Source organism: Vigna angularis, chromosome 6 (genome assembly GCF_016808095.1).
Source record: "Vigna angularis cultivar LongXiaoDou No.4 chromosome 6, ASM1680809v1, whole genome shotgun sequence".
Classification (NCBI taxonomy): domain Eukaryota; kingdom Viridiplantae; phylum Streptophyta; class Magnoliopsida; order Fabales; family Fabaceae; genus Vigna; species Vigna angularis.
Genome location: NC_068975.1, coordinates 29,719,443 through 29,778,558, shown reverse-complemented (window position 1 = coordinate 29,778,558; position 59,116 = coordinate 29,719,443). Strand labels below are relative to the sequence as shown.

The 59,116-nt window shown below is 32.2% G+C and overlaps 7 protein-coding genes across 11 annotated transcripts; 6 read left to right on the top strand and 1 right to left on the bottom strand.

Annotated features, from left to right (window-relative positions):
* The first annotated feature begins 1,977 nt into the window (after positions 1-1,977).
* LOC108341834 (60S ribosomal protein L13a-4) lies at positions 1,978-3,820 on the top strand. Its single transcript, XM_017579487.2, has 4 exons — positions 1,978-2,318; positions 2,477-2,593; positions 2,877-2,964; positions 3,516-3,820. Exons 1-4 carry the CDS (start codon positions 2,047-2,049, stop codon positions 3,657-3,659), a joined length of 621 nt encoding a protein of 206 aa, XP_017434976.1. The 5' UTR covers positions 1,978-2,046; the 3' UTR covers positions 3,660-3,820.
* Positions 3,821-6,336: 2,516 nt separating this feature from the next.
* LOC108343296 (ferredoxin--NADP reductase, root isozyme, chloroplastic) lies at positions 6,337-10,195 on the top strand. Of its 2 annotated transcripts, none has more exons than XM_017581488.2 (5): positions 6,337-6,620; positions 6,904-6,960; positions 7,619-7,951; positions 8,326-8,545; positions 9,501-10,195. In XM_017581488.2, exons 1-5 carry the CDS (start codon positions 6,597-6,599, stop codon positions 9,998-10,000), a joined length of 1,134 nt encoding a protein of 377 aa, XP_017436977.1. In that variant the 5' UTR covers positions 6,337-6,596; the 3' UTR covers positions 10,001-10,195. The 2 variants fall into 2 exon arrangements, with proteins under 2 accessions (XP_017436977.1, XP_017436976.1); XM_017581487.2 differs by having other exon boundaries at positions 6,367-6,620; positions 6,901-6,960.
* A 1,248-nt stretch (positions 10,196-11,443) lies between these two features.
* LOC108342598 (uncharacterized) lies at positions 11,444-12,103 on the top strand. The gene has a single exon (XM_017580390.2). It carries the CDS (start codon positions 11,496-11,498, stop codon positions 11,967-11,969), a length of 474 nt encoding a protein of 157 aa, XP_017435879.1. The 5' UTR covers positions 11,444-11,495; the 3' UTR covers positions 11,970-12,103.
* Positions 12,104-19,995: 7,892 nt separating this feature from the next.
* LOC108343366 (ADP-ribosylation factor GTPase-activating protein AGD12) lies at positions 19,996-27,629 on the bottom strand. Of its 4 annotated transcripts, none has more exons than XM_017581604.2 (9): positions 27,498-27,624; positions 26,375-26,476; positions 25,299-25,380; positions 24,868-24,943; positions 22,146-22,309; positions 21,766-21,895; positions 21,364-21,480; positions 21,146-21,241; positions 19,996-20,537 (listed from the first exon to the last, which is right to left on the bottom strand). In XM_017581604.2, exons 2-9 carry the CDS (start codon positions 26,397-26,399, stop codon positions 20,256-20,258), a joined length of 972 nt encoding a protein of 323 aa, XP_017437093.1. In that variant the 5' UTR covers positions 26,400-26,476; positions 27,498-27,624; the 3' UTR covers positions 19,996-20,255. The 4 variants fall into 4 exon arrangements, with proteins under 4 accessions (XP_017437093.1, XP_052735394.1, XP_017437095.1 ...); XM_052879434.1 differs by lacking the exon at positions 27,498-27,624 and adding an exon at positions 27,352-27,453; XM_017581606.2 differs by lacking the exon at positions 21,146-21,241 and having other exon boundaries at positions 27,498-27,629.
* A 2,092-nt stretch (positions 27,630-29,721) lies between these two features.
* On the top strand, positions 29,722-37,146 carry LOC108340906 (2-succinylbenzoate--CoA ligase, chloroplastic/peroxisomal). The gene is made up of 10 exons (XM_017578470.2): positions 29,722-29,977; positions 31,198-31,270; positions 31,854-32,019; positions 32,123-32,221; positions 33,038-33,135; positions 33,471-33,664; positions 33,975-34,102; positions 35,377-35,762; positions 36,432-36,637; positions 36,720-37,146. The coding sequence occupies exons 1-10, from the start codon at positions 29,778-29,780 to the stop codon at positions 36,847-36,849; spliced, it is 1,680 nt and encodes a 559-aa protein (XP_017433959.1). The 5' UTR covers positions 29,722-29,777; the 3' UTR covers positions 36,850-37,146.
* Positions 37,147-43,843: 6,697 nt separating this feature from the next.
* Positions 43,844-50,009, top strand: LOC108343221 (WPP domain-associated protein). Its single transcript, XM_017581352.2, has 5 exons — positions 43,844-44,069; positions 44,744-47,119; positions 47,259-47,385; positions 47,774-47,875; positions 49,254-50,009. The coding sequence occupies exons 2-5, from the start codon at positions 44,853-44,855 to the stop codon at positions 49,314-49,316; spliced, it is 2,559 nt and encodes an 852-aa protein (XP_017436841.1). The 5' UTR covers positions 43,844-44,069; positions 44,744-44,852; the 3' UTR covers positions 49,317-50,009.
* A 3,396-nt stretch (positions 50,010-53,405) lies between these two features.
* Positions 53,406-56,930, top strand: LOC108341594 (probable receptor-like protein kinase At1g30570). The gene has a single exon (XM_052879432.1). It carries the CDS (start codon positions 54,062-54,064, stop codon positions 56,630-56,632), a length of 2,571 nt encoding a protein of 856 aa, XP_052735392.1. The 5' UTR covers positions 53,406-54,061; the 3' UTR covers positions 56,633-56,930.
* Positions 56,931-59,116: the final 2,186 nt, after the last annotated feature.

The window sequence follows — 59,116 nt, the reverse complement described above, 5'->3', positions numbered from 1 at the left end:
TTCACGACATTATATACATAAAAATATGTAAAATTAATTGTTATCAATCAAATAGTCATGGAGTAAAAAAGAAAAATAATGAGTCATTTTGATTTATACTATCCTTTATCCTCCTTTTGTGTACTTCTATGAAACTTTATATTATCTCTTATTAAAATTTGAGTTAAATATATTTTTACTTTTTGAACTTTATACTACCTTTTATTAAAAACATACTTAACAACATTTAAAATTGCAATAAAAAAGTAAAAATTGTTCACACAACTTTTTCAAAATTGTGCAAACCGTAAGGATATCAAAATATGTTTTGGAATATGCATTCCATAATGCCTCCAAAAAATACATTTGGAAATATATAGATTTCATAACGTATTTTTGAATCTAAAAATAACTTCCAAATTATATTTAAAATATACATTATTATTGATGGTACACTCTAAAATAAATGATACCTTAAAATTACATAATCCATAATGAATTTAAAAATAAAAATAGGTGCTTAGGTATTTCCTCATTTTTCATCCATACCCATTGTTCTTCTCCTTCTCCCATTTTTGTTCTTTTCCCTCCTCCCCCATTATTCTTCTTCTTTCATCCTTCTCTCACCCTTAGCTTCTTTTTCCCATTCCTCTACTTGCTTTTTTTCTTCTTTTCTCCTTTTCCCCATGCTGCCCGGGTTGTACACACACAAGAAAATGAAGAAGGTAAAAATGTCATTTCATCACACCTATAAAGCGCATGCATAAAAAAGGAAGGTGCAAAAAGAAAAAACTACAATTAAGACAGCATAAGACAGAATAAGCTCTCATTGGATATTAGGTGTTGCTCCCTCCACCACCACACCTTTCTCCTTTCACCTCTCCTTTACTATTTTGTCTCCCAGTAAAATCTTATTTTTAGGGTTATTATTTTTTAATTTTACCCATTCACAACCTATTTCATTAATAACCTATTCTAGTCCCGTACATAAGTAAAATACTTTTCTTTCATTTTAACATTATATTATTATATTTCTTCCTCTCTTTCTTTCGTCGTTGTGAGATACTACAAGTTGCAAAGGTTGGTGGTGGTGGAAAGAATTATCAAGCAGTCTCCCTCTCGTGGTGCAGTGCGTGGAGTGCTTCCTCGTATTCGAATAAACCTTGAAATAAAACCCTAAAATAAAAAACGTAACCTTTAAACGGAGGTGTCATCCTTCAACGGATGTCAACATCCGTTTAAGGAAAAATAGATGTCGACATCCGTTTTACCTTAAACGGATGTTAACATCTGTTGAAGATGTCACCTCCCGTTTAAAGGTTACGTTTTTTATTTTAGAGTTTGTTTTATTAGGTGACATCTCCGTTGATGTATACTTCCTCACGCTGGTTGATGCTCTGGACGTTCCTCGATGTTCCTCCACACCACGGCGGCGACGTTCCTTCACACCACGGCGGTAATGGAAACTTTCAAATAAAAAAAACTGGGAAGAAAAAGAAATGGAAGTGCGGGAGGTGGAGAGGTGAAACGAAAATGGGGAAAATGGAAGAGAGTTCCATGGGTGGGTGCTGAAAAAATAAAATTAGGGTTTCAAATTATTTAAAATAGGGTAAAAGTAAAAATCTTTTTAACTTAAGGATATAATTGTATTTAAAATAATGTGGGAAGGTGGAGGAAGTACAAGATGGTGGTGGAGGGAGCAACACCCATGGATATTGTACCAACCATAAATTGTAGCAAAACATTTTATATTTATTATTTTTACTAGAAAAATTTCTAAAATTATTAAAAGATATATTTATATAGAAGACGGTAATAGTTAGGTGTGGTTGAAGATGATTTCTCACATTCCTAAACACTATATATAAAAATTTGATACTTTTATATTGAACGGGATTAAAAAACCTAAATGATAATTAGTTACATAAAAAGTATGCTAAGCGAGTTGGGCTCGGCCCAAAATGACAGCCCAGAGGCAACTTCAAAAACCCTAATGTTCTCCTCCTTAAGCACCGGGCACCGTGAGAGAAAAGGGTTTGTGCCGTTGTGTTGTGTGGTGAAGTGAAGATGGTGTCAGGTTCGGGAATCTGCGCGAAGAGGGTGGTGGTTGACGCACGGCACCACATGCTGGGTCGACTTGCTTCCATTGTGGCAAAAGAACTTCTCAACGGCCAAAAGGTAGTGGTGGTGCGGTGCGAAGAGATCTGCATCTCCGGCGGCCTCGTGAGGCAGAAGATGAAGTACATGAGATTCCTGCGCAAACGCATGAACACCAAACCTTCTCATGGCCCAATTCATTTCCGCGCCCCCGCCAAGATCTTCTGGCGTACCGTTCGTGGGTCTGTCACTTCTCTCTCTTCAAATGTTTCTTTCTTTTTCTTTATTCTTTGTTTTTACGAAAACTTATGATTATGCTCGGGGCTTTTAAGGTCAGCTTCTACTGTCTTTGTTTTAATTCGTTGTGTGAGGTTTTAAAATTTCGTATTGTGTTTTATAGAATGATACCGCACAAGACAAAACGTGGGGAAGCTGCTCTTGATCGTTTGAAGGTTTATGAGGGGATCCCTCCTCCGTATGACAAGACCAAGAGAATGGTTGTTCCTGACGCTCTCAAGTATGTCTTTTATCCTCCTAAACTATGTTTTTTTGTGATTTTTTATAACGTGTCGTACTTTAATTGTACATGTATTAGCCAGGGGTCATACTTGTTCTTTGTATGATATGCTATTAGGGTTTTTTCCTGTGGCAATTAATGAACGTACCATGTATTCTGATTTATAATTGGATGCAAGTGTGGAAAATCCTTATATTGCTAGGGCTTGCCTGTTAAAGTACATTGAATTAATGGTGTTGTTTATATTTTGGACGTTGAGCTAATTGATGGAAATTGGAATCAGGGTTTTGAGACTTCAGAAAGGACACAAGTATTGTGTGCTGGGCAGGTTATCATCTGAAGTTGGATGGAGCTACTACGATACCATCAGGGTAAGTTTTTGCTCTGTGAACTTATGGTCTAGTTGCAATTTTGTATTTTGTAAAAGCGATTGGAATACTTCTAATCTGATCTCCTTGCCTAGTGTGGAGAATATATATTTTTGTTTGCTATTTAGCTGTTGTTAATTAATCTTGTGATGGGGCAAAGATGGAGTTTGGGGTTGTGGGTGGACATTTCATTTATCTAGTATTGCCCATTGCTATCAAATATTATGATTATTTAGCTGTTGTTAATTAATCTTGTGATAGGGCAAATATGGAGTTTGGGAATGTGGGTGGACTTTTCATTTATCTAGTGTTGCTTATTGCTACCAAATATTGTGATTATTATGATTGTGCCAATAGGAGAGTTTTGGAATATAGGTAACTATAGTTATTAATTTTTAATATGATGTACTTGCTTATAAAAAATTGTCTTGTTCAATCTTGAAGGGCATGAAAAGTGATTGATGGAAAATTTGTGCTTTAGTTGTGTGAATGTTATGCCTTTTCAAATTAGATGTGTTTGGTTATTTGAGTAATTGTTTTATTATTGCTCACAGGAGTTGGAGAAGAAGAGGAAGGATAAGGCAGAGTTGGTTTACGAGAGAAAGAAGCAGCTCAACAAATTGAGGGTGAAAGCCGAGAAGATTGCTGATGAGAAACTCGGTCCTCAACTTGATATTCTTGCCGCTGTTAAGTACTGAGTAGTCTTTTTAGTGTCTATTAATTTTTTTGTTGCCACTTTATACCAATCGAACTACCTTTCAATTTGCTGGAGGAAATTTTGTTATTGGATCATAGCTTTGAAATCTGATATGTGGAAGCTGTTTTTAATTTAATTAAAATTTTAGTATCATCCAGAAAATTCATTGCATTTTGACAACTAGAGTTCAGGGCTACCCTTTGCTATTAGTAAAGTAAAATTCTCAACTTTTTGTTGTCATAATTATTTGTGTAAGGTAATCTCAAGTAATTGTTTTTGTAAGGTAATATTCAATTCCAAGATTATTCTATGAAGTATTATTGTTTTACTCAGGTAGGTTGTACTCCTACGAGAATTTTTTTAACTTTTTCTTTGATTCAAGTTTCTTATTAAGGTTCAATAATTTGTATTTGAATTTTATAGTCTTTGATCATTTTTAAAAGACTTGGCGTTTTATGTAAGGAGTAAATTACAGTTCATGCATATACGTGTAATTTGTTTTAATAGAAACTTTAGTTATAAGTTGAGTTGTAACTGATTTTATATTTGAAATACAAAAATGTTTGATTTATATTTTTGTAACTTCTTTCTCTCATTTACACTAGTGTTTTTAAATTAAACTAGAAGTGGTGTCTTCGATAGAATAAGAGAAAACTGAGGTTGAAAACGATGAAGTTGATGTAGATGTTTTAAATGGCCCTTTTCGTTTTATTTTTCTAATAGATTATAGAAATTGTACAATTAATTGTTGATTTTTATTCTCTTAAATAATTATATATTTAGTCTCATTTTTATCAATTTGTAGTGTTTCACCTGATTTATTTATTTTCTCCTTTCTGGTACAAATATGGCTAAGGTTTTCTGTTTTATCTTAAATTGTACATAATTTGTTATAAGTTGTAATGCTTCTTTTACGTAACTTAAGCGCAGTTTTAGGTTATAGAAATTGTACACTCCCTAACAGATAGTTTTATTTGTGATTTTTTTTTGTAATTTGTGTATAATTTGGAAAAAAATAGAACTTTTCATTATAGTTTACTCTATTACTTAATATAAACTTATATTTAATTTTGTGGTCTAAAAGTACGACAACATTATATATATATATATAATATGAATTTTATTAAATAGAAAAATTAAAAATAACTTATTTTATTAATCATAGACAAAGACAAAAAATGACTTGTTTACACAATCAAATTACAATGTTTTTCTTCAGTTCTTCGTATTGATTATGACATTTTTTTCATTATTTAAGAAAAAAAGACGATAAAATGTTGAATCAATATTCTCATAAGTGTATTAGACATTGACAATATTTTTTATAACCACAACATGGTATGAAATGAGTTTTATACATAATGACTTTACGTATTTTTTTAATATCTATAATATTACAGTAGTAGATGATAATATCCTAATAGTATTAAATTAATATGTTAAGTTATATTTTTGTAAAATTTATGTATTGTTATTGATAATTATTTAAATTTTAATAGTATTTAAAATGATAAAATTGAAAAAAACAGTCTACATAGTTATAGATATAATATAACTATAGATAAAATAAATTTTAGTTATTTAAATAAAAAATATTATAAGTAATATTGTGTAAATAAATTTTTTCTTTTAAGTAATTTTTAAAAATTTAAAAAAGTAGTTAGTAAAATGATAAAAGTGTAAATAATTATTTTTAATGAATAAGTATTTGAATTTAAAAATTAGTTACTAAACTAATAAAACTGAAAATACTTTTTTATTATGAATAACTATTTAAATTTTAAAAATAAAAAAAACAAAAAAAAAACATATAAAAAAAGTGTGTTATCTGTATATATAAATAACCATTGTATGTACTAATTATTAATCTAAATATATTCATTTTTACAATGTATTTTACTGGACTAAAAAATATTCATAGATACTTTTTTTTTCTAATTAGAGTAGTTAGATTTTGACATAAGGTTTTGATCATCACAGATTTATAAGACATTGTCAGTTATATTGTGTATTTTATAACTCAAATTCAATTACATCACAATCTTTTATTCAAAAACATTTTATTTAGTTTGACTCTCAAATTGTATACAACTTTTAGGCATGTAAAACAAACGATTAAATATCTAAAAATTGCAATAACTTTATTAAATTTGAACATATATTTCTATACAGACTATAAAAAAATATTATAATAACTATTAATTCAATTTTAAAAAATATAAAATTATATTAAAAATAGAAAAAAACACAAGTTTTTATATTTGTTAATAACTTCATTTAACAATAAAAGAAACCACTATATTACTCTCCTTATCTCTATTCAAACATTAGAAGATACAGATACTATTTTCATAATATATTTATTTTTGGATTTTATTAAACATTATAGGTATATTTTTCTTTTAAAAATAAATAGTAACAAAATTATTTTAAAAAGTTAGTAGTAATACTATTGACCCGTTTAGCCACTAGGGTGGGTTACCCAAGAAACACCACCAATCCAATTTGTCAAAATTTTGCAGTTAGTGGACCAGGCCGCAAATCCAGACCTCTTTTACCCTCTAATAATGACAACAATATAAAATATTATTTATATTTTTAAATAATAATAATTAATTGAATGAGTAATTAATAATTGTATTAAGAGTGTTTAATTAAGTTAAAGTACTCCTAAATTGGTCTAACTATAGCAGCCTTATTCGCCAAAGGTGGTAGAGATGGTCTGACACTCCAGGAGCCAAAAAACAAACCCGACCTTTCCCTTTCGCCAAAGGATTATCGAAAAACCCAAATCAAGACCAGTTTGAACAGTCCTTGGTGTGCTAGCTTCTTTATATTAGACCCTTCTAAGAACTGTTCTGTTTTTCAAATCTACCCTTTTTCCAATCACATCTTCTGCTCTGATAGCCACTACAGCTTCTTTGTTCTCGATCTCAGGATGTTTCATTTGACTTTGTCTCAGGTACTTCCCTTTCATTCATTTCCTTTTCTCCATGTTGTCACTGTTTTGGGCTTGCCAGAATCAATGGGTCACTCTAATCGGAATAAAAATTCCAACTTTTCATTTTTACTTTCTCTTTTCTCTATTTTTGTTTGGGTTTTTCATTTTGGTGTGTGGAGATGTGTTTGTAGAAAGTCAAAGCTGAGAAATTTAACCTGAGTGGAGTTTTAAGTGATAATTCATTTTATCAGTTGGTGTATGAAATTTAATTAACGAGCACTAAAACTTTTATGGGGTTTAGCAGGCTGCTGTAACTGTTCCTATTGGCAGCGATTTGTCTCTCAGAAGATCTGCGTTCAAGGTTTGATAGTACTCCTGTTTCGTTTTTTCTGCCTTTTGACTTTGAAAGTTATTTGATGTTTTTGCTCTTTGTGTCATGTTAAATAACCGATCCAACTGTGAAGAATATGTAGTTATGCTAACTTTTTATGATTATGTTGATTTGGTATGGCTGTTAGAATACCTTGAGGGATCAAGTTCAATTACACAGATTAGTGGATGAACATGTTTATTTCTGAGAGTTTAGAAAGGGGTCAAAGGACTATGTTTTACTATAGATTTGATTTCCTTCATTTCTATACATGCAAAACTGTAATGGAGTAGAACAAACATCGGGTAAAGGTGAAAGTTTTATCTTTTGGTCAAAAAAAGCTTTTGGTTGTAGTTGGTAACTGGTGTTATATATGGTCTTCTACTTGTATGGTTCAACTGAGTATTTTTAATTCTATATTAGAAATGTAGAGCTTTAGCATTGATGCATTTTGGTTTTCCCAGAACAGTGGTGTTTTAGTTAGAGTGTCTTCTTAACACATGTGTATTGGGTTTGTACAATCTTGTTTACATAGATGCATGTGTTGTTATATAATAATTGATTTTCAAAGAACTAAGAACATAATACTGCTGTTGTTAGAAAATGAGGTTCTATTTATTTTTAACAAAAGCTACACTTGACGGTGCAGACCTCTAACTTAAACTTTCGGGATAAGTCATGGGCACCAGTATTAACTTTGGATTTGAAGGCTACCAGTTCTTGTTTAAGAAGTCGGAATGTGGTATGCATGTCAGTGCAACAAGCAAGCGTACCCAAAGTTTCTGTCTCACCTTTAGAACTGGAAGATGCTAAAGAACCTCCGTTGAACTTGCACAAGCCTAAAGAGCCCTATACAGCAACTATTGTGTCTGTTGAGAGGCTTGTGGGACCCAAAGCTCCTGGGGAAACTTGTCATATTGTGATTGATCATGGTGGAAATGTTCCCTACTGGGAAGGACAGAGTTATGGTGTTATTCCTCCAGTAAGTGACTTATTACTATGCTTCCCTCTCATTCTTTCTGATTACTGCTGGTAATCCATGATGATTGATCTTTGCCTTAAGATTTTTTTGATGAAGTGATCTTGATGGAGGAAAGGGTTTTAAATATTAATTATGTTTAATTATGAGTCCTTTTCCTATAGGATTTTGGTGATCAATAGTCATCAGCAGAGTTTAAGCTTATTCTGTCTCCCCTCTCACCTTCCATCTCAAAACTAATGGTGTCTTTTGGGCTTATTGATTCATGTATAAAGCGTTTTTTTTTTCTTTTTCGTCGGATCAGATTTAGGAGTTAATGCAGTTAAAATTCTAAATTAGTTTCACAACTTGTAAATACCACTTTACATGGGTGACAGGGTGAAAATCCAAAGAAACCTGGGGCTCCCCATAATGTACGACTGTATTCAATTGCTTCCACGAGGTATGGAGACTTTTTTGATGGTAAAACAGCCAGCTTGTGTGTGCGCCGTGCTGTTTACTATGATCCTGAGACAGGAAAGGAAGATCCGTCCAAGAATGGCGTTTGTAGCAATTTTCTGTGTGACTCAAAGCCTGGAGACAAAATTAAGATCACAGGTAAGTAAGGCTTAACTCTTTCTACTTGAGCAAAGGTTGACATACTCTCTAATTTCTAGTGTAACTTCCCAAAATTTGTATTCCAACAGAGTGATGCCTTGGTGCACCGTGCTCAAGTTTTAATCTCTTTTTATATATTGATGTTGTCGTGATCAGTTGTTTCTTGTTTTTGCTGTTACCATAGGTGTGTTTGCTAATCTATACTTCCTCAATGTAATGTTGGAATATAACTTGTTTGCTGCTGTTTGTTTTCTGTTTAATCTATTGGACTTTATGTTGCGAATGGTAGAATCGTATGTGAAGACAGCAATGTGCTTAAATGATGAACGTTGTGATTGAGAAAAAAATCTCATTTTCATAAACAATGATTTGAAATTGAACAGACAAGGTGATTTGATGTGCTTAAATTCTCTGAACTTTGTAAGGTTTTCATGCAGTATACTAGTGAACCAGTTGTTCACACTTTAGCAGCTCTTAAATTATAACATTTGTTCTATTGGTTAACATCAAACTCATCGTATGGAGCATGGTAAAGAAATGTGATAAACCAAACAAGGAGAAAGTATATATTGAACAATAGCTTACGGGTTAGTTCATGACTGCATTTCTATATTCATCATGAGTATGAGTTAGAAAGTTTTGGTTGTTATTGTTCTACCCCTATTTGATTTATGCAATGTGCAGTTTCCGCTTTCCTAGTAATTAATGCGTACACTGCTAAGTTTCTCATAATTGAAGTGCATTCCTTGTATAATTATGTGGTAGTGATCTAGAAGGATGCATAACAAAACCTACCCACTAGAGATCTATTGGCAAACTATTTTGTTGATTTCCTTGCCAAGTTGCCATGGGTTAACTGGTCTGGGGTGTCAACTGTCAAGTACTGTGCATTATGAATGTTGATGAGCTTGCATCTTTCTGGGTAGGAATTGAGTCATCTCCAATTTTTTGGCAGGCCCTTCAGGGAAGATAATGCTTTTGCCTGAGGATGACCCTAATGCTACCCATATAATGATTGCCACTGGCACTGGTGTTGCTCCATTCAGAGGCTATCTACGTCGAATGTTCATGGAATCTGTCCCTACATACAAGTTCGGTGGACTGGCATGGCTTTTCCTTGGCGTTGCCAACTCTGACAGTCTTCTCTACGATGAGGAATTCAGTAAATACCTCACGGATTATCCAGATAATTTCCGGTATGATCGAGCCCTTAGCAGAGAACAAAAGAACAAGAACGGGGGGAAAATGTATGTTCAGGATAAGATTGAGGAGTATAGTGATGAAATCTTCAAACTCCTGGATAACGGGGCCCACATATATTTTTGTGGTCTAAAAGGTATGATGCCTGGGATCCAAGACACACTGAAGAGGGTTGCTGAGCAAAGAGGAGAAAGTTGGGAAGAGAAGCTTTCTCAACTTAAGAAGAACAAACAGTGGCATGTTGAGGTCTACTGAGATTCTTTAGTGCAGATTGCAGAGTAGTAGTCCCCTTTGTCTGAAAGAAGAAAAATACAAAACATTTTCATTTGGTGCTTTTAATAATAATATTCATCCAGCAGCTTTAGTAGCTGTAGCTGTTCCGTATTAGTAAATTGCAATGATACATTGTGTTCTTGATCGATGCAGAATTCAAAAACCAAGCAACTTGCATCTGGTAGAGTCCACTTTGTTAAGGACAGCAACATATTTTCTTTTGCCAAATTCTGAATCATTTTAATAAGGATTATCATCCTATAAAAGGATAAGCATGGATGAAGAAACATGTGAGCCCCTTTAAATTATTTTGCTATTTAATTCTGAGATCTATTTCCTATTTCAAAACAATTGGGAGTACATATTTGTAACATAGATGATAAAAGACAATGATTTGAAAATCCTTTTGCTCATTACATCGAGGAGCAAGGACATTAAAATTGCCAATCATACACAGAATTTTAAGATTTTGATTCATAATAATAAAATTAATATTTTATGTCTTAAACACATCAATTAAATAAAATATTAAGATGTGGGTTTTGTAAAATATAAAATAAAAATGAATAAATAGTACTACATACTGACTATCATTTTGGAAAAATAATTCAAAAGGTAAAACAGGTTTGTATTCATCAGACTCCTTTTCAACTCGATACAAAATAGAATAATGGTGTCTTGGTAAATTAGTCAAACAGACTTAAGTGTTTGAGAAAAAAATTATATGAGACTCAACTTTAGTGGTATCCCATAAGCTATGAATTATTATTTTTTTAACATTTCTTTTCAATAAACTCCCTGTCAATATAAAATGGGAATTAAAGTAACAGAAAAAAGGTATAATTTTGACATGATAATGAGAAAATAAAAAATAAAAGGAAATAGAAAACAATAACGTGAAAAGGACACTACAGCAAGTGGTGAGAGGGACAGGTAATCACACAAGGAAACGCTTAAAACCTAAGCAACCCAAAAGAAATAAAAATATAACACTCAACAAACAGTTTTTTTTTCTTTTGAAAAATATAAATTTCAGAAATAAACCTTACAAAATTATTAAATAATTGTGGAAAATAGATAACTATAATTAAATAATGTTGAGTGATTTTAAAAAGTGCATGAATTAATTTGAAGGAAAAACTATATTTTATAATCAATGATATAAAATGTTTTACTTTGATTTATGAAAGTAAATAATACATTAATATTATACTAATATTAATAAAAGGATGAGTGTTTTTATATTAATCTAAAAATTTCCTTTTTAATTAAAAATATTAAACATGATAATAATTATTTTATAAATTGCATAGAACATTTTTTATTAATATAAAAATGAAAATAATAATATATGTAAATTAAACTATTCATCTTAACTAGTATTTTAATATATTTATTTATATGTTTATATTTATATACCGTCAAACCAGTCACTACCGTTCTCGTGTTTACGCTAACGCTCAATCCGTTTCTTCTGATGTCGTCGCTCTGGGGACTCACCACCGCGATCCTCATGGCGATCGCGCTGCTCTTCACCGGAAGTTCCTCCGCTGGGCGAGATCTCCGGCCGTCGGAGCATGGCCTCTTCTTCCAGGCCTCGCCGCCGGCCAATTCCTCGCCGGAGATGAAATCCTTCTTCAGTACCACCAAGGGCTCTTCTGCTTCCGACGTTCCACTCGGTAACGCGACGGAGGCCCTTCCGCCGCCGTGGTGGGGAGTTGGCGGCGGCGGAAGAAGCCACGTGGGACAGGCGCTGATGACGGCGAGTCTGGTGTGCGGAATAACAGGTGGCGTCCTGTTAGTGGCTTCGGCGCTGCTTTATTTTTTCAAGCACAGAAGAAAGCCACACCAAAACGAATCGTTTCGTGCTTCTAACAATAATAATAATAGTAATAGTCGCAATAATGGTGACAACAAGCTTCAATTAGTGGCGGTTGCGCATGAAGGATGAGTTGAAATCACTGTGTAAATGGATTTTGCTGTATTTGTATTATATATTTAATTAATTTATTTATTTGTGGTAGAGACTACTCTGTTGTAAAAGTTGTTTTGACAATAAATATATTTTATTTTTTCAGTTATTAATGACTGACAAACCTAACCTTTTGTCTCTCCAGTTAAGGGAAGTGACTCTTCAACTAATTTCTTATCTTTACCAAAATAAGTTGAATGTGAAAGGTTCAAACTTATTTATATTTTATTTAGTTATGTTTTTTTTATCTTGGAATTTGTGGTAATTTTATTTTTATTTTTTGTTGTTAATATTAATTTTATAATTAAAAATAATTATAAAACTTAGGTTTTAAATCCTAAATTTTATTCTACCAAATTTAGTTTTAGTTATTTTTCTAATTTTGAGAAACTAGAAAGTTTTTTAAATTTGAGTGTTAACACAAAATAGACATGACAATAGTGATAATTATTTTTAAAAAATTGAATTAAAAGATTTATTCTCTTGTTTTAAAATATATTTTGAAATGTTTTTATAGTTAAGAGGAGAAAAAAGAGAAAGTGAGAGTTTTGTTCTATTTATTTAACACAGGACAAATGGTATTCACTTTCGACCAATAGAAAAAATTGTCACAGATAAAACAATATCAAATACGAGTTCAAAGGATATAATAGTTTTTCAAAAAAATCAGTAAAGTGCATAAAAAAGTTTTTCTAACAGATGGATAGACTTTAAATTATTTACTTATTATTGTCTGTAAGTGTTTAGGGTTTGTATTCACTCCCCAATAAATAGAAAAGGTTGTCACAAATTGCACTGTCTTATAGATCAATACAAAATATGACTTCAAAAAAACAAGAGGATTTAACATTTTATAATAAAAAATTTGAGAATAAAGTGCAGAAAAAATATTGGCAAATGAATAAACAGTTATCTTCTTTATATTTGTAGATAATCCTGTAGTACTATGGTCTATTTTAATAAGATAATACTATCTAGTAAGAAGACTATTTTTAACTTTACATAACGATTTGTTATCATAAAATTGTGTAATTTGTTTTTAAAATTAGAGAAAATAAAAACTATGAATATAATCTAAACTATCAATAAAGAGAAATTTTAATATAATTTTTTCAATTTTATCTTTTAATAACTATTTTTTAAAACTAAAATAATTATCTTATAGTGACTATTTATTTAAATTTTACCAATTTTTCAATCAAATTAATTACTTGCAGTAAAAATACTAATAATAATAATAACCTTGTAAATATAATTCATATCATATATTGTATTTGATAGTTTTCTACTATGAAATGTTTTAACAATTTGTTTGTAAGAAAATGTTTCACAATTTTGTTGTAAAAAATAGTTTATAATTTTATAATAGCAAAAGGCTGGTTCAAAGTAAATCTTCAATATTTATTTAATTTAATTCAGATTTTGTATTAAATAATAAACAATTTTTATGATTAATTAAATGATTATTTGATGAAAACCATGTTAAACTGAGTTAGAACATGGCTATGGAAGAAATAAAAAAGAGTAAAAGTGTCAGAACCATTAAAAGCGCACCCAAAACTCTTCTGAACGGACGCCAGGTGTCAAGCTGAGGGGAATCAGAAATCAGATAGTGGAATGTAGGTGTCAGCAGAGGAGCGGACGTTCGTTTTAAGCAAAACTGAGTTTTTTGGAAAATCACGTCCCACTCTCTGCATGCATCTCCTTCTCCAAACTCTGATATTCTCATTTTCTCCTCCTTCTCTCTAAAAGCTCTCCCTTCTCTCTACCAATTCTCACCTTTTCTCTTCTCCGATCACCATTCAGGCACCAGTTCTACTCTTCCGGCGTAGAGGACGATCGTTTGAACGGATCAGTTTCGGATTCTGAACTGGTAAGTTCATCCTTCTTCCATTCGTGTGTTTTCTGTAACATGCAAACCCAGATTCTTGGTTGCATGAGTTGATCCTATCAATCTAAGTATCTTTCTGGTCTTATGTTGGTTATAGTGCTTAGAACGTGCTGTAGAACGTTAAGGCCTCTGTTAGAAGGAGAACTATGACATCCCAAAAATACAGTCATAAACTATATAATTAGAAAATCACTTTTAACAATAATCCAAAACAGTTTTTCCAACTAAAAAAAAATCTAGCAACGAACGAACGCTCAAGGACGAACGTCCTTGAGTACAGTTTCAATATTACCGAACGAACGCGCAAAGCCGCATGTCCTACAAGAATTACAAATGAAAGCCGAACGTAGCGGGAACTGACCGAACGGTTTACACATGAAAATACCGAACGGTCGAACTTAACTTAAAACGAAAACATGAAGTGGTCGAACGACCACCCAAACCAACAACTGATAGCCGAGCGTCTCACTGCTATGTCTTCACTTCAACTTCTATCAGGTTCTCTTCATTCAGCGCTTCTTCCAAACGCTCGTCTCCCTCTGCTCACATCCACACGGATGATCATTGCAATGACAAGACGGACATACAAAACGAGACGACACAAGTAAAACGCAGGGTAAGCTTATGTAATTTAACTCATGCATCAACATATAAATCACGTAATCAGTTCATCACACATATACATTTCAACACACGCATCACAAGATTTAAAACACGACTGACTGTCCGGACTGTATGAATTCTCGTGTAGCTACGACGTTCATGCACCCGGGTGGAGTAGCTGGAATTCTCATCAGTTGTCACCCGAGGTTAGTCCGTTCCGTCCAAGTTACATTTATGGACTGGGACCTCCTGCCGTTCCCACACATGACATGCTCCCCTCTACTTGAGGACGAGCACTCACGGAACATCAGGATGAATCACCTGCTAAGTCTGGCCACGGTCATACTTTACAAATTCTCATAATCATTCAAGAGTCGTTCCTCCCCGGAACGCTCGTTCAACATTCATACTTTCATTTCATCTCATATACTGTTCATCATTCACTGTTCATCATTCCATACTCATTTTCATCATTCATAGGGAAACCATCAAAAACCGAACGTCCTGTCCCCAATAGAACCGAGGACGAACGCTGGGAGCGAGACCAAAAGACGCTCGTTCGGATCAGAGTACGAATGATCAAGTTTGAATAATATCAGGATTCCAAGTGACGAACGTCATTTACCAGGAGGATCAATTTAATGAACTGACGCTCGTGAATTTCAAACCAATACTCCAAGAAATAATTTAAGTATAGAGGCCCTAGGCCGGATACATCAACACGAACGTTTCAAGACTTCCAGGGAATGTTTTTATAAAAATTATCATACTGAACCCACTGCCAGTCAATGACCGAATATGGCAAATCTGAAGTTGGACGTACGCTATTTCAATAAGACTAATTTTCGAGAAAGGGTACGAGCGCTCAGTATATGACCGAGCACCATTTAGAGCGAGCGCTCGGTATAAGACCGAACACCATTTAGGGCGAGCGCTCGGTATAAGACCGAACGTTACCCAGTACGAACGTTAGGTTGGAGACCGAACGTTAATAACCTTAAAATAATTGCTAAATATATTAAAGAATTTTCGAAGCAGTATTTACTTTCGAAGCAGTATTTACGAACGGTAAAATACACTATTACATATATGTATACAACAGAAGGGAGTTTATCAAAAATACTGGGTGTAACAGTGCTTGGCCGAACGCTCAAGCAAGGTATCACAATACGAGGACGCTCGTCCTCAGCCAGAATTTTATCCAAATGATAGAGTCAGTATTTCAGCTATATTATAAGGGAAAACCGAACGGTCAATGACCGTTCAGTAACGAACGCGTATTATCATGGGAAGTAAAAACATGGAATTTATCAAAGAATACTCGGATACAACAGTGCTTGGCCGAACGCTCAAGCATAGCATTTTTAACACGAGGACGCTCGTCCTCAACAAGAGTTACATTCGAATGAAATAATTAACATTCCTACCATGTTACTAAGGAAAACCGAACGGTCAATGACCGTTCAGTACGAACGTACATATTCATAAGAATTCTCTTACAATCCATTTTTTTTCATTTCCAGTTCATTTCTCATAATTTCACTCGTTCATATCAAACAACTCTCATATTTCATACGATTCATATCATGTAATTTCATATATTTCATTTCACCGAATCAACGAACGTCCATGCATTTAAATCACATCCAAATCATCATGTATTATCCTCATGCAGTCAAATAACGAACGTTCATATCATTCAATTTCATCAAACATCATACATTATACTCATGCGAACATTCATACAGCATACATCAAACCAGTTAAATTAAATAAGCTTCCCTTACCTCTTAGATGACCGAACGTTCTCAAACTATAGACACGACCTCTCTAACACTGATTTGCCTACTGTCAACGCTCGTTAATCCACTACACGAACGAACCCCAACACCAAAAATCAGAATTACTCCACTTTAAGAAAGATGACGAACGTACAACTCAAAATTGAGTTTGCATGTATGGGAAACGAACGTCAGAGAGGAAGGAAGGACTTACCAGCTTCATTAACCGAACATTCTTCTCTGGAAGCCCTGAATGTCGTGCGTCCTTCTACGCTGCCGGAATACAGAACAGAGGAGATGAACTGGGTGATTTCTTAGAGAGAAGGTTCGGAGAGTGTAGAGAGAAGGAGGAGAGAATTGAATCCTCAGAAATGAAGAAGAGAGGTGCGTGCAGAGGGAGTGGAGAATAAGTTCAGAATCTCAGATTTGATTCCACTCTCGTCGAGCACTCGTCCGCCCTGGAGGCCACGTTCCTGCTCTGCAATCGCACTACACCACATCTCTGACAACCCATACCGGACGCACGTTACACTCTGGCAGGCGCATGATCTGCACTTCTGATTTTCTGACCGCCCATACCGAACGGTCGTCCATTCTGAGCCTGACACGTGTAATCCACTCTCGCCGAGCGCACGTTCACCCTGACTGCCCATGCCGGACGTCCACTCCCAGGCGGACACGTGTATTCCACTACCGCCAAACGCATGTTCCCACTGTGCTTCTGACTCAGCTCGACGTGCGACAGCTGGCGTCTGTCAGACGCTGCTGCCTCCATGTGCCCTGCTGAGGTGGCTCGCCCTGCGCTCGCCACGTGGACTCCACTACGCACGTTATTTTCTGAAGCCTGACAAGAACCCTAGTTCGTATCTGTGAACGTTCGACTACCTTAAAAGGTAAGGGAAGCTTATTAATTTAATTTACATGATTATGTGTTGTATGAACGTTCGTTGACTAGATGATTTGATATGAAAAATGATTGAGTTATGTTATGATGCATGAAATATATGAAATCTCTATGTTGGATGTTATGAAATATGAAAGTGATTATGATATGAATGTGGAAAGTTATGAAGTTATATGTTAAGAAATGAGTTTGAATATATATGAATTCTAATATGAAATTCCCCTAAGATAGTGTATGTTTGTTACTGAATAGTCTTTGACCGTTCGGTTTTCTGAGTGAACGTGGTTAGAATTGGATTCTTTCATTTGGGAAGAATCCTAGTTGAGGGCGAGTGTCTTCGTGTTGTAATACTATGTTTGAGCGTTCGGCCAAAGCATAGTTGTGTCTTGATATTACGTGATAAGCTTAAGTATATATATGTATATATGTATTTGTATATTTTAGTTATTCTTAAACACTACTTCAATAGTATTTTGGTATATTTATCAAGACCCTCTCTTTAAGGTTTAGTAGCACTAGGTATTATACCAAGTGTTCGTCCTAAGCAAGTGTTTGGTCTTACACCAGACACTCGTTCTATCTCCTTAAGCTAAATCTTTTTATACGAGCGTTCGTTCAAGCCCTCTAGGGTTCGCTCACTATAGTGTTCAATATTTGACTGACATTTGGATTTCTTGATACCAAACTCAATTAAACTAAGTATTCACAAGTGTTCGGTTTCTTCATGTGAATCATTCTAAGTATTAGTTTTGAATGCCTTGAAGTATACTTATTCATTGGATTCATTATGGAGTCTTCGTTATTGGTCTGGTCTTTTTGATGTTCAGATGGAGTTCTCAAGAGTCAGTTCACCTAATTGGCTCAGCATTGTAATTGACGTTCGTTCCATTCGTTTCTTGGAATATATGATTGTGCTCGATATCTTTCTCAACCCGATATTAACCCCTTGTTCTTAAATCTATTCCGAAATTTGAGATCTCGCGATTTCGCTCTATGTGTTTGGTCTCGTTCTGAGTTCGGGTTGAACGTTCGTTATTTAGAATTCGTATGAATCTTTGTACGAGGTGGTTAAATGAGATACTTATTAATGAAGGATGAAGAAAATGTGATATGGAAATGTTATGGTTTATGGACGAGCGTTCCGGGGAGGAACGACTCATGTATGAATATTGGAATTTGTAAAGTATGACTATGGGCATGCTAAGCTGGCTGTTCATCCTGATGTTCCGTGAGTACTCGTCTTCATGTAGAGGAGGGTAGGTCATGAGTGAGAACGGCAAGAGATCCTAGTCCTTAGGGGTACTTTGGACAGATAGGACTAACCTCGGGTGGCAGCTGTTGAGGGCATCCCAGTTACTACATCACCCGGGTGCACGAACGCCTGTAGCTACATAGATTTCATACAGTCCGAACAGTCAGTCTAGATATAGGTTTTGTATGATACGTATGATTGAATTTATCTTGTGTGTTGGATTGTGGAAATGTATGTTTATGCATGAATTAAATTACATAAGCTTACCCTGTGTTTCCTGCCTTGTCTTGTTTTGTACGTTCGTCTTGTCGTTGCAATGATCATTCGTGTGGATGTGAGCAGAAGGGGACGAGCTGTTGGAAGATGCGTTGGGAGAAGAAAATTTGGTCGAGGTTGAAGTTAAGACCAAATAGTAGAACGTTCGGTCAGTAGTTTAGTTTTGTAGTGAGGTGATCGTTCGATCACCTTCCCCTTTTGTTATGTATGACCGATCGGTATATTATTTTGTAAACCGTTCGGATAGTTTTGTACCACTGTACAGTTTAAATTGTAACTCTGTCTATAAGGCCGTTCGGCCATAACCGTACACTTTTCTTAGTGTAAGACTGAACTGAAATATTATTAAATGTAATTATTCTATTATATAGTTTATTGCTGTATTTTTGGGATGTTATAAAAAGTGTGAAAGAAAATTGATTATTAGGGAGATATTTTTATGAAATAGGACAGTTTAAATTAGAAAAATTGCTTAAAGAAGAAAAAATATTTGCATGTAAATTTGTGACTTACAAAAACATGATGGCCAATATAGCATGTGTTTTAGCTGAAGTATTTGGTGTATCTAGTTTCTTACAAATTTCAGAGTGCTTTATAATTTAAGTATCTGCACTTTCTTTCCTTTAAATGGTGAGGTGAGATTATTTGTAAAAGTATTCTAATTGCTTAAATTAAATTAGTAGACGACGGAATAACTTTTCATAATACAATCAATCTATTAAAATATTTTATTATCTTAAACTTATATTTATAAATTTTTGAATAAATTTTTAATTAATATTATCCGAATTACAATTTAATAATTAATAAATATATTTTATTGGTTTAATCATTGTTAAAAAAATTACCAATTGATTCATTCTTATTATTAATTATCAACTACATTCTTATTATAAATCATTCTTATATATATTTAGAATGATAATTATCAACTACATTTGAAAGTTGGTTTTCATTTTATTTTTTCAATCAAACAAGTCCTGAGTGAGAAACAGATGAGAAAGAGAATAAAGAATCTAGTTATTTTAAACAATAACCAAGTCATATGATTAATAAAAGAGAATGATTTAAACAATAGCATTTCTTAAATTTATATATTTTTTTCAAAAACCAATCACAGTATCAATTAAATACTTACAAACACTTAAAATCAAAGTACTCTCTCAACCACATATTGCTTTAAAAGAAATTAATTTAATTTAGTGCAATGAACATTTTTTTATCGATTCTTACAAAAAAATAAACACTATTAATTTCGCACAGTTCGTGAACAAGGCATATATGAATGGTAACTGGCATTTGCGCACAAAAAAGGTAAACATTACACGTTAGAAAAAGTGTTTGCTTTCTGTCCCACTCCATCTCCCTTACAAAAAACGGGTTCTCTTTTCTTTTTGTGAAGAAAAATTACTAATTATTTGGACAAATGATTTAAGAGACAAACTAAATAGGAAAATTACAGATTTATTTGTTCCTATAGGATGATGGATCAAAAGGTGAAAAAAAAAATTACAGACATTTCTTCAAGAGAATACATAGGCTAACAGCAATCAAGTCCCTATTGATCAAGAGGAATCCACTCGAGTTCAAGATCTAATTCTCCAGATTCAACATTCTGGAGCTTTAGTGACATCATTTGTTTAACCTTACCATCAATAATATTGACTGTGCTATCCTCAAGAAGTGCATTGTCATCGGATTTTAACCATTTTCCTATCTGCATATCGCCAAACATTCCAGCATCTCCAAATGCCATAGCAGATGTTATCAGAGACTGAAGATCAATGTCTGCTTCTCCCATAATATCATCAGAGGAAAATGTGTCATGATCAAATACTTTCTGCAGAGCCAGTTGATAAGATATAGTCATGTTTTCAAACCAAAAATCAGCTATCTTCTCATGTACACAGAGCGCGAGACAGAGAGGAGGTCGAAAAAACAACACATAAAGAAAGATGCAACATATGTATAAATAAACATCTGAACATCAATGAGATACTAGACATTCATCAACCGCAACAGATATCTTTTTTAGTTTAAGAGTTTTGAGGGGAAAAGGAAAAAAAAACACTTCCAGTTGGGCTTGAAGTAATAATTAACGTTTATGTAACTGAAACCAGGTAAATGAAGAATGTCTAGACTTGGATAATGTTTATGTAACTTTATAATTCATTTTCAACATAAATTAATTTTTTTGCTTCCTTTATGTATTATCACAAATTGTGTTCGGAATAGAACTATTTAATTTCCAACAGAGAGAAAGGATGCAAGAGAAGGTAAATTTGATTGGGATTACGTTGCTAGCAATACAAGTAACTTGTTTTGCAAGTTAAAAGGTGTTGGACGTTGAGGAATGAGGAGCTCATTTTATTTAAGCGATGTGGCTATATATAATAGAACACCCATAAAATAGTGTCTGCTTTTCACAACATCAAAATTCTAACATACCAATTTCATCTGCCCATAATGCTCTGGAACAGACAGCATGTATTCCTCATTCCAGACTGGATTCAGGTTACTACTCACTACAGATGTCTGGACAGTCTATAGGCATTAAGATATAGCAGCAAATTAGTTTCAGAAAGAAAATTACAACCTTCTGATTTTACAACTATAAATAGAAGATACGGAGCAATAGTATCCCAAGATCATTAAGTTGCACCAACCTGTTGGCCAAGGCTCAAAATGACATACGGATCACTTGACTTTATGTCCCTGATAGCTAAATTTGTGCCTTTAATTACTTTTACCTTCAACAGTCCAATAAATTCTACCATACCTTCCTGTTTTTGACACCAATATTAGTCATATTATCACTCGTGAGGATAACTGCATTGCCAATGCCGTGAAACTAGTAAAGTTGGATAATGCAGCATGCTTCATCTCATCTATATTAACTATTTTTTGTTAGAAAGGCTTTTTCATCTTGTCTAACAACACCTCAATTCAATAAAAAATCTATTTTACAAACAAAAATATGATTTCTCAAAAATTGGTCCTTATATTTTTCACCCCACACATAAAAGTAGTTAGATAATCTGAAGAACTAACACATAACATGAAGTTACCTGTCTCTCTGTACCACTAGTACTTCTAAAACTATCCTTAGCACTCTTTGTAGAACTTGATTCTAGACTGCTTTTTCCAGATATAATGCGCAAACTCGGTTTCAGAAATTCTTGAAATTCATACTTTGACCTGTAGTTCAAATGGTCACAAATAAAAAAGAAGTCAATTTATTAGGGAATTCACTCACTAGACTCGTTAAAACCATAGCAGAAAATCAAGAAAATAAACCGTGAAGCAAAAGGTCAAACAAATATCAGAGCGAGAATCAATAGCCTTTAGCGTTACCTACTTCGTGGTGCTGATAAAACTTTCAAAATGAATCAAAGAAGCTAAGAACGGCATATATACAGTTCATTGTGTATATGAAAACAAATCTGACCTTATAAAGTTTGAACGCTGCTCATGACCAGCATCTGGTCCGGGTTTTGTAACTCCTTCAGGAATATAAGCTTCGTATATTGAATTAGCAGAAGCATTTCCCCCAACCTCCATCATTGCATCTATTTCATCTTCTGACCAGTCATCCAATGTCACAGACAATACCTGAATAAAAACAATGCTGTCAGACAAAAACGAGTTCAGCATTCACACCACTCTTAACTAGATTGGTATGAATCAACTTAAGATCGTCTTGAAAAAAGGTAAAAGATAAGAAAAGTTGGATCTCCATCATTGATAGACAGCCCACGGAAAAAAACTAGGTCACAACACAATTATCAGTCAATTTGCTAAAATGTGAGGATTTGATTGCTTGATTTCATGCCAAAACTTTAAGGTTGTTTAGTGTTGAAAACTCATCCTGAACATGCAAAACCCCTAACAGAATGATAAGCCCCACATTTGGAATGAACATGAGAAAATATAGGAACAAGGAGCAGAAGAAAAAACCAGTTCAGGATGTGTCAACAAGGAGGATTAGTTAGGATAGGGTTGTTGCAATCATTAGGTTTATCTTTTTGTTGTTATTCAGTTCTGTTACCATGTCAGCTTAGTTTTCATGTTATTTCTTGTTTTTTTAGCACTGGCTAAGGGGATTACTTATTGGGATCACCCAGTAATCTTGTGGAATTATTTGAAAATAAACAGAGGACATTTCCTCTGAAGAAGCTTGGCTCTGGGGATTGGTACCTATGGGTATGTGAGGTCACTATTGTAAACCTTGTACTCATCTTTCAGAATAAAATAAAGTTACTCTTTTCATATACAGTATAGCTAAGGTTCCTTACAGAACATAAACCTTTCAGTCTAGTCTTATTCATGCTTGTGTAGAAACAACCTTCAACCACAAAAATGAAAAGGAAGGGTGAAACTGACGTGCAATTGACACAACTCATGATTTAGTAATTTTCTCAAAAACGTTCAGCATACTCTTGGTATTGAATCCAATTCAATAACTTTGGCCATACTGGTTAGTTTGCCTCTTTTTTAACTGAGACTCAGAGAGTTGTAATTATTTCTTTGCCATTTTTCAATTTAACATTTTAAATTCTGAAAAGAGGATCGCAACACATGGTTAGTAAAAAATTTCATGAATACATTAAACTGGAAATAGGGTTGACACAAGGGAAGAAGCATGGTGATGTTTTTTAACTTAGACGTCATTTTTCATTACCAATGTCCAACTGTCATATGCAAAGACATGTCTTCTGAATCTTGAACTGAAATACAAACAATACAAAAAGTCGATTCTTTTTTCTCCATGGGTGTATTTGACAAAACTAGCATATAAATTAATTTAAAATTGAAAATTTAGCTGAAAGCCTAAAGTTAACTAAAAGCAAGAAAACTGAAGTTGATAAGCTAATTAATCCAGAACAGACCCCTACAAAGGCTCAATCCCAGGGGCATATCTGACTCTCCAAAATTACAATTTACTGTTCTGAAGTATGTGTTCAACACGGGAAGCAACTGACATTGTTGAGATGTGTTAGGAATCAGAGTTTACTAATAAACAGAATAATCGAAAATATGAACGGTGAAAAGTGAAGTGGTGCAAATTCACTATTATGATAAACCAGAAAACTCAGAAAGTTCCAGTTCCAGGACCCTCTGCCCAGAGCCAAGCTTCTGAGAAGAATCATTATAATTCTTCTCCTCCCAATCCACCGAAAACAAAATGTGTCCTCCCTCACATCCTACACCTAAAAATATATAACAACCCATACTCTTTTTTCTCTCTCTTCTAACTAACACATTTCCCAAAGCCACGTCACCCTTTTCTCTCCTCTTATAAACTCTGCCCCACCTATTTTTATTATTTCCTTCTCTTTGGATCAAGGGTTCATTGATTTCCATAACACCTGGGTACGTATCAATATGTGTTGCCAATATGCACATCACCATGGCAATCAGGTGAGTACCTCTGCCATGACAAGCCGTGTCTTTCCATTGAAAGCCCTTAAGACAACCCGGCCTTCTCCTAAGATGCCTTAAACCACCTCTAATCCACCTAACAACTCCCTCACATATGAACAAACATTACCAAGCTATATTTAAGAGGTAATACACCCTTGAAAGCATTGAAGTACATCACTCTATGCTTTGTCACATTAGAAACCTTGAAAAGCAAAAAGATTAACCTTGACCTTTGATTCTAGTTTAGACTTACAAGTTACAAGCATCCAAATGCTCTCAATCTTTCATGAAGTGGGTTAAGGATTTTCTATCGAGAAGAGTGAAGGAGGAATTATAACAAGATAGTGAGGGTGAAACTGAGAACAAAAGAGAAGTAGGAGCTTGTAAGATCAATCGCTAGATGAACTAGCATTTCAAAAAATCGCCACAAATTAGTGCAATAAGCTAATTTACTAAACAAATTATTTTAGTCAAATAACCTTTTAAGCTAGTCAAATAAGCTAAAAGCTAGCTTTTTTATCTTGCCAAGAACTCCATATCACATCAATGTTATAGCACACAGGTTCTTGAAAAATAACAACCCCAACATATGAATTATCAGCCTTTAAATTTGTTGAAGACAAAAAGAAGATGCTCAATTCAAGAACCAAATTTAATATTAGGCACGAGAAGAAAAAGTAATTCTAAGATCCAGACATCAATTCCAGAACAATGACACAACCTAAGAATGGTGGTGAGTGGTTCACCTTTGATATATGAGTACCGAGGCTTCTGTGCACTCCACAACATTTTAAGCATATAAAAACTCCAATGTTGGCAGACCTGAAAAGCACTTATCGAAAGTGAATTGACAATTGAATGGGTGATATTCATGATGCATTCTTTAATATATTTTACAAGCACTTAGCTTCCTACAGCTTTAAGTCTGTTAGAATATTTATTAAATATAGGTAGTTGTTAGAATAGGTATTTAATGGAAGTAGTTAGCATTAATTACCTAGATATTCCTTGTGTAATTTTCTTCTATAAATAAAAAAGATTGGCCGAGAGACAATCAATCTCTTAAGCACTTTTTCTCATATTTTCAGTCTTATGTCATATTCATAATCAGTTTGCCAAAACAAGTATGATAATGCCAATTAACATAAACAAATGAGGGAACAAAGGCAACACTTACGCCCATTTAGGATCTGGAGCATTACAATCAGCACAATTACGATTATCTTTTTTAAGCAATAAATCTTTCAATTTTCTTCTACCTGTAAAAGACGTTCCAATCATTCAACTTCTCAAGAAAAAATAAGTTAAAATAGCGCTGCAATGTCCCCCAAATACACTCCATAGGCATTCTAAAGAACCTTAAAGCTTTTACAGATATGTTCAATTTTTTAAGGCCATGTTTGGATGGAGGATTTGGGGCCGAGGGAAGGGAGGGTATACTTACTGTTTTAAGTACTCTATGAGATACCTTTTCTTTATAAAAAAATAAAAGGAGAAAAACAAGATATTATAAGTAATTTTGCAATCATCCCCGCTCATCTTTCATAAATGTTTAACAACTTTCTCCATTTAACGAAGGTATACCCTCCTTTCCCTCCAAACCCTAAATGCCCAAGCCATAGGGAATATTTACTGGTAAAGTATGCAATTTTTAACCAGATACAGTTTCCATTGATAACCATCTAGTCATTTGCTGAAACCCCTTGAAGGTTACATGTATCTGAAGCATTAAACAATATCGGAAAGCTAATGGCAGAAGTAACCTAAAAGAAATGCTAGTGAAATATTCTTTCTCCAACCCTTCAATGATTGGACAAAAATATAAAGAATATTTTTGCCACTTTTGAGAAAACTGAGTTGCCATAATCATTAAATTAACACTTGGATAGATGAATGATCCCTAATTCCCAACCTCTCTATCTTATCTAACAATTGCTCTTGCATAGGGCTGAATTCTTCAAAATTACAAGCCTTTTTTTTTTTTGTGTGTGTATCATTACTCCAAACAAATGTCATTAGAAAGTATCGAGTTTTGTAATGAGTTGTAAATAAACCAGGTAAAAACTTTACAAATGCATAAATCATTACAGGAACTGAAGGTTAACGTATTTTGGTAATATGCAAGACCAATCATTCACACATATATTGGAATAGGTCGATGGAATGTCACTGCCTGTTCTGAGCCAACAACAATATTCTCAGCTGTAAACACCTCATTAATATATAATGCCACACTAAATATCATAAGATTACTTGAGGCAGGTCTTCCAAGTTCCATTCGGCTGTTATTTATTGACAAGTTTAAAGCCCACGGTCATCAAGGCTGCAACCTCTACAATAGTCAAGCAAAACAACCTGGAAAAGTAGAAAGAAATATCTGATTTAAGTTTTTCAATTCCAAATTGTGCCAACAAACTGAAAACTCAACTAAAACAGTAAGGACAAAAACTTGAATACAGTTCCCTAGGTGGTTTAGCCTTTTGGTACCGCTGCCTAATGAAAAATGAAGTTTCATCCCAATAATCATGCAATAAACTCTAATTCTAATTGAAGAACACCACCAAAAGAACATTGGTAGGAAAACAACACTAGAAACACCTAAAGAACCTGGTCTAAGTTGTATTCATCCTGTTACAAAACATGTCCTCTACATTCAGTCTTACACCACAGGAAGAAAATAAGATTTAGATAATCACATGATGAATAGAACAGTTACGAAGAAAAAGTAGTCCAGTTATAATCCGAAGAGAAGGAAACCAAAACACTTATACAACTGAAGAAAAGAGAGGTGATCACATAATCAGAACTCGGTTTTTTGAAGTCGTTTACAAACATCCACACTTTTTTTTTCTCACCCGTTATATGCAAGGTCTACATATGGTAGAAAAACACAAACACACACATCCAAGCATCGCTCTTTGAAGTAGAAAAGAAAAACCAGAATACCAAAAACACCAACTTCAATAATTGCTCCTCCTCATAAAACAGAAAAAAAAAAAAAAAAAACAGATTTTGGAGAATCCACCATATCATCATACAAATGATGCGAAATCCCTTGATAATCAAAGGGGGGGAAAATGAACATTGAACCCTACCTACCACAATTTTTTTTTTGGTTCTCATCAATAAGTTTTTTTAAGAGTAATAGTAAATTTCAGATTTCTTTACGACGCGACCGATGAATGCAAGAACCTAGGAGTTCCGTCAAATTGTCGATTAAGAATGGATACCAGGCGAGTGATTAGAAAAACTAGAGGCGCTACATTTGCATGGAACAAACGAGTCTTATCACGGGAAATCAAAGACATCGAAGAAAAAAAAAAGGACAAAATTGGTAAGCACGGATTTGAGATCAGAATGATAAAGTGAAGCTTACGAGTAAACAAACGAATCGAAATGGGCGAGCTTGTAATCCACCAAACGTGAGCGATGCGAGGAAGGTGGTGATGGTTTCGATGTCAGAATTGGACTGTTCTACAACAACTACAAAATCTCTTTATTATATATTTTATATTATTTTATTCATTGAGAAATATTTACTTAATTTATTACCAAATACGTTTCGAAGCCTCGACATTTATGAATTCAGTCTGCGTCGTATCTTATCTCCCTGTCACGTTATTGACCAGAATTATTCTATAGTGGAAAGTTGAAATTCAAAATCATTCCCCACTTTGATATATTTGGGAAAAAAATTTCTTTGTTCTATCAGTAAACAAAAATATAAATAATGTTTATATAATAGTATAGATAAATTATTACAAATAATTTTAAAAGATAAAAGAAAATATAAAAAATAAATTATTAGGTATAATTTAATTTATAATGATAAAATAAAATGTCTTTTTACTTTATTATCCATATTATTATTATTATTATTATTATTATTATTATTATTATTATTAAACATGTAAAATTAACATCTAGAATAAGAAAAAAGTGTTAACATAAATTTCTTTTATATTTATATAAAGCTTAAGATGTATTTTTCATATATATTTTTGGTAAATATAAACACCAATTAAAAGAAAAGAATGAAAAGTTTTACCACAACAAACTGAAATGTGTTTATCTACCTATAAGTAAAAAATAATTAAACTAGTAAACCGATTTAACTTATGTTGAAAAATGTCAAGCCAAATTAGATGAGTCAGGTAAGAATGAATGTTAACATGCAAGGTCGAAAAGTATCTAATAAAGTTTAAAAAAACATGACAAAAAAAAAGATTCTGTACATAACCTATTTAACCATGATTAATGTCTATCCTTAAATAGCAACTAAAGGTAAAAACTTTTTACAAATAATATAAACAGACAACTATCATCCTAAAGTATAAATCACTCATTATTATTAATTTGTTGTTGATAAGACTAGGCAAAAATTTCAAATACTTTCTTAACCTATTAAATCACAATAAACGTCTAAAACTAAAAAATTTATCTAGATAGCAACTAAACTAATATTAATAACAACGTATGCGGAGCCGAGTATATCATAAACGGACTTCTTTCATTTTTTATCCTTTATGTGGGTTTCCTTTCATCTTATTTTTGGTGTTGTCTTCTATGGATTGATGGTGGTATGTTTACATAAAATTCTCTAATGTTAAAGTAAATCATATGTATAATAAAAAAATGTTATAAATATAAATATAAATTATTTATCTTGATAAATATACTATTTATAATATAATTGTGAATTTATGAACTTTCATCTTGATCTATCCATTTACCTAATGAATAAGTAGAGAAATGCAAATTATGTTAAACTAAATAGTGCAGCTTGTGAACGGACTCGTTAAGGTCACCTTATGATCGAATTGATAATAATCGACTTGTAATCATATAAGAAAAAAGGATAATGATATATATTTTGACAATATTTTTTTGACAATATTTTAACATCATCCCTCAGTTCATATTGATGTTTATGATTATTATTATTGATTGTGAAGTAATTTTGGATTAATCACAAAATGACACGTAAATAATGTTAAAATATTGTTAAAAAAATATTATTAAAGTATGATTAGTTCAAACAGACCTATGACTGGACTCGTAATAACCAACTTGTGACCTAACAATACCAGAGCGTGTAATACAAAAGTAAAAAAGTTCATTATTATTAATTACTAATATTTTTGTACATTATGTTAACCACTGTTCCAAAAACACCGAGTTTTCAGCTACACGAAACTAACAAATAGATATATAATGTTTATAGAAAGAATACAAGATAAATAGAATTTATAGAAAGAAAACCAAAATTTTCCTTAAATCAGTAAATGATTACATGTATAGGTTCTATAACTTGCCTCTACATATTCAACAACGTTCTAAAAAGTATGAAAAGAAAACATAATATATGTATATAAATAATTCTATTTAGTTTTAAATAGTTCATATAAAATAATGTTTTTGTTATAAGAAATCGTGATGAGAAATTCTACGCGACAATGGTCGTAATGATACAAAGAATGGATAATAGAGAAATTTAGAATGTACCAATAGAAAAGTGACACATGGTGATGTTGAGGATAGCATTTGAGAAATTTGTTAGGGGACTGGAAAGAAAAGGTGCATGAACGTGAAACACCGTTTTCTAACTTCAACTAACATATACGTACAAACATGTTTCAGACATAACACATTTTTCATGGCTAACTATTGTCATCCTCATATCTGCCAATGTCTGAGTCGCTTGCTTGGCTTCGGGCGACATTTTCCGGTCACTGTCACCGGAAACCGCCGTAAAACTGGCCAACAGTTGGTTGAGGAAGTGTTGTCTTTGGCCCAAGGCCTACTCCACCTTGGACTCTCACCTGGTCACGTGGTTGCCATCTCTGCTTACAATAGGTACCCTTTTCTTTGCTCCCTCACTCATAATTTCTCTCTCCCATTTTCTTTACTACCTCAGAAGTGCAAAGACTGCATCAGTTTTGAATTTCTACAACTCTTTTAGGAGAATCTCTCGTTTTCCTCAGTGTTAATTTGATGTTGCATATGCTAGCGTTAGTGGTTAATCATTAATTACGTTCAGTTTCCTCGAACAAATTTTCAAGTTGGAAAGTTACAATTGAAAAAAAATATATAGTTGGAAAGACTCTCTTGTGTGATGAATTTTAGTAAAATATTTGACTTTCTTCTTCAGCTTAAGTCAAGTCATACCAAACTTGGAACATACTAATGAACGTATTTGCGTAGTCTGTAATGAAATTAAACTAATTTCTATTAAAAGGGTGTGATGTATGGAACTTGTTGGATTACTTTTGAGGGGAAACACTGGATATTCTGTACCAATAAAAGGTGAGCAAACTTATATTAAACATCACAACTGACAAGTTTGTAAGTCATTCTAATGGTATATATAGTTCATCTTACTTATTTCAATCTAATATGAACTTCCAAGTCACACTTGAATTCGTGATAGAATTTTATATAGTTTCTTGTTTTGGACCAAGCACAGCACTTGTGATTTTGTTTTGTTCTCGTTTCAATTTGACTCTTTGGCCCCCTCTTTGTGGTTTGTGTTGAGAATTGGTGATGATGATGACATGGGCACTAGCTTTTCCTTATTAAGGTCAAACAATGCAATAACTTTACTAAGAAATGTCTACAGATCCAAATACATATTTTCGTACTTATGTTGACATTTTTTTTCATCGTTATCATGTAAATTAATTGTCGTCTTGATCCTGGAAACAAATAGGAGCCCACTTATTTAATGAGACCGTTATAATATTTCACTTAAAAATGAAACAACCTTAAAAAAAATCGATGAGTGTGTTGCTTCTTTTCCTCGTTTACAACTGAATGTAGTCGAGCAAGATATACATACATTACGAACTGTTTTACCTTCATTGTTAATGCAAAGATTCTAGGTGTTTTAAAATATTATATTTGTTATTTGTGTTGTTTTTTAGGGCTTATGAGAGGCCTAGGAGGCAGTAGTTCCCTTGCAACAACAATAAGGATTGATCTTTGTTGTATAATCTATAAACACGTTATCCTACCCTATGAAATGTCTAGTTATGGTTAATTGACTTTTGTCGATGATAGTAGAGTTTTTTTTTCAGTGATAGGTATCTGGAATGGCTATTAGCCGTTGCATTTGTTGGAGGAATAGCTGCTCCTCTGAACTATAGATGGGTGAGTAAATATTCTGTATACTTATTTGCCTAGCTTTGACTTGTGTGCTACTCTTTCACTTTTTTCCAAAAGAAAAAAAAAAACCTGGGTATTATCTTGAAACCATCTTGATGCCAATATGGTATTTCAGAGCAATGTTCAACTCAACTTTTTATGGTTCATTACTAGCTCACCTTAAAAGTTAACATGTTTTCAGCCTTGTACTGGTTGTTATTTTTTTCCCTTATTGGGAAAAATATGCTTTTAGTCTACATACTTTCAGTCAAACATGGTCACGGTTCCTATACTTCATATGGGCAAAAGTCTGGTCCTCAAACTTGAAAGCATATGTGAATTTAGCCGTGTGTTCAAAACAATTCACCATGTTTTTTAGACTAAGAAAGACTAAATTCACATAATTTTAAAAATTGAGGACTATATTCATCAATGTGAAAATGTAGAGACTGACTGACCACATTTGACTAAAAGTACAAGAACTAAAAATGTATTTTTCCGTTATTTTATCTGCACTTTCTTCTCTCATAATCTGTTTCATATACCAATCATATAAAGTCATGCTTTAAAACAATTTTCTTTGCTGCAGAGTTTTGAAGAGGCAAGATTAGCTTTGGCTGCAGTGAAGCCAGTGTTACTAGTGACTGACGAGAGCAGTTCCACATGGTACTCAAAACTCCAGCAAAATGATATTCCATCTCTGAAGTGGCATATTTTGTTGGATTCCGCTTCTTTAGATTTTACAAAGTGGAATGGTAGGAATATTACTGGGTGCTTAGTCACCATTGTGAAAAATATATATGAAACCTTTTTTCACTTGAATGATCTTTATAACTTACTAATTTTACTGCCTTGCAGTGTTAACTCCAGAAATGATTAAGAGGCATCCTGTAAAGGTTGAACCATTTGACTACTCATGGGCACCTGAAGGCACTGTCATAATATGCTTTACTTCAGGTTCAAGATTCTCACTCAGATGCTTTTCCTCAGGACTCCAATTGATCGTGGTTTGGGGGTTAGTGGAGAAGTAAGGGGGCAGGGAATTTAGTGGTGACTGGAATGGAATACCAAGAGTCCAGGACCATTTATAAGAAATTTAGGATGAAAACTGTTGCTAGATAGGAAGATTTTGGTTGCAGAGGTGACATTGCAAATAAAATCCGTGTTATTTGGAATAAATCAAGTAGTTGTTAAGCTACATAAAAGAAAATAGAAAATAAACTTTCCACAGAAGGCAATTATTTCTGCATTATCTGAAAGTAAATATGTGGATGAACTAACTCACTAACAAACTGCAAGTTAGGTTGAATAATTTGCCCTGTCAAATGACTTATAGAAATGGATTTCATACATGATTGATGAAAATAACTATTGTGTATTCCATACCGGTTCCATCTGCAAAATAGAAGCTTGTTTAACTAAGTGGAAATGATTTTTTAGATTGATTTACCTGCAATCTTTGAATACGGGCACTGGAGCGGATTCTTTGAGGTACAAAGTGAAAAAGAGCAGTAAGATTTGTAGTTATTGGAAATATTTCTTTTCATACTCCTGAAATCAATTTTTAGTTCACTTTTAGGAGTTTGAAAAGAAATATTCAATCAATATTTCCAAAATTATTATTTACATGTTAGTTGCAGATAAGTAGAAGTTTGACGTGACTTTTTAGTAGTAGTGTATGTGTTACTGCTTAAATATTATTCTAGGGATGTTAAATTCTGATCAAATATATCTTCTTCTTGTCTCCTGAAATTGTTGTATTCCTGACTCTAGGAACTACGGGAAAGCCTAAGGGAGTCACTCTAAGTCATGGAGCTTTGATCATACAATCCTTAGCCAAGATTGCCATAGTTGGCTACAATGAGAATGATGTATGCCTTCCCGTGTTACAACGAGACTGTTAATATTATGATTTTGAATTTGGCTTCTCTAAAGTGAGAAAAGATAAAGTAAGTAATTTCAATCATTGGTGAGAAAATCAATGATTGATAACATGAATAATTTGTTATGTATGTGCACATAATATTGATTGTTAATTTTCTCATCAACGACTGAGATTTCTCACTGTACACCCCAAAGCAAGTTACTTGTTTTAGAGGATCTGGATCCTAAGATTTTACATATATGCAAGATACATCGTAAATCCAGCTGAAACAGCTGAAGGATGATTAAGTTTTCCATGTTAATGGCATTTGTTCTATTACAGGTCTATCTGCATACTGCTCCGTTATGCCATATTGGTGGCTTGTCATCGGCCATGACCATGCTTATGGTTGGAGGTTGTCATGTCCTGATGCCAAAGTTTGATGCAGAATCAGCTGTTGGTGCCATAGAGCAATATGCAGTGACATCTTTTATCACAGTTCCTGCAATAATGGCCAGTCTGATTTCTGTAATTAGGTATATTCCAGTGTCAATAGGGACAAAACTTGTCCTTTTTTGAAACAAAGATTATCACAAAGTAAATATTGCTAAATTAGTATTGCAATCTTTTAACCTACAGTAAAAGGAAATTATATTTCAGCTGCTCAAGATAAATGTTCTAAAGATGTCAGGTTTTATGGATCAAACTCTCTTTCATCCTCTAATATGCTAGGAATTCTTCTTCATAAATGTTATGTTATCTTCTTACCTTAGAAGCCAAGTATAAGAGTTTATGAATACATTTTTTCAACTTTTTCAATCTAGATTTGTTTTGATAATTTTTTAGGCCCAAAGAGATTTGGAAAGGAGGTGAAACTGTCAAGAAAATACTTAATGGGGGTGGAAGCCTCTCACATGAGCTCATCAAGGACAGTAGCATATTCTTTCACAAAGCTAAGCTTATTTCAGCTTATGGTACATCTTTGTTATCCCTATGTTGGCTAGAAGAAACTTTATTGTGTAATTTTAGATGGTAAAAACTTGCATACGAAATTGAAGTTGTATTAACGTACTTTTGCATGTGAGTGCTTTTAGGTTGATAGATTTTTTACTCTTGAAAATATGAATAAGAAAATCTGTGCAGCTAGGAGAAGAAAAATATATAAGTAAACAATCTAGAGAGTGAGAGATGATACAAAATTAAGGGAGAAGAAGGAAAAAGAAAGATAAGAACTGAGAAGAAATTGCAAAATATTTAGCCAACTATCATACCATGATTAGAACAAGTAATTTCCAGCAGGATCTGTGAAACAAATTGAATACACACTTCAAGTAATCAATTTAACAGCGGAACAGTCAAATAAACCATATTAGAAACCAAAATCTATAATATACTTAGTTCCATATTAAAAGATTATACCAAGGTACTGCATATTGAAAGCCCCATTAATTTGGACCAATGTGCCAAGATACTAAAATCCTTTGCAGATGTTTCCAGTGCTTAATGTTTTATTTTTATTAACATCCCAGTTTATTATATGTAGCTTTAAAAGTGTATGGTAAAACAGAAACCTGGTCCTGCCAATAAGTATATATATTTTTTCAAGGAATTTCATTTAAAGCCATTTAAAGTTTATCTCCTACATAGTCACCAGAAATTTGGCCGTATCCTAGTTTGATCATCTTCCTAATTCCAGCTGCTTTATTACATATCCGAAAGCCGTTGATTCATTATTTACCTATCTAGCTGGGCTAATAGATACTCGGGATATTTGTTCTACTGCAAAAAACACGATGAAGGAATGGCATCCCCAAATCTGTATCTATGAAATTACTGGTTTGATTTAGTAGGCTGGAGAACATTATCTTAACCAAAGTAAAAGACAAGCCCACAAACAGTTAAGTCTACCTTGAAGAACGTGTGCTTCTGTTTCTTTACTATGACAAGATCAAAAGTTTCACTTTTCTCCGTTATATATATATATATATATATATATATATATATATATATATATATATATATATATATATATATATATATATATATATATATATATATATATATATATATATATATTATCAGTATATGTTTACTCAATACAGCATACCAAATGACAAAAATTTATAATGTATGATGTGATGGCCACTGAAATTTGACATTTTTTAAATTTCTCTATGTTCTCTTGTGTATAATAGATGGAAATTCACTATTCTGGTCTTATAGCCTTTGTCTGTTTCATTTATCAAAGGAATGACAGAGACCTGCTCTTCATTGACATTCCTGGTGCTGTATGATCCAGTGGATGAAAAGACAACCATGTCCCTTCAAACATTTGGTGTGGCAGGATCCAAGTTTATTCAGCAGCCACAAGGTGTCTGTGTTGGCAAGCCTGCACCCCATGTAGAACTGAAGATAAGTGCAGATGCTTCTGGTCTAATTGGAAGAATTCTAACAAGAGGACCACATATAATGCTTAGGTATTGGGAAACTCACACAAATCCAGTAAGCCCGAACAATGAAGTCTGGCTTGACACAGGTGATATTGGATCAATTGATCATTATGGTAACTTGTGGCTTCTTGGTCGAACAAATGGTCGAATCAAGAGTGGTGGGGAGAACATTTACCCTGAAGAGGTAATAGAAGTGTCACCTAATTTTGTTGCCTTATCATAAAAAACAAACTTAAACCAAAAGAATAAGCTGTTAAAATAATAAGAAAAGGTTCATGACACTTACCTTGCGATGTCATTGTTTCTTAGTTAATTGGAATCTATTAGAATGCTTCTATATAAATTAAACAAGAACATGGAATCTTCCTCCTCTTCTTTCTTAGATTTTGACTATCAGGACAAAAAGTCTCTTGTGTACTTAAAGAAATGAAATAAGACCAACCTTTTCATGAAGGGTTATAATAGTTTATTCATTTCCATTCATGAAAATGTCGTATTTATTCAAACTATATCCTTTCAATGGTTTCACTCATCACATATCCATTCAACTAAGGCTATAAAATTCCAAGTACGTTCATTGAGAAATGTCTAACATTCATTTATCAAAAGCAGGATATTAGAATATCCATGCAACCAATGTTTAAATAAACCAATGGTACGTCTAAAATAAAATTTCAGACTTAGTACAAGTAGTGTAAGAAGAATAATTATAAATAATGTGAAACATTTCTGCTTTACATGTTCAGAAGTTCATCAAGTCTTGCTTCTTTTGTTCTGTCAAATGCTTGTCTTTACTTTATTTATGGTATTTACAACTCAATGGAAGAGTGAACATATTATTTGTTTGAAGTAGGTTGAGGCAATTCTACTACAGCATCCAGGGATTACAAATGTTGTTGTTGTGGGAATCCCAGATGCTCACCTAACAGAGATGGTAGCAGCATGTATCCAACTTAGAGAAAATTGGCAATGGTCAGAGCAATTGACTGTTTCAGATGAAGAGTTTAACCTATCCAGAAAGAATCTCCAGCTATATTGTATAGAAAATCATTTAAGCAGGTACTTCTCCAAAATCCACGTTTGTAATAGAATAGTTTGGTTGAGGGAAGCAAGTGATGATTTCTTTTTATTCTCTTTTCAGGTTTAAGATACCAAAAATGTTTATTTCATGGAAAAAGCCATTTCCACTGACTACAACAGGGAAAATAAGAAGAGATCAAGTCAGAAAGGAAGTTATGTCTCAGCTACGATCTTTACATAGTAATCTTTGAACATATCATGCCTCCAATACCCCTTAAACCACCCCATGCTTCTGATGAGAATTTTGACCAATCCATTCAATTCACTCATCAACTTAAGTACAATTTTGTATCTCTTTTATTGTTGTATCACACATTCTTACGGTTAGAAATCCAAGTGTGAGTCCAAGTCTCACATTGGATAGAATTGAGAAAGTAGAGCAGTATATAAAGATGAAAGACTCATTAACCTATTGCCTTAAGATTTTGGGTAAAAAGTGGTGTTGATCCCTTATATAGTTGGCTCAAATGTTATTGGTGTTTGTGTAACTCACGGGGAACTTCCTCCTGGATAGACTCAACACTTACTTCTTGAAAATCATGTCTTCTTTCTATACTAAAATGTGTATGATTCAATTCAATTTTAACAAAATATGTACTAGTTATTATATTTCTGAGTTTAATTTTGTGATGTGATAAATTTTAAAACAAAGTAGTGAAAGATTAAACAAAATAAGATGGTTGTGAAAAAATACTTGATATGCAATCTTTTGATCTAGACCACAACTATAGATTTTGGGTAAAGAGTGGTGTTGATCCCTTATATAGTTGGCTCAAATGTTATTGGTGTTTGTGTAACTCACCAGGAACTTCCTCCTCGATAGACTCAACACTTACTTCTTGAAAATCATGTCTTCTTTCTATACTAAAATGTGTATGATTCAATTCAATTTTAACAAAATATGTACTAGTTATTATATTTCTGAGTTTAATTTTGTGATGTGATAAATTTTAAAACAAAGTAGTGAAAGATTAAACAAAATAAGATGGTTGTGAAAAAATACTTGATATGCAATCTTTTGATCTGGACCACAACTATAGTTGAAGTAATTGTGTGACTTGATCTATGCACTTTTCACATGCAAATAAAAACTAATAGAAGCGTTTAGTTTCTGTTCTCAGATAAGTGAAAGAACAAAATTAACTAAAGAAATTTTAAATTTGATGATATTTAAATGTGAAGTTCCATCCAATTATTAGTTGCTATTTTGAAAGGATATAATCACTGCAAACAATACATTTAATGGACTTCAAAATTTAGAGTTGACTTTAATACCAATGCGTTAATGTTAAAAGTTACACCAATTATAAACTCTGGCTACAAATGTTAACCTTAATATATATATATATATATATATATATATATATATATATATATATATATATATATATATATATTCTTATTAAAGTTGGATAGTGAACACCTACTCATCCATAGGTTTAAAATTTAAAAAAGAATTGCATTGTGTTTAGTGTTGTCAATATAGTCTACGGTTTGACTAGATTCGACTTACTATGAATTGGTCACTTAGTGAGTCAACACAATCAAGTTCAATTATTAGCAAGTCGAAAAAATTTGAGCATGACTCAACCTATAATGGGTTGTTGAGTTAAACGAGTTAACTCACTAACTCATTTAGTTATAAGTTTTTTTTTTGAGGAAAAAATAACAAAAAATTTCTAATTCAAATATAAATAAAGGATAAGGGTCTTAAATTAAATTTATAATGAATCAAACATAAGATTTTATTCACGTAAAAAGATATCATAAAATCTCATCAACAAACTTTTTAATGGCTTCATAGCGATTCAAACTTATTTTTTCATAAAAATAAAGTTACTAAATATATATTTGTGAATATTACATGTTACTTAATTGTTTCATACAAAAATAATTTCACGCAAACCTTCATTTCAATATTTTGCAAAATTATTAACCCAAGAAAAATTACTTATTAAAAAAATTAGATAAGTTAATGAGCCAACTCGACAGTGAGTCGAGTTCAAAATTGACCTATATCAAAATTTTAAAATTTTTTCAAACCAACCTAATCTGAACTCGTGATGAGTCAGATTGACTTATGAAATCTATTTTGACAACACTAATTGTCTTCTTAGGATTTATTTTCTACCTTTTATTTTCTCAATAATTTTAAAGTTATCGTTATAAAAGAATATGCATTGAGAATTTTGTAAATAAATGTAACTTTTTAAATATGATTAAGCATTCATCCTCATTTTCCTTTCAACTATTTCGGTTTCTTTTCTATCTGAAACGCTCAGCAACACCATTGTTTGTGTTGCCTTAACTATTTTTAAAAACATTTTTAAACATTATTAAAAATCTCATTGTTTCACTTTAATCTTTGTACCATATGATTGTTTGACTAACTTTATACCAGACGATTTATGCAGTTCATAATGACCTTGACAACCACCTAAGAGACCACCCAAGAGACCAGTTGGTCATGGTCCATAGACTGCATGGTCATCCTTAAACAATAATTAGACCTTATGGTGATTAACTTACGACAAAATCCAATTAGTACCAATTGGACCACAATTAGATCGTCAAAGCTCATTCTGAAATTTATAAATGCAGGTTTGAGGTAAAAAGGTAGGTGCATTTATTACGCATTAAGGGTTGAACTAACCGAATCATTACAGACTTTGACATCGGAATATCTTCTGCAGGTAACCTTCCAATTGGATTGAATATTTTGACGGACGAATGGTGATAACTTAGCAAACATATAATCTCAATCCCTTAATTGAAATAATTTTTTTAAAAATGTTAAATTTTTTGAATATAACTTATGATTAGATTATTCTAACTATTCAGTTTAAAAAAAATGTATTGCATAGCTAGAGTTAATCTTGCTAGCAGTACTTTCTAATTGGATCAAAAGAAGGTGGGGGAAAAAGGAATTAAAAATACAAAATTATTTTTGTCTATCATTTTTAGGAATATCCATTTGAGAGTAACTTTATTTAACTCTAATTTGTTCCTAATAAATTGAAACCCCTTTAAATAAAGGAATTTTCCAAGTTGGGATCAGATATGTAATTATAAATTTAAGACTAGTCTTTCTTATTAAAATACGTTGACAAATCATTAACCTCAACACAAGAATAAAAAAAATATTTATGAGTAAACAATTAGTCTAGTATAACAAATATCAATATATTTTATTTTTATTACAATGAAAAAGAATAGCTTTGAAACAAAGACTGCAATTTTATTAATTTTGTTTGAACTTTATTAATGATTAAGATAATTAAACAATTGTTTCATCTTTAGTAATTCATAACGAGATTTTTAAACTGAAAAGAAAAAGTATTGTTTTAGTTTATGAAAATGGAGTTAAGTCAGCTTCTAGGAACGGTCTCCAATTTTCAAGTTCAGATTAATGTTTTATTTTCGGTCTTTTCTCCATAGTTTGGTTGAGTAGGAGTACTACGTAATAAATAACTACTTGATTATGTAATTTATCACTAAACCATAACTCCAATTATTAACAAACTGCAAACAAAATTATCAAAATTAATATTTTTATACTATTTTTTTCATATTATAAATAAAATATATGAATGTTTATTATAATGAACTGACAATTTACCTAAACAGTAAACATGTATTTTTACCAATCATATAATTAAAATTAACTAAAATATGAAATTTATCAATCAAATTTAAATAAAAGTTACAAAGATATTAAAAATCATATAATCCACTGAAACTCACAAATTATTAAAGATTAGCAAAATGAAAGAGATAATATATCACAATCAATTTCCTAGTAACTAATTGTTTATAAAATAATAATTAAAGTGTGAGTCTTTACAGTGAAAAATAAAAAAATAGTTCTCATTCTTGCTTCCTTAGTCAATTAAGAAAAGCTGAATACCTCTTTTGGTTTTTTGAAAAAGAAAAAAAAAGTATAGAATCGTCTTATCTTTCTTAAAAAGTTAAAAACAGTCATGTAAAAAATAGTATTTTAAAAAATAATATTAAAAAACGTCTATTAAAAAAGTGGGACGATTTTGAATATTTTTTCTTTTTCGAATGACCAAAAGAGGTATTAAGTCATTAAAAAACGTTGATAATGTAACCTAGGATTCTATCTCCCACAACAATGGTCAAAATAGCAAAATCTTTGGATTCCATTAGGTTAGATTGTCTGCTAACTATCACCCATTGTGCCTTTCTTCTCAGCCTTTTCTGCTTTTTAACTTCTTTTTCTTCCTTTGCCATTAAGCTTTGATTGCAATGAAATCACAACTTTAACAACAACAAAGTGTTTCAATTTTCAGTATTTTGAAAAATGATATTAGGTGAATATTACTTTCATAAGAGAGGCATTATTCATTAATATTTAAGAAGAATGATTCATAATTTTAAAGAATTTTGTAATTATCGGATGTGATAAGAATAAATATAAACCAAATAATTCCAAATACACGTATTTATAAATTAAAACATCTATTTATAGTAATGAAAAACATATTTTTGTAAAATTGCTCAAAATACTGTATCATTTTGATATCTGCACATGTATGTGTCGGTCCTAATAATAATAATAATAATACTACGTTGATATCACATGTACTTGATACCTATTGGGACATAACAATTTATATTGACAAAAGGTATCTCATTCACTCTGTAATTGCTTAAAACTTAAATGTTTAAATTCTTTTTCTCTTTCAAAGTGAAATAGCTATGTTTAGTTCTTCAATCCCTAGTAGTAGATCTCATTTGGTTTTAAATTTTTTATTCAATTTTTTCTTTCAAATTCATACTAAGTTTTTTTTTTTCTTTCCAAATTAAAAGTGATTATTTCTAAAAGCATGTAAATGTTTGCTATCAAATTTAAAATAATTCATTTTAGTCATGTATAGCCGTTGTTAAAAATATATTAATGTTTAACAACTTTATTAAAAAAAATAATTAAAGGCATACAAAAAAAAGATTCACACTGAAAATTTAGATAAACTCTCTTCACTTAACATAGTAAAACGTCTAATTAAAGTAAAATTGAGTTCTAAACTATATTTTAATATATTTTTTGACGTCTGATAACCGAATTTGTAAATTAAAGGATCAATTTAAAAAAAAATGACCACTAATTCTTTTTAAAGGGACATGATTTTTTTATATCTAGATTTAAGGACTAAAATAACAAAATATTAACATAATACTTTCAAATTAGTGTTTAACCGTATTTTGATTTTTAAATAATAGTAATAATAATCAAGCATTTCCCATTTGATGATGATACTGTATGGAATTAATAACATGTGTGACACAATAAAAATATAATAATAATGTGATAACTTTTTAATGGATGATAATTCCATGTTAACATTTTGCAAAAAGTCAAAGAGGATAAAATAAAATTAGTAAAATTTAAAAAAGCTGAAACTTGAAACATAAGCCAACAAGATAGAACATGATGATAATGATGTGGCCATGATTGTTCAAAAAATAATTCGTATGCATGTCTTGTGGTGGGACAATAGGTACGTTGATTTTTTTTTTTAAATTATTTTTGCTGGTCACCAATCAAAGATTATGATATAAAAATAATTGTTTTCACGAAAAACAAAAACATAAAAAGATCACCAGAAACAAACAACTTTTTCTTCAACAATTAGCTTGTCCACAAAATCAAATATATATATATATATATATATATATATATATATATATATATATATATATATATATATATATATATATATATATATTCTCATTTTGATTATGAAAATTGTTTAATTAAAATAAAATAAACTCATTCACTCAATTACACTTTTGTTTCTCATATTATAATCATGCAATTTTAGGTTTTTAGTTTCTTCAATAAACAAATATTATTTGAATAAACCAATATCATTAACTCAAATGGCACAATTGGAATATAACAGTTTAATTATTAAAGCAAAAAATTGTTTACATTCTATTAACACGAAAATTCAAATCAATTTAGTCTCAATAAGTAGGATTTTTAAGTTCAACTTTTACTACTATTGGAATAAAAAACACATTAAATATGGAATATAAAATATTTATATAGAGAAAACGAAAAATTATTTAAATACTAAAAATGATATAATAAATACTTAATACTTTGTGGAATTTCTTCACCCACTAATCACTATCACTTTCATATCAAACTACCCAATCTCCATCAATAAAATATAATCATAGTTATAACTTTACTTTTGTCTTAGCCATGTACAAACAAAGTGGGCAACACATATATTCTCTATCACTTTAACTTTTATCATCATAATCAATACATAATGAAATTAATTAACAATTTATTCACTATTAATGTACGTTTTATTTTCCATAATTGATGTAACATAACTGATCTATGATTTGTATTGCCTAATATTGTGTTTGTTTTATATGTATGTATTCTTCATGATTAACAATTAAGTCAAACTTGGTCCCTTTTCTTTCTAAATGTTTAGTTAACATAATAAATAATTAAATAATATAATTCTAATTAATGATAATTTCTTAATTTAAACTTAAAATAAAATAAGCAAACATTTTTAAATATCAAGATACTATTATATTCATAATACCAATAATAACTTACACAATTTTAAACCACATATAATTACTAAAATGTAAACATTTACGTTATATCCCATTCTCCAATTAAATCTACGTTATATTCTTTAAGGAATTAAAATTGAGTTTTGGATACACTTAGATGTTAGATTTAATTTTGTAATGTCTATATATATCTAAATTCAATTTCAGTAAACTTTAACAACAAATAATCAGTAATTAAAATAACTTTATGTCATAATTTAAATTATTTATTATAAATTTAAATTATAATCTATATAACTATTTACTTATTATAATACTTATTTTTACTATTTTTTATTTACACAGTGGAAGTATCTATTATCATAAATTTGAATCATGTAAAAACAAATACTTTCCTGTAATGTATACAATTTATAATATGGGTATCAACATAAATAAATTTACTTATATAGATAGAAATAGTCAAGTGAACTTAACAGCAATAAATAATTCTTAACAATAGTAATTAATAGTAACAACATATTTTTTGCTAACTAATTAATAGTAATATAATAAATAATAAATAATACATTGTAATTTGGAGGTTAACTAGGGTGTATTTTACTTACCCTTCTCCCGCTCTTACCAAATCTTTGCTTCTGCAACTTTTCAACCTTCTTCTATTCTGCTACTCTCTCTGCTCCTAAACCCTAGAAAAGGCCATTACCACAATTCAACCCTGCCCCCACCTGCACTCTTCCTCTTTCCAAACGTTTTCCTGTCGCCTCGGATTCTCCAACTCCCTCTTTTGTCTGCCAATTCAGCCTCGTACGCCCCCAAGATTGCTCTTTTATTATTCCCTGTAAGTTTCTGACGACCTTTCGACTTTTTTCTTTATCACTGTTTTGGACTGCTTCTACGTCCTTTCACCTGCATTGGAGCTCCTGTTAATTGCCGCTGAACTTTGAATTTTTTTAGTGTCACTTGAATCTCAGCTCATGGGTCGTTTTTTGGTTAGAAAATTATGCTGGTAAAAGATTTTTAACTTTGCTTCGGTCTATTGATAGTTGAATTCTGTCTTAATGATTTTGGAAGTGATCACAGTGAAAGGGTGTGAGTGAAGTTTTGATTTTTTTTTTTGTTTGGAGGGGGCGGGGGTTATACCGACCGAACTTTTGTTCAATTTGAATAATTGTAATTGTAAATAATTGAGTAAATTACATGACGGCCGTGGTCTTTTAAAAATTGCGCTCTATTTTCCTGTTTTTTAAAGGTTTACAACAACCTCTCCATAGGATAAACTTTTTTTAATTGTTAAGGGATTGCAATGCATAAAAGGTGTCACTGTCATGTTTTACAATCAGTTAAGGGGATTTGTGTACGAGTTTAAAAAAGAGAGAAAGATAGAAATTAGAGGAAATCTTAGGGAATTTACTCTAAATAGTTATTGTTGAGGTTTGTATTACTAACCTTTTTTTATGGCTGAAGTTGTAAAGTTTACTAATTATTATGCATATGTGTTTCCTACTTTGGCAGGCGGTGTGTTAGATTTGAGGGTTTGCCTTGAGTTTGTATTACAAATGGCCCCAAATTGTTGATTCCTGTTTATAGAGGGAAAAAAGTGGCAGTGGAGAGCGTCGCTGTTATGAAGGGTGGTGAAAAGATTTATGATTATGGTAAAGAAATGATTTATGATAATGGTAAAGAAGATGAGAATGTGGACGACATTGGTATACTTGAACAAATGGATTCCTTTCTGGAGGGTGTCGAAGGGCGGGTGATAATATCTAGGATGGTGAGTGACTCCATCATAAAGGGCATGGTTAATGCTGTTCAGGAACAGGCAGCGGAGCGAATCACTGAGAAAGAATTGGAGGTGATCAAGCTCAAGAAAGTTCTACATGGGTTTCATGTGGGTTCAGGTGAAACTAAGACATTCTGCTCTTCATTGCATCATCATGAATCCCACGAAGCTGCTACACATCAGTTTCCAGATAGTGTTGTAGAGCCCGATAAATATGTAATGTCTGTAGACAGTCTTCAAAATGCAGTACACGAGGAGTTAAGTCAGCTCAAGAAAGAAATAAATAAAATTAAGGGGGCTAGTTCCATCAGAACAATTAGTTCAGGTGCTGATTTGGTGGGTTTAAGTGGTATTCTGCAAGAGAATATGCCTGAAAAATTGATTTGTGTTGATAAAGCTTTCGAAAATCTAAAGGATGCTGTAGACAGTGTCTGTGAAAGAATGAAAGTCATGGATCGGTTATCAAAAGCATCACTTTCTGAATGGCAGAAGGAGCAGGACTTTCAATCAGAAATTGAACGAATGGTGATCAGCAACGGTATCTGGGGTTTGCAACAGGAGTTTGAACAGAAACTGTGGGATCTTTCTGACTCTGAAAGTAGAAATTGTTTTAACCAATATAAAGAGATCTCAAGTTTGCGTGAGGAATTGGATTCAATTTTTAAAACACTTTCTGTTTCTGAAAGCGGCCACCTTCTTTCTCATGGATCCTTGGAGAATGCTGAGGAATGGTGTCATAATAAGAGGGTTGATCATTTCCATGTGAAGCTTTCCACTGAAGATTTGTCGCCCTCAACTATGGAAGGAAATGACAAACAGGAGCCAAAGATTAACAAGCCTGAGAATTTGGATTCGGCCTCACTAAAGCACATGTCTAAAGAAGATTTAATTACTTTTATTACTAAAATGAGAAGAAACCATGAATCTCAGGTGCAAGAGAAGACGGAAGAGAATTTTCGCCTGAGGCGGCAACTTTTGAAAGAAAGAGGTTCTTCTTTTCCACTGAAGAAGGACAAGGAGTTTGAGCTGTTGAAGAAAAAAATCCCTGATGTCATCGCAAAATTGAATGAAATCCTTGATGAAAATGAGAAAGTACATCAATTCAGTGAAAACATTGAATGTCTTGGCAGTTTAAAGGATAGATTGGATTTCTTAGAATCTGAGAATCATCAACTGAAGGAGACTCTATCGGATAAGAAAAAAGAATTTAGGAGTCTTTCTTCCCAGGTTTCTGCTGCAGAGGAAAAATTGTCACAGGAGCAATTGATAGAGAAAAATTTGTTACAAACCATTCAGAGGCTTGAGGATGATATAGAGGATGCACATTCTCAAGTCTCAGTTATTCAAGATGTATATAAATGTTTATTTGAAGGTATTGTTAGTGAGTTTAGATGCTGCACTGAAGAATTACATCTGAAGAGTAGTTTCATGCAAGAAATGTATGAAGTATTACTCCAAGAAGCTTCCCGCAGTGCTCAAGCTTCTAGTAGGTTGGGAATTGAGGAAGCAGAAATGGAGTCAACTATGATACAAGGGTTATTGGATATTAATCATATTATATTTAAAGAAACTTTGGTGAATGCAGATGAAGCTTTAAAATTGGAAGTTTCTGAAAAGGAGAAACTAAGATATGAAGTGCATACATTGAAGTCAGTTGTGGAAGAAAAGGAGAAGTTAATCAAAGGAGCAGAAGATGCTTTTGTTCAAGAGAAACAAAAAGTGCAGTTTGCCTCCGAACAACTTGACAGTTTAAGAGCTGAGATTGCTCATCAGCATAAATTAATAGAAGAGAAAAGCGAAGAATTGGATTTGACTGATGACAACCTGGTTGCAGCTTTGAAAGAAATTAAGCAATATGATGAGCAAATGCATCAGCTGCATAAAAATCTTGAACAAAGAACGAACAAACTTAGAGAAATTGAAGAAGAAAGAAGAGTACATTTTGCTCTTACACAAAAACAACAAGAAGCACTGAATTTGTTTGAGGCTAAAGAAAGGGAAACTAGGAAGCAAATGGAATCTACCATTAATCTCATTCATAAATTGTTGACGATGATTACTGATTTTGAAGCTAGAGTAAATAAAGATATTTCAAGAAATCGTTTGAGGTATGCATTAATTGTGTCAAGATCCTTTAATATCACGTTAATTTATCATAAACTCATGTTTCTATGACTGCTTCTATTGATTAAAGGAATAATTGGGAATTAACTTAGTATTAAGTCATATATTTAATAATCTTTTCAGGCTTGAAAACATAAGATCTGAGTTTCATTGGATCAATAACCAAGCCAACTTACTTAAAACCGTGGGTTTGGTGTACAAGCAACGGCTAGAAACAAGATCTTCTGATCTCGCGAAGGCTGAAACAGAGGTATCTCATCCAAAACATTATGTTGTCTTTTTTCACTTTTTTTATGATGGTGTTGGAGACATTGGATTAGGTTTATGTGTTTCTGAACTAGATTGCAATCAAGGCCTGTGTGAATGAATCAGCCGATAAGGTTTATGCTGTAGAATTCTGGTGAACCAAGATACAGCTAACTCTCAACTTGAAAAAATATCTAAGTTTCGTCTAGAAAACATTATTTTCTGAACTACTCTGATGTATGAGATGCCTAAATTCCGCATTGAATAAGTTGTAATAGATATTCAATGGAATATTTAAGTGTCTTGGTTTTTGTTAACTTTCTATTTTAATCCTGAAGTTTTGCCATTGGTCCACCCACCTATATTTGATGTAAAGTTACTTGTTTTTTCAGGTTGATCTTTTGGGGGACGAGGTAGATACTCTTCTTAGGCTCCTTGAAAAAATATACATTGCACTTGATCATTATTCACCCATACTGCAGCATTACCCTGGGGTAAGAACCTTTTGCTTTCTGCACATCTTTTTAACGTCTGTACTTCGTCATGATTGAAGTGTGTATAATGCCTAAATATATGATATTACTTAGAAGAGTCTATCTATCTTCTTGATTATTTCTCCTTATCAATGTCTATTTTAAGGATCTTAAAATAAATTGTACCATTCTGTGTTGAGTTGAGACAATAAATACGTAATGTTAACTGTTGTTAAAGGAAATCCTGAAGGTTGTCTTTAGGTTCGAGAATAGAATATCTAGGAAATTTTATGTGTTTAATATGCTATTTTATGTCATATTTATCTTGGTTACATTTGTTAGAAAAATGGCAAAGAATAATCCTTACATGACTTGCTAATCTCTTAAACTAGCTTTTCTGATTTAGTTAGGTATGTTAAAAAATGTTTGGTCCTAAACATGAAGGTTGGTTTTGACGACCTACATTGACTACGAGTACAATCAAATCACTTCTATAGGTCTCCATTTCTGATAACCGGCGGCATTTGATCTCATGTTCACTGGCTTGTGCCCCCCAACACCACCACCCACACACAGAGACAGAATATCACTCTTAACTTCACATAATTGTATGATAGTGTAACCAACTGCCAGAATGGCAACCATGAAATTTGAAGGAAATTCTAATGTGGTTTGTGATCATATACAAGGGAAGGGGAGTAGATAGAGGAAGTGGAAGAAGGTGTGAGTAAAAATTAGTGGGAGATTGATTACAAAGCATCTCAATTGCCCTGGTATTCTGTTCTGAGGTCATTTCTATATTTTCCAAATAAAATTCATCTTGGTCAATAATATCACGCTGATATCAATATCTGCATTTCTTTAATACATCATTTTCACTTAATCTAATTCAGTTTTTATCTCTTTGCTACTTATTTAGTTTGGATCTGGAGTGGAACTTTCATTTGTTTCGAACATACATGGGAATCCCTCCCTCCATGGAATGAACATGGATTTGGATCAGAAATAGGCTTAGGATAACCTGTCAGTGTATATGACTGCCACGGGTGGACAAGCTTCCTTTTTAGCATTCGTAAACTGGAACTGTGTACTGTTGGCATACTAATTCAACCCCTTCATTCAGCTAAGAATTGTGTATTAATAGATAGATAGCTAATGATGAACCTCCAAGCAGAAGATTTTACTGGTCTTAGCATCCAATTAGATTTGTGTACCTTCAAAGAAACATAGGGGCATATAATTTTCTTCAGTTTGTGTCTGTCTTATCCAATAGTCTTTCTTTGTGAAGAAGGTTGAGAGGTTTTCTGTTCATACGAATAGAATAGTGTGTAGTGTGTGCAGCCTGGTCTTCAGAAGTCCCAACATATAACTTTTTAATAATTATCTGTTCATTTTGCAGATTATTGAGATTTTGGAGCTTGTAAGAAGAGAACTGAGTGGAGACTGTAGAAAACTTCTTTAGTTGTACGTTTTGGCCAGGTATATTGACAGACACTGTTGATACAAACTGTATCTTTCCGTGCTCTGGATTGCTAAGACCAGAATCGTGATAAGCAAATCATGCAAGCCCCCACATGAGCATATTCATCAACCACGCAGGATGTGGAGATTGTAATTAACTTTTCACGGAGCGCCACTATAGTGTTAATTGGTTGGTTCATTCTTTTTTTTTGTTTCTATTACCTTCATCTATACAGAGATCAGAGATGCTAGAGTTATTATAGTTTCGTTTCTTTTTCATTTTTCGGGGTTCACTTCTCATGTCTATAACTGGAGCAATGACAATGCTATTGCATAAATTATTTTAGTCCATGCTGTCTTATGTTAAATTACTACATTGAGGAGCTATGTGCAAATCTTCCAATGGATACAAGTAGCTAGTTGTACAGTTGTTCACATAGTATAGTAGCTGGATGATGTGTAGCTACTGGGTTTTTGTTCTCCTTAACACATTTTTGAGGAAAACAGCACCACAAAAGAACCAACAACTTGTGCAGTTGCTAACACCGATTTTGCTATACACGAATTCTGTATCATACTAGGATACATGCTTAGGCCGGTTGACTAGTATATCACAAATTTGCTTCCTCTCTTTGTAATTCTTACTTTGCCTTCCATGTGGGCTAATTTATTAACTTTTGTACATTTTTTTTAATGAGTTTCTACATGGCTTGTTGATACTTTTGGGTTATAGGCACAAGTGTATGATATTCATCGGCATTCAGTGGATTTTGTTTAAAATGGTTATTACCGTTATTATGTATTGTTCATTCACATGCGCTTCCTCTTGAGATGCTCCTCAAAATGGGACATGTGAGCTAGGGATAACTGAGTGTAGGTTGTAGCTATCTGTCTTATATGTAGAAAAATTCACTTGCATCTGTTTTGTGACGGAGGAGTAGACAGAAACATGTACCTTGGTATTTAGTAGGGAGAAAGAAACAGAGGCTACGAAAATAAGGTAGGTGTAGCAAAAGAAAAGAAGAAAATGGTTAAAAATATTAATTTTTTTTTAAAAAGTGGAAATTGAAAAGGATAAAAGAAAAGGTCTTTGATTATGTTGTAAGGATATGTACAAGCAGTGTTTGAGTTTCTAAATAAATAAAAAAAAGTTCACTTTTCGTATTTAATTTGTAAAATATGTAGTAGGATATGTACAAGCAGTTGTTGGAAGTGGTTTTGACTAATCCTCCATGACATAATTTGTATTTTTTAATCTAATGATTTCAAATATTAGAGTGTTGGCAATACTTCTCAATTACAATAATATAATACATAATTTTGTCTTTTACTGTATTTTTTTTATATGCAGTGAGGTTAATGGAAATTGAAGTCAAAACCTTATGAACGCTTTATTAAAATCTTTGACATTGTATGTAATCGCCTTCAATAGCATATTGGTAATAAATCAAATCGATCGTTTTGTCTTTGAAATAGACTAATCCCTTATTATTATTGATCAAAAGACATTTTAGTGTATTAAAAAAAGTCACCGACAAGTTTTATTATGATTGAGATGTTTCATTCAACATCAAACACTGTTCATTAATGATTGATGAGATAAGTACCACATTTTCGATCCTTATACCAGTTAAACCTTGTCTTTCTCAGAATTGAAAATATGTATATGGATTCCTTCCTATTTTTCACGCAACTGATGCACATGATTTTTCTTATAAAAAAAATTATCATCTTGATTCTTATAATGTAGAGTTTTGTTTTTAACCATCAAAGTTTTGTAATTAATGTCACGTCATCAAAATATATTACAACGATTTCACATTTTGTAAACTGGGTTATCATTTAATGGTGAAAAGAAAAACAGTAAAATTTTATATTAAAAAAACTAAAAGATCAAAATACTTTTATAAAAACCTAGATAATAAATTGAATATATATAATGTTTACTTTTATTTTTAATATAAAAATACTTATATATATATATATATATATATATCGGGTGTAGGATCGAGTAATTTTTACAAATTTTTTCAAAATTTCATTTTAAAATCATTCAGGTAATTGTATCTCCGTCCTATGTTTTCGTCTATATTTTAACCGATCAGAGTACCTGATCTTTAAGTTAATAAATGAGAGCAATAGTCTTAAATGGATAGTAAATGTGATCACCTATTTATAGTTTTTGAGATGAGTCTAAGATTATCAGAACTTTAATCAGGACTCAATCTCCGACTTATTACACTAATTAATATTTATATTTAAATATGCTTCTTAATATATCTTTAGTAAGAATGTTATTGAGATCGACTCTCCAACTTTTGCTCAGACGACAAATTTTAAATTTATTTTAATTTCGTTTTGAATATTTATCAAATTAGATTATCCGTCCTATTTTTTGTCACATAAGATAGTCGTCCGACTATACAATACAAATTATATATATATATATATATATATATATATATATATATATATATATATATATATATATATATATATATATATATATATATATATATTAAGATTGGATGTCAAAACAAGTATTAATATAAACTACATTCACTTAAACACAAAACAGTTAAACCTATGAGAATACTATTTAAGTTAATACACCTACAATATTACGATATTCTAACTCAAATGTTAATAATAGTCTGTTTCTTAATGTATACACATTGCCATGAATAAAATGTTAAAAATATATAATTAATAATACACACACTTTAATTAATAATATTTTATCAGTGTCTCTAGTGCCAAAGATTAAACTAAGGTGACATTTTCATTATCGTATAAAAATACTTTGAAGAAAAATAAAATAAATAGAAAATAGAAAAGTGGTGGTAGAGTGAATGTATCTGGATAGCAAGGATGATTATTTTATTGGTACGAAGCTTTTGAGTTTAGTCAGTAGTAGCAATATATTGGTAAGTGTGAAATAATTGAAGTGAATGGCATATAAAATATGTAGGGTATAGCATAGTGTAAGGGTAATGTGGAAGCAAAATAGAAGGACCCCTTAAGGGGTACTCTCAGTACGGAATAATAACACGAGACACCGCTTTCGGTGCACCGCACTCTTTTACAGAACATTATTAAATTTATTCTTAAAATTTCTATGTAAATAAATATCTTCAAAGACTTCAAAATTAAAGCATTTAATGCTAGTTAGATATCTAAATAATAATTTTAGTGTTCTATCCATAAGTTCAAATAATCATGTTTTTTTTTGGTTTTATGAAAAAGATATTATTTATTCTTTGAATTTGACCTTTACATAGTGAAATCTCACTAAAAACATATCTATGATTAATTGTGGTTAATACATAATGGTTATTTTTTAATAATAATTATGAAAAAGGAACTGAGTTATGGGCATGGGGAAGATAATTGCACAATTGATGATGTGGAGGACAATGGCATGTGATCCATCCCATCTCACTATCATCACAAATTATGGATTATGGAACCACCCTTCTCATCAATCATTGCATCCTTTCTTTCTCCTATTAATTTTCTCAATCAAGTACTAACCATTTTCTTCAAATTACCTTCTTTGCATTTTTCATTAATACCACTCTTAAATAAAGAAAAAAGGAAATATTACTTTCATCTTTTCTATATTTTAGATATTTTTTTCCCAAGAAAGCCAATATTTATAGTTTTCAAAATTCTTTAGTGGTTTTCTTCAAATGCACTTTTTTTACTATCTTACTACTGATTTTGCATGAATCAAGAATCAGGATATTAAATATGGACATTTTAGTTTTAATTTATATATCATGTGCATTAATTATAGTTAAATAAAAAACTGTCTTTATAACAAAACAGTGAGTTTGAAATCCGATTATCAATGTAACTTTTATATTTAATATCTTAAAAATCATACAATTAATTTATCAAATTATCATTAGCCGAGTGTAATTTTTTTGTTGCATTAGTAATGCATCTCTCGTTGTGTATGTCAGATAATAAATATCTGAAAATAAACCAATGCAAAATTGGTTCGTTACATAAAGGTTTATCTTAAACTTTTTTAGATGTCAAATCAAATCAAGGGAAACTTTGCTACTGTTACCAATTATGGCATATCAGTTAGAAGAAGAGGAGAAAAGATAAAGTACCTATTAAACAGTGTCCGATTCTTGGCTTATTGTAAAAGATACAAAAACAAGCACAGATGAATTGCAACTTTTCCAATCTGTTTCCAACCACACCCATGTTCTGATTTTCCTTGTTTGTTTATTCAGGAAAGAGCCCATTTTGGGTGACATCTTTGTTTTTATAGTATTTTTCTCTGGATTCCTTATCGCAACTTAGCTAAGTTGTTGTCTTTCTTTGTCATTCATAGTGCACTGCCACACCTTGCATTGGTCTTTTGCCCTTTCAAGTTCAGATCTGTGAATTGCTGTTTCTGTTTGTTGGAGGATTGATTGTGTTCAGCTAAAGCTGGAGGTGGGTTTTTCTTTTCATCTCTTTGTATTGTAGTGTCTCCCATGGTGTGGAAAATGGACATTCATACGCCCCAGAAGATTGTTTTGTCTAGCTATCCATAAAGGCTTCAACTTTCGTGCTTCCTTATTCAAGATCTTGGGAAATACGAGATTGTTTCTGTGATTGGGCAGTGTTGGCTTTCTGGGTCTATGTTGTTTTTTTCTGTATCTGGTTTGTTTTGTTAGCTTTCCCTTTCCAAATTTTGCTTCTTTTTTTAAAGATAAAAAAGGTCTTACTGGAGGAATTGTTACCATGGTGAGTGTCCTTGGGGAGGGACTCTATTTTGTTCTGATTCTTGTGGTAGTGTCTGCGACAGTGGGCACTGTGGATGCTCAAACGAAGTCTATCCTCTTAAATTGTGGTTCAAACTCTTCTTTGAATGTGGATGGTAGAAGATGGCTGGGGGACTTGGCCACCGATAACAATGTCACCCTAAGCACCCCCAGTGTTGTTGCTAACACTTCTACATTAAGTGGCAGTTCAATCTATGATCCTCTCTATAAAACAGCCAGAATTTTCACTGTTCCTTTGAATTACACAATCAAAGATGTTAAAGGAAACTACTTTGTTAGGTTCCATTTTTGCCCCTTTGCGATTGACGACTTCAATGTGAACGAGTCCTCATTTGGTGTTGTGGCCAATGGTCTGAAACTGTTATCAGAGTTTGATGTTCCTGGTAAGATATCCCACAAGAATATGAACTTGCTGAATTCTGGAAGAAATGCTAGTTCATTCTTCTTGGTAAAAGAATATATTCTGACTGTGAATGGGGATATGCTTGTGATTGAGTTCGTTCCAGACAGAAGCTCCTTTGGCTTCGTCAATGCCATTGAGATTGTCCCAGTTGTGGGTGAGCTTTTTTCTGGATCAGTTAGTAGAGTTGGTGGTGGAAACTTAAATTTGTCCGGACATGGGATGGAGACCATGTATAGGCTGAATGTCGGTGGTCCTGAGGTTCAGTCCAATCAGGATCGTGATCTTTGGAGGACATGGGAAGTGGATTCTGGTTATATGATCATAGAAAATGCTGGGTCTGGAATTAAGAACAGTTCTAACATTACATATTCTTCCGTGAACGATACTTCGGTGGCTCCTCTCCTGGTGTATGAAACTGCGAGGACAATGTCCAACTCTGAAGTCTTGGACAAAAGGTTCAACATGTCATGGAAATTTGAAGTAGATCCCGACTTTGATTATTTGATCCGTATGCATTTCTGTGAGCTGGTTTATGACAGGGCAAATGAGAGAATATTTAGAATCTACATAAACAATAGGACAGCTGCGGATAATGTTGATGTGTTTGTGCGTGCTGGAGGGATGAACAGAGCATATCACTTGGACTATTTTGATCCTGTGTCATCAAAGATTGACACGGTTTGGGTTCAACTCGGTCCCGACACTGCTGCTGGTGCTGCAGGAACTGATGCTCTCTTGAATGGTCTGGAGGTTTTCAAGCTCAGTCGAAATGGAAATCTTGCACGTGTTGAGAGGTTTGACACAGGTGGCAATCCAGGGAGCAAATCAAAAGCAATGGCTGTCTGGGTGGGAGTTGGAGCAGGTGTAGCTTCTTTAGCTGTAGTTGCACTTATAGTTCTTGTATTCTGTTTCTGTAAAAGCAAGAGGAAGGAATCAAGTGATACCAAAAACAACCCTCAGGGTTGGAGACCATTGTTCCTCTATGGAGGAGCTGCTGTGAACAACTCTGTGGGTGGCAAGGGATCAGCAGGAACCCAAAAGCTATACGGATCAGTGGCCTCAGTTAGAGTTGGCAAGAGGTTTACATTGGCAGAAATCAATGCTGCAACAAACCACTTTGATGACAGTTTGGTAATTGGAGTTGGAGGCTTTGGAAAGGTGTACAAGGGGGAGATTGAAGACGGTGTTCTGGCTGCAATTAAGCGAGCCAACCCCCAATCTGAGCAAGGCCTGGCTGAATTTGAGACAGAAATTGAGATGCTGTCAAAACTCAGACACAGGCATCTGGTGTCCTTAATTGGTTTCTGTGAAGAGAAGAATGAAATGATCTTGGTTTATGAGTACATGGCCAAGGGAACTCTCAGAAGCCACCTATTTGGGAGTGATCTTCCTCCCTTACCTTGGAAGCAGCGCCTAGAAGTGTGCATTGGTGCTGCAAGGGGATTGCACTACCTTCACACAGGTGCTGACCGTGGAATCATTCACAGGGATGTCAAGACAACCAATATTCTGCTAGATGAGAACTTTGTAGCCAAAATGTCTGATTTTGGATTGTCAAAAGATGGTCCAGCCTTTGAACACACCCATGTTAGCACAGCTGTGAAAGGAAGTTTTGGCTATCTAGATCCTGAGTACTTCAGAAGGCAGCAATTGACTGAGAAATCAGATGTATACTCCTTTGGAGTTGTGTTGTTTGAAGTTGTCTGTGCTAGAGCTGTGATAAACCCCACCTTGCCTAAAGATCAGATCAATCTTGCAGAATGGGCAATGAGATGGCAGAGGCAAAGATCACTTGACACAATCATTGACCCTCATCTCAGAGGAAACTATTGTCCTGAATCATTGTCCAAGTTTGGAGAGATTGCAGAAAAATGTCTTGCTGATGATGGAAAGAGCCGTCCTACCATGGGGGAGGTGTTGTGGCATTTGGAGTATGTGTTACAACTACACGAAGCATGGCTCAACAGGGACACCACAGAAACTTCCTTCTCTGGTAGTAATCATGCTTTGAGAGGTCCAAAAGATGAAGGACTAGAAATGGTACAAGACTCTTCAAGCCAAGATGAAGTTGGTTTTGATCACAAACACACAGCTGAATCTGATTCAGTCCACACAACAAGAGAATGAGTAAGAGAAGTGAGTGCTGCAATTTGAGTTCAGTGATTTCTGAATGCTAGTGAGTAACTGCATTGGAGAACCATGAATGAATGAATGAATGACCTTATAGCAAATATATGCTTTACATATTCTTTCAATTTGTTTTATTGAATTCAACTATTCATGTTTACTGTTACTATTTTTCATCTTATTTTTGTATACATGGTAGTGCAATGGGCAAGTTATTATTGACATTTTGCCTAAAACAGGTACCAACGTTTGTTATATGCTCTCCTTAGTATGCAATGAAATTGTATTCTTGGGATCTTGCTCCTTGAAAGCTTAGCAGAATGTTATTATTTCTCAATGCTATAGATTATGTGCTTTTTGTCATTGAAAACAAAATGCAGAACTTTTTGTCTGCATCAATTTAGTGCTGCTTTCAAAGGAAAAAATATATGTATGTATTAAGATTCTGGTAACTGATTTTGAAGTAAATTATAAATAATGTTAAGGATACAATCACACTTCACTTGTACATTGTTTTGGGTTGAAAAAGAGTATTTCATATATGCTAATATAAATAATAATATAATCATTGACATCATTGCTCCAATGACTTGTCACCAATTTTATTATATTAAGATTCTTAATGTTATGATTACTAGTATTATTTTCATGATTAGTAATATTGTTAATATTACAATCGTTACTTGAGTTTGTTCTTTATCAATCTCATAAAAGTTCTCCTACACCCTTTTTAATCTAACAAACATTAATAAATTCCACAAATTATGTACATCTCATTACATAATGTATTTTTTATATTCTAGAATATCAATAGTAAAATATGATTTTACAGTTCGAAATGATTATTTTGAAACGTAATTTTTTAATAATTCAAAATAGTCATTTTGAAATATAGTTTATATTTAAGGATGTCCACTCCAAGACACATTTATGCAAATCAAAATATATTTTAAGACGTAAATAATGTACTCTCTATTCCGGAATATAAATTAAGTTTTCCATTCCTACATATAAATAATATGCACCCAAATTTTCAAAATAGCTATTTTAAAAAGTAAAATAAAAATACCTTTTAGAATAATCGTTAAAGAACATGAGAATGTATTCCATTTTGGAATATAAACAATGTGCATCCAATATCAAAGCGGTTATATATATTTTTGCAATAATCATTCCAAATAAAAAAAATGTATTTTGAAAATTGTAATTCGGAAATGACAACAAATAAATTAATAAAAGGTGATACAATTTTGGGTGTTACTCCCTACACCACCACACATTGCTTCTTGTACCACCACACTTTTTTTAAATTCCAAAATTATCCTTTATATCTTAAAATCTCCTACACCCCTCCTTTTTCCTTGAACGGACGTCGACATCCGTTGAAGAAAAAATTTTTCAACGGATGTGGGACATCCGCACATCCGTTTAGTTTTTTTTTTTTTAATTTTTAGATTTTTTAAGTTTTTAAATTAATATATAAATATTATTTAATTTTTTTAAAAATTATTACTTAACTATTTATAAATTAATTTTATTTTATTTAATAAAATAATTATTATAATTTAATTTATATATTATTATTTTAAATAATAATTAAAATACTTTTAAAATTTTATTAAAATGGATACGGATAACATCCGTAAAATTTTTTTCTTTTTAAAGTTTTTAGTTTTTTATTATATTATATTTTAAATTAATATATAAATATTATTTAATTTTTTTAAAATTATTATTTAATTAATTATAAATTAATTTTATTTTATTTAATAAAATAATAATTATTAATTTAATTTATGTATTATTATTTAAATAATAAAATAGTTTTTAAAAATTTATTAAAATGGATGTGGGCAATTCATGAAGTTTTTTCTTTTTAAATTTTTAGTTTTTAATTTATTATATTTTAAATTAATATATAAATATTATTTAATTAATTTAAAATTATTACTTAATTATTTATAAATTAATTTTATTTTATTTAATAAAATAATAATTATTAATTTAATTTATATATTATTATTTAAATAATAATCAAAATACTTTTAAAATTTTTTATTGAAACGGATGTGGCAATCTGTTAACGGATCTCGCACGTCCCTTGAAATTTTTATTTTTTTTAAGTTTTTAGTTTTTTTAAGTTTTTAAATTAATATATAAATATTATTTAATTAATTTAAAATTATTACTTAATCTTTTATGAATTAATTTTATTTTATTTAATAAAATAATTATTATTAATTTAATTTATATATTATTATTTAAATAATAATCAAAATACTTTTAAATTTTTTTATTAAAACGGATGTGGCAATCCGTTAACGGATCTCGCCACATCCGTTGAAGATTATTATTATTTTTTTAAATAAAAATAACAAATTAAAATATAAAATATGTGAATAGACGGATGTCAACATCCGTTGAAGGTGAAATGGATGTTGACATCCGTTTTAGAGAAGGATAAAATTGGTATGGGGTGGTGTA

Bases quoted from the DNA above. Each gene is read 5' to 3' on its own strand.
- LOC108343366 (XM_017581604.2), bottom strand. From the start codon at position 26,399: ATGGAACTTGGAAGACCTGCCTCAA. The intron at 22,310-24,867 runs GTGAACCACTCA...GTTTTTATTCAG, and splicing joins TCGGTACTCATATATCAAAG to GTATTGTCTGTGACATTGGA. The intron at 21,481-21,765 runs GTAACTTCATGT...TGTCAAAAACAG, and splicing joins CTAGTGGTACAGAGAGACAG to GAAGGTATGGTAGAATTTAT.
- LOC108341594 (XM_052879432.1), top strand. From the start codon at position 54,062: ATGGTGAGTGTCCTTGGGGAGGGACTCTATTTTGTTCTGATTCTTGTG.
- LOC108340906 (XM_017578470.2), top strand. From the start codon at position 29,778: ATGGCTAACTATTGTCATCCTCATATCTGCCAATGTCTGAGTCGCTTG. The intron at 29,978-31,197 runs GTACCCTTTTCT...TTTTTTTTTCAG, and splicing joins GCCATCTCTGCTTACAATAG to TGATAGGTATCTGGAATGGC. The intron at 36,638-36,719 runs GTACTTCTCCAA...TTCTCTTTTCAG, and splicing joins ATAGAAAATCATTTAAGCAG to GTTTAAGATACCAAAAATGT.
- LOC108343296 (XM_017581487.2), top strand. From the start codon at position 6,597: ATGTTTCATTTGACTTTGTCTCAG. The intron at 6,621-6,900 runs GTACTTCCCTTT...TATGGGGTTTAG, and splicing joins TTCATTTGACTTTGTCTCAG to CAGGCTGCTGTAACTGTTCC. The intron at 7,952-8,325 runs GTAAGTGACTTA...CATGGGTGACAG, and splicing joins GTTATGGTGTTATTCCTCCA to GGTGAAAATCCAAAGAAACC.
- LOC108341834 (XM_017579487.2), top strand. From the start codon at position 2,047: ATGGTGTCAGGTTCGGGAATCTGCGCGAAGAGGGTGGTGGTTGACGCA. The intron at 2,319-2,476 runs GTCTGTCACTTC...TGTGTTTTATAG, and splicing joins TTCTGGCGTACCGTTCGTGG to AATGATACCGCACAAGACAA. The intron at 2,965-3,515 runs GTAAGTTTTTGC...TATTGCTCACAG, and splicing joins GCTACTACGATACCATCAGG to GAGTTGGAGAAGAAGAGGAA.
- LOC108343221 (XM_017581352.2), top strand. From the start codon at position 44,853: ATGAAGGGTGGTGAAAAGATTTATGATTATGGTAAAGAAATGATTTAT. The intron at 47,120-47,258 runs GTATGCATTAAT...TAATCTTTTCAG, and splicing joins ATTTCAAGAAATCGTTTGAG to GCTTGAAAACATAAGATCTG. The intron at 47,386-47,773 runs GTATCTCATCCA...TTGTTTTTTCAG, and splicing joins TCGCGAAGGCTGAAACAGAG to GTTGATCTTTTGGGGGACGA.
- LOC108342598 (XM_017580390.2), top strand. From the start codon at position 11,496: ATGTCGTCGCTCTGGGGACTCACCACCGCGATCCTCATGGCGATCGCG.